The 72,089-nt window shown below is 43.0% G+C and overlaps 1 protein-coding gene across 1 annotated transcript; it reads right to left on the bottom strand.

The window, feature by feature from the left end:
• Window positions 1-41,982: 41,982 nt before the first annotated feature.
• FGF9 (fibroblast growth factor 9) lies at window positions 41,983-71,870 on the bottom strand. The gene is made up of 3 exons (XM_061374594.1): window positions 70,302-71,870; window positions 63,107-63,210; window positions 41,983-44,909 (listed from the first exon to the last, which is right to left on the bottom strand). Exons 1-3 carry the CDS (start codon window positions 70,576-70,578, stop codon window positions 44,664-44,666), a joined length of 627 nt encoding a protein of 208 aa, XP_061230578.1. The 5' UTR covers window positions 70,579-71,870; the 3' UTR covers window positions 41,983-44,663.
• Between the last annotated feature and the right edge of the window lie 219 nt (window positions 71,871-72,089).

Genomic DNA, 72,089 nt, shown 5'->3' with positions numbered 1-72,089 from the left:
GTGGTCAAGGCTGAATACCTCAGATGTGTTAAAATTAATAAGGGGAATCTGGGCTAGGAATAGAATCGAATGAGCCCTATCTGACCCATGGGGTGAATTTCACCAGGAACAAAAAGACATAAATTGAATTTAGTAAAGTTAGGAAACAGAAAGGTGTACTGTCACTGCTATGAGGGTTTACAACCATGGTGCAAAAAGATCTAACAGGTTTTAAAACAAAGACTAGTGCTGAACTAGCAGAGAAAGAAACGAGATTGTATGACTCTGTTTGGTCCCATGGTACTACATTTAAACCTTGCTAGTTATCCACTTACTGTTTAATCAAATGTGTGCTTTACCGGCTATTTAGAGATAGTCTTCAATAGTATAGACAACTTTATGACTTCACAGTACTTGAGGATATTTATAGTGTACTCCTTCCTACAGTAAAACACTATGTAAACAAAATTGTCCTAGAGTAGCCTGTTCATATTTGTCAGTGGCTGGCAAACCACAGTGTTTGTCAGTTTGCTAAAGTCATCTTTATTTTGCCACTAACTTTCTTTGTCTCTCCTCTAGTCATAAATTGGATAAGATTCTGGGTCTAGTGAAGTGTCAGGACTAAAATGGTGTGAAAAATACTGCTCAAGCACTCTAAACAGACATGTTGTCCATGTCAATAAACATTTTTTTTCCCAAATAAGCAATATAAATCCTGAAAACACCCTGCAGAGTAAATGACAGACCTTCAGATAAAACTGTCCTACTTGGTATAAGGTTATTCCATTATTGTGAATTGTGTATCAGCACATATGTTTCTCAAATACTCTATGTTTCTGCACATATGTTTCTCAAATACTGTGTGTTTCTGCATTATTTTTCAATCCTACGACCTAGTCTAACATTAAAGCATAAAAAGTTAAGCATCTGAGTTTTATCCTTGACTACAAAACTCATGTACCACTACTGTTTGAAAAATAGAAATAAGACATTTAAACCTCTACACTATACATCCATACAGCTATTTACATTTTGCTTCTTTCTTAAATATGACATCTAACGTGACATTAAGAATCATCAGATTCACACATCCTTTCAACATCCCATGATTTTCAGAAACAATAAAAGGGAGCATAAGAAGATTTGTTTATGATCACACCCTTCCTAAGTTCTAACCATAAAATGGTCCTTCTTTGGCTAAAGGACTGGGATTGAATCTTCTACCTCTTGTACCTCTTCCTTGTTTCTTTCTGCAAGCTGAGATATAAAGCCAAGGATAAAGCCTTCTTTCTAGGTGTACAGCAGAGCCTGTGTAAAGACCCTAGTGGGGTAGAAAATTCCCAGAAAACGGGTAATATATTTGTTGTGGTAGGTTCAATATTCTGTCTGAGAGTGCCCATGTTCCATCATGCCTCCCTTTAATGGTTTATAATGGCTGTAGAAAGGCTTCCTACAAGTCACAACTGGTGGATAGTGGAGCTATTGTTTGACCTCAGCAGTTACAAAGTGCAAGGTATCTATTCAGGGAAGGGGGTGTTAAGAAAATCAAGCATATGTGATTGCAGTGTCAGGCTCCCCTGAAAACTCCTGAAGCCACTGGCCAAATTCTGTCAAATATGGAAGATCTTCAAAAACAGGTTAGGTTCCTGCAAGTCTGTGGGAGAGTGGTGGTGAGATAGAGGATGGAGAGCCCCAAGGTTGTCCCTCTGGAAGGGATAGGTCAGGAGGGCAGTGCATGGGAGCTGCACCATTTAGTACCATTTGTTTGGGAACAGCAACCTCCAGACAGGTATTCTGACAAGAGAAAACTAGCACCATCTTTTACTCTTGGAAGCCAAATTCAGAACTGATCTGAAAAGATGCACAACAACTAGCCACCCAGTGGAAAGATCTGCTTAACTAAAATCTGCTACAGAAAACTCCAGCCCAGACGCACCAGGCACCAGCAGCTCCAGAGTGGCCTGTTTCTCCTCTCAGCAGCAGCAGAGAAAGACAATGACGTCCCTGTCTCAGCATTGCTCTGTGGTATGTCCACCCAACTGAATCACAGCAAGATAAATAACCAGACAATATAACAAATGCTTTCCACTTTTGTTTGCCTTACAAGAAACGAAATTAATTCCTGCTTGTGTGGTGTGTCCCCTCAAGAAATTACTCTCACTACACTATGAAGATTGCAGTTTCTTCCAAAACTGACTTCAAATGCTGCAACATACACCAGAGATACCAGTATTTGGATAATGGCAAAGATGGTAGACTTCTGTGGAGTTCCCTGATAAAAAAAAAAAAAAAAAAAAAATCAATAAAATCATCATAAGTCACCAAGTCCTGAATTCCAGTATAAATCTGAACTATAAATGTAGAAGGTGAAGTTTTCTGTACTTCTGTTTTTAATGAACAATTACTCATCTTTCCTCTTTAGTGAAAGACTATGAAGTGACTGAATTGGAAATGGGAAGCATTAGATTGCAGAGAATGGGCTACAAGACTTTGATATGTTCAAGACAACCCAGTTTTACAGTATCACCGGTGAATGAGGAGATTACAAGGAATGTTTGAAAGAAAGATCCTTAATTCTGTCTCCAGTTTAATGTGATCAGCTCTTAGATGCTTATGGGTGTGTCTAAATTCAGCAGAGTTCTCCAGGCCTGCAGAAAAGGGAATGCTTCTGTGTTGGCTGGATTCCCATACAATCAAACTCTCCAGGGAAGGAGGGAAAATGTTTTATTATTTCATGCAAATATTTCTTTCTGTGGAAACTAAACATACATGGTTTAGCAGACTGAAATTGCTGTGAACACTTCCAGTTCAGGGACAGGTTCAGGGTGGACTCTTAAAATTTATTACGAATACCAAAGGCCTAAGGGGGATGAACTGCACCTCATAAGTGAAAGGAAAGAATCTCCCAAGAACAAGCCACAATCAACATGTCATCCAAGCAAATTAATATCCTTACTCCCAGACAGGGAAGTTTTTTGAAAGGGAGGGAGAAGGGTGCTATTTTGATTTATAGGGATACTTCAAAATTCAGGGCTTAATCGTGCTTTACCCAAGCAAGCTTGTTTAAGATAATGCTTCTTTCAAATATTTTAGACCTTCCTTCCTTGAAAGTCACATCTTCAAAATAACATAATGTACGTAAGAAGAAACTGTGATAGAAGTCCAGACTGCAAACACAGATTACTAACAAGAAGAAAAACATAAACCATGTTCTGCTCCCAGACAAACCACTTACCCTTTTTACTTCCTGATTCACCTATCAAAGACAACTGGGAAAAAAAACAACCCTGTTTATACCTCCCCACTGGATGCCACCCTCCTGGTGAAGGCCTGGTACCTTTCCACAGGTGCCGCTTTCCTGGACCCATGTCGGGTACTTGGAGTCAACAAGGAAACCCTTGGGGAGAGGCATTACGGGGCACAGACAGGGCTGGTAGTGGCGTCCACCTCATACCCCAGCACTTCTGCATCTCTCTGCCCTTTCTGCACCCCAGGCATGATGAGCATGGGTGTTTTTCTGAGCAGGTCTTAGCGTTAGCGCTGGAGGCAGAGATTTTTTTCCTGCCATGTGTTTGCACAGCACTTACCACACAGGGTCTGTATTTCAATAGGACTACTGGAATAAAAACTTTAAAACAGCAAGTAGCAATAGAGCTGCAGATACTTGTCCAGAACATTTACCCTCTGAGTCTGGCAGTGTTGAAAGTTCAATGTGTTACCAGGGAGTTCCTTGAATGTCACAGCTCCTTGCTCTGATAAGTTAGTGTCTAATCCTAAAGGTGGCTCATTGTTTTTCAGTATTAGGCCCTTAATCTCTTTCCCTAGCTCAGGAATCTTCTCACCCTGCACCCAGAGACATCATCAGTCATTTGTTTGCCCAGAGTTACCAAACAACATCCAAACTTTTTGTAAAGATGTCAAAGTGTCTGTCTAAACATCTTCAGGTTTTGGCCTGACACTGATATGGGTTGAAAGTCTCCAGCTCTTCCCTAAATCCTGACAGTTAGTTAACAACAAATAAAAAACAGCCCAGTGATTTACTGTGTCGATCCCACATTGTTGTGATCTGTGTTTCTTTAAGAAAGGTGTGAGTATATGTGTAAGAGTCTTGAAATACAGTGGTTGCCATGGCAATTATCTGTGTTTAGAGAGTGAAGGGGAGTAAAGTTCCATGTAAGTGGCCAGAGTAGAGTGCAAGTTAAACATGCCTCTTTGCAGGTCTAAATTATGTACTGTTCTCCCCCCTCCCTGCTAAAAATATTTGTGAAAATATGCATAGATTGTCTGACCAGCTCCAAACTATTCTTGCAATAATGCCAGCTTTTCTTTTTTTTCCCGATATTGCCACTCTCCTGTAGACCCTGGGAGAATAAAGCATAAGCCCATGAGGCAGGGGGAAGAGGAGTTTGTCTGAACACAGGCTTTGCAGAACTGCCTGACCATGCTCCCATCCAGGAGCTTGCTTATCTCATTCATTTCCCCTTAATGGGACTGAGTGCATTACTGTTACAAAACTAACAGATCAAAAATACAGGTATAGGTAAATGGCTGTAACTTCAATTAGAAGGGAATGTTATATAAGCATAAATCATTTGGACAAATATCCCTGAGCATTTATATTGTGCTTTACATTTCCTAACTACTCTGCGGATTTGTTGTTTCGAGCAAATGTTCATTGTGCCTGGAGCTGGAAAGTCTATACTCCATAAATCTTTGTCTTCACATTCTCTCTTATTTTCATTTATCAACCTAGATTTTTCCCCCTTTCCTCACCTTCATGATAAAGGTATGATTCCTAGCCTCCATATGCATACGAGCAGTTTGTGTATTTGTGAGGTGTTCCAATCCCAGTGCTGGCTCTAAGACCCCACACAGGGCTCTTTTGCTTTTCCCATAGGAACATTCTAAGGACAGTGATCCCAAAACAGCAATTGTGCAGTCTGATAGCTGGCTGCACTGATTTCACAGGGATAGTGTTCACCTTAGATTCCACAAAATGAATGGTGATTTTCAAAACATCCACAAGTTCTTTCTGCCACCTCCTGCACACCACTTGTCCTAGAAATGGTCTGCAATGGACACTGACATCAAAACTAGAGCACTCATGTAGCAGTAGGCCTGTGTAAGGAGTAATGGTAACACTAGAAATAAGTCATTCTTCAGTGCTTATTTAGAATTCACATACAACACTTAAGTGCTCCTCTTCAGTACCTAGGAAATTCAGAAAAGGAATTGATATCATGACAGTTTGACATAGCTGCTCTTGAAAATGTGTTGCTAGGGGCTTCTTGACATATTAATGGATAAATTGCAAGATGGAAATACATGATTAAGTTGCCTTGAAAAAGTGGATCCTGAGGCTCTGCTTGTTCCCAAGCAGCTATTAGTAAAGGACCCATGGGTGCCAGCAGCTTTGAACTAAGGACGGGGAGCTGTATTTACTCCTAGATTCAGCAGTGCCATGTTGGATGACACTTAGGTAATTCCATCCCTTGGTTTCTTTCCTTTACCACTGTCATGATAATTTTCCTTTGCAAAGAATGGTGAGTTTTGTCATTTTGGATTTTTGTTAGTGAACTCAGGAGCAAGCTTTAACAAAGAATCAGAAATTATTTGGTCCTTGCCTTTCTGAGTTTTACATGATGCAATCAGTGACATTGATAAAAATTCAGTTGGTGAGGCAAGAAAAGCCAAAGATTACCAAAATATGATTACAGTTAATTAAGGTGTGTGACCAGCATGATAGCTCCACAGCAAGGTGGTTTGTTTTGGTAAATATACTACCCTCTGGTAGGCAATGCAGGAAGGGTGGCATTTTAGGAGGGATCTAAGCAAGAAAAGAGTGGTAAACAGGTGCGAAAGCTCTTTCGTTATTACAGGTGTACTACCATCAGTGAAGCAAATATGCCATACAGTAAATTGTATCCTTTGCCACTGCAATAGGGACTGTATTTATAGACCCTAAAGAATGGCAGATCACAAGCATCACACCATCTACTCACTTGTAAAGAAAGCACTGCACCAGTATGAGCTTTCCTCTGTGCTAAACTGATCCAGTAATACAACCACACAATTGAAAAGCTCTCTCAAAACCACTGGCATGGGAAAAATTGCATTTTACAACGAGGCAATGCACTCTCTTCCCTACCATCTGATTTACTACTCAGCTATTGCTCTTCAGATCATTCTCTTGATATATCTAACTGATTCAGTGAGTACAGGAGCATGACGTAGACTGACTGGACAGTCTGATGAGGGTAGGTGTCATTGCTTATAGTATCTCAGAGTGTATTAGATATTTCTCAGAGTCAATAAAGACCCTGCCCTTTAGATCGTGTTCTGTAATTACAGTAGCCTTTATAACATCTTAGCAATAAATAGCTTTTTCCATTAGGCTAGCTCTGTTGCAAAAAGCAATTGCTTGCATATGCACAGAATGACAGCTTTCTCCATAAGATGAAGTCACTTTGTCTCTCTACTTTGTTCCCATGTAAACATGCAGTAAGCAGACGTATGCTAGTCTGTGGTTTAACTCACTTTCTGAGGACACAAGCTAAGTTTGTATTGTTCTGCTCATGTATATGCACAGGGTCTGGAAATATTCAAAGAAAAAAGTGCAGGAGCACAAGATGGGTAGAAAAAGACAGCATGGCAGAGAATAAAATGGGAAAACTGTCCTGGTAACCCATGCAGCCTTCCTATTGCCCCCTCAGACTTACCAGTTCTGTTTCAAAGTGGCAGAATGTGTCTTAGAAATGCAGATGTCTTGAAGAGGGGAATGTCCATCTCATCTCAAAAGTATTCTGCACATTAACGTGATTCAGTGAAAATGTATGTAGCTAACTGTCCTCTTAGGAAAGAAGGTTTATGACCCTCCAAATGACCGTGCTAGCACAGTGCCATGTGTGGCCTGACACCCCCCCCCCCACCACATGCCTCCCAGGAATCCCATCCTTCCACACTTGCCAGGACTGTGGGTCAATTGTAACTTTAGTACCCTCACACTTTTGCCACACAGCCAAGCCACGGATTAACCCTTCTTTAGGTGCTGTGTTGGCAGGATGACCCTGATGGATGGATTCAGAGGTCTCCTTGCTTCGTGGAGAGTCTAAGGCGTGTTAGCTCTGGGTAGTTCATCCTTCCCTACCCCTCCATGCACAGCCTGGCCCATATGCTTCTTTGTATTAGATCTCAACATTTTAGCTTTATGAAAAGTGTTAGCTATTACAAAATAACCTGTAGATGAGAACATGACAGAAAGAATATCATATTATTTCAGTAACTATCAGTTTTGTAAATCCTGAGCATTTTTTGGCCCAATGCTGCAAACTACCCAAAGAGTGTCCTGCAAAACATTTGCAGCCTTGCAGAATAACTTCAGATTTTTTTCCAAGACTCTTTGCATGCTTGCGAAGTGCTTTGCTGGATTGGGCCCCAGACACTCAGGTACCCTTACTCTCATTCACATGCTGTCACGAGGTCATTTGTACTATATTTTCAAATTAGTTTTAGAGCTTGGTCCATTTTAGTAAACTTTGTTCATTAACTAGGTAATACAAAGCTAGAAGCATTACAATACCGTGACAGCAAAACACCAAGTACCTACATTTCAGTCTACTTTAGAAAATAGTGTCTGTCATTTGTAAATTTTAGAATAAATTAAGTACAGAGAGGAAGGTACTAAAGAGAAACACCTTAAAAACAAGTGGAGTAACTCAGTCTTTTTCATTCTGTGAAGAGAGTGTGACAGCATATGGTACATAGTGGGTGGTTGTTCTAAACATAACATGTATGTGTTCGACCTAAAATGTTTTATTGGTTCCTACTTATGAAAGCAGCAGCTAAAAATGACTGATGACTGTTCTTTCTATATCAGCAGTGTGTAAATGCCCAAGAAAAAAAACTCAGTCCTTAATGAAAATTTTTAAATAGCCATAAAACTCTGCTTAATGTTTTCTCCAAAGTACCCCAAGTGTAATGTTTCCTCTTTGTGAAACCATAACACTACAGTATTATTCATCACTACTGTTATTTCTAGATCATCCTAAAATATGAAATATATCAAAAAGGGCGAATAATCTTCCCTTCCTCCAGAGTTACCGTAACTCTGAAAGTATAGGTATCTAGCTCTATAGACACAGGTTAGCATAAAACAAGATAAAATGCAAGTCACAACTACAAGTCTCCTAGATATATAGAAGACAATTATATCCTCATCATCACTGCCACTGAGTACCTTATAAATGTGAAAGTTGTGCAGAGAGCAAAATCTCACTATTCTCTCCTCCATTTCCCCCTCTGAGAGTTATTGTCATGGAAGAAACTGAGACTGAAACTGGGAAATCTTACACTGTGCTCCAAAAAAGGCCAGTTTGTTACTAACCTGTCCTCCTGTGGCAGCGATTCCTGTGTCTGAGGCCAGCTGCCAATCATGTTCCCTCTTCCTCCCACACGAGTTTCATCCTGTGGTCAGCTGTTTCTTGGAAGCTGAGGAGCATAATTGATATTGCAACTATCAAACTGTGTGCAGAATGAGCTTGCACAACTTCGTGAACATGCTTTTCTTGCCCTCTCCGCCCACCTTTCTCAAAAGCTGTGTGTTTGTTAGTAAAAACAGGATTCAGATGTCAGTTATAAGGGTGGAGCTCAGGTGCTTCTGTAGACATGTGTGCTAATCCCACTCCAGGAATCAGACTGTGCCCAGGTCACTTTCCCCTTTGAGTAAACTCAACCCAACAGCACATGGGGCCTGATCTTTGGGGCCTGATCCTTGGGGCTTGATCCTTGAGCCCTGCTCCATCAGCAGTGCTGGAGTTTCTGTCTGGGAAGGACCTCTCAGTCTAACAAGGGTCTCAGAAGGTAGCCTGCTTGCTGGGAAAGGAGAGATGCTGCACGTGTGCATTCTGACCCTGTTTTCGTCTCTGAATTTCACCTTCCATGTAGCTGTTTTAGTGTCTATGGATTCATTTGATTACTCAGGGCTCAGAAAGCCAAGTGTGCACCAGTGGTTGAGGGATAATTCTCAAAAGCACTGGCTGTAACAGAGGTGAAAGCACATTTTGTGACTTTGTCCCAAAGCGGCACAGCAAATTTAGGAGGGACATTGGGCTTTGGAACAAATTCAAAACTGTCTGTTTGGGTTTTGTGGCTGTTTTTGTGGGGTGTTTTTTTGATCGGTGGGTGGGGGTTTTTTTGTTGTTGTTTTTAACCAATATGACACAACTACAAACTTTTCCAAGGAAAGGACTGCAGAGCTATTCAGCAGACAGTGCCTCACCCTTTGTAGGACTGGCTCCTGAGAACTGTGCAAAAGGATTCTGGGGAAAAAATTCTGCTTCATGTTTGTGCTTTGTGTTTCCTGAGAAAGAAGAAAACTCACCCAACCTGCTGTAGTGATGACTTTTACTAGAATTAGAACATGAGAAAAGCATTCTTGTCTATCCTACCATGATTCGTTCAAGGCTAGAAAAGGAGATGCTTCTGAGATATAATGTCCTTCATTGCTACTGTCATAAGAACCTCAAATCTAATTCATAAAATAACAGATCTAGCTCCACATGTGGAATTTTTATTTTATTAAATGTTGATCTGAAAAACATTCAGATAACCTGAGTATTATAAAATCTGTGCATCCTAATTTCATTATTTATGATGTCTAAAACTTCAACCAGTTGTTCATGCTGCTTAAAATGCCTGCAAGATTCATGCCCCAAAAGATGCTGATTTATGTAATACACAAATCTGAGTGAAGATATGCAGATCATTCTGGGGAAAAAGCAAAAGTAAAACAGTCACAACAAAGAAAACCTTGGGAATTTGGTTGCAATAATGTTATGTGACCCCAGTAATACACAACATCTTATGTAGTTTCCCCATATGAATTAGGTAAGGTTAGATTTATACAGCACCTTTCAAGTATTTTACTGATGCCAAATATGTTTAAACAGGGGATGCCTACAGAGCTATATGAGAAATTTTTCATAGCATTGCAGTATACTGGGGGATGAAACCAGGATATACAGAGCCAGCATTATTCCTGCCTATTGCAGCACTGGAAAATGAAATTACTTACAATCTAGAAAGAAGCATCAGGTCACAGAACACCTCAAAAGGCTGAGGAGACAAGCAAAGGCTTTTAAAGAATATCCATACTCTTACAAACTAATCTCACAGCAATATAAAATTCACTGATTACAAAAATAATTTTTTGCTTTAAAAATTCATTATATTTAGGTCTTTCATAGTGCAATTAGGAAAACAGAATTCAGATTCACTTTGTTATAACTCAGGGTGGTTAATGACAAAATTTCCAGTAGTGTTTCAGAGATGTTGTTTGAGAGTATCTATTTCTGGCACAGAGTTTGCTCCAGTGCTTTTCTTTAGCAGGATTAAAGGAGTTCTTCTGTATTAAAAGTTTTATATTTTGATGGGTATAATATTAAAGTAATACTTTATTAAATCACTGTAATATATTAAATGTAATAAAACTTTTTTTAATTAAATGGTTAGGAAGGAAAATCTGTAAAATTGCAGGTTTAATACGCAATTCTTTCTGAGTCTCATATGGATTGTCCAGGTTTTCTGTATTAAAAGACTGAAGAAAGCATAGAAAGTGTTCCTGTGTACAGCATTCTCTGTCTTCATTTTTAAAGCATGTTTGTCTAACTATTTCAAATACTAATTTTAACTGCATAAAACTGAGAGAAAATTGTTGAACATCTGCAAACAGGGAAGAACTCCATAGGGGATATTTACTGGATGTCCTCAATAAAACACAATTGTAATTGTCAATGGAAAAGGTTACAAAGCAGACTAAATTGCCCAACTGAGTGAATGCAGTCAGCTTCTCTTGGGCCAGTCACAGTGGCTGAGGTCTGATGTAGATATTTGTTTGCTTTTAATAGGTTTCTGCAGAATCTAACCACTATTTACTTAAAGTGGGAGTACTGACAGCAGTTAAAATGAGAGAAAAATCATTTCACAGTTTTGTTGAATGGACTCCATCAATAACATCGGGAGAAACAAATTAATATAACCAGCATTTAAAAGCTAGTGAAAACAAATCATGCACCAAATCACAAATTTAGTGATTATTTAATGACACACTGCATGAAGAAAATATGTAAGCCCAGTTTCCACTGAGGCAGCTGGTGTAGTGCCACACTGGAGATGTTACACAGATGGGGATGAGCACAAAACTTCTGAGATGAGAAGCAGCTCATGGAGGTATCAATGGGTTATGCAGGCTAAGGAAGCTGCAGACCCAAGGGAGATGAGGAGTGGCACTTTGCAGGAGCTGCTTTTGGAACACATCTCTGTGCAGCAGTGCAAAGGATGGCTTCAGCACAGAAAGGAAGAGCATGTTAATGAAATTCATTGTTGATATGATGCTGGGAGGCATCTCCTTAAAGGGGTGTAGACTTATCAGAAGGTCTTGTCTCCAGCTATGAGAAACATTGGCACCAGCATTTACTGTAGGCACTATGGCTCATCACTTCCAGAATACGGTTAGCTGCTGCCCCAAGGATGAGGTATTTCCTGCTTGTGTTTCTTTCAACAGAATCCTCTGTGATAGACTCTGTCTATCACAACACCAGTTCTTCCTCTCATCTTTGCAGCTCGTTCAGTCAAAGAGCTCTCAGACATAACTGACGGGCACTTAGAGGAGTGTTTGTGTCAGTACTTTCCAAGCCCTCTCCTTTATCAGCTACTCAGAGTTAAGCACATGCTTAAACATTTGACTGGATCCAGGCCTATTCTCATGCAGGTAAACCAGACAGGGGCAACTAGGAGTGGTCAAGAAATGACGGCACAGTGCTCACCAGGAAAACACGTGAATTGCCATTAAACAGGGGATAAATTGCAAGAATTTAAGAAATATTTGTGCCATAATCCAGCTGCTGGGTGACCAGGTTCCCAGTGTACACATACTTCCAAGAAAAATTAAAATATGAACATGAGGCAAGCAGTTGCCTAGTAGACTGCTGAGTGCAAGGGATTTATGTCTGAGTAGTTAGTATTATATTACACTCACAGAGTAGTATCCAAATAGCAGCAGCTGTGTCTTGTATCCATTATTTCCCTTCTCCCCCAAATATAAACCTTTCTCACCTTCTTAATTAGAAAAGCTGTTTATTGACTATGACATGGAAATATTTTACATGTTGTTGTCCAAAAATGCCATTATTAAATAAGCAGGAAAATATGTTCGGTAGTAAATAGAGATGACCTCTAAAGCAATGTCAAGCCCACACAACCCATGATTTGTGCTTAGGTATGTGTTACTTTAAGTCACTGTATATTACCAGTAACGTGACATAGAAGGCTGCTATGGAAAGTATCTTTGGTTAAAGAACTGTAGGGTAAATAGATAATTAAAAGCTAAAATGCATAGCCAACTTACCTAGCAAACTACTGAATTCAAACCTGCTTGTGAGAGGCCTGACTTTATATTCATTGCAACATGGATAAAAATCAATTTGGGTTTTATCTTGAAAAATATTTTATAGCAGTTAACTGAGGCCGGGAGATCTCTTACTTTCTTGGATGACTCATTCATCAGATGTACAGCAGCCTTGCCATGCATAACAGAGAGGCACCGGTGTCACGCAAGGAGAGAAGTGGCACTGAGAGACCCAAGAAAAGAGGCTGAATACACATGTGTAAAATAATGTAATTTTTCAGAAAACATCTATAGAAGAAAAATTAGTTAGGGAAGAGCGCATCCTATCCTTCCCCCATGGCACTCCAGCCAAATGCAGGGGCTGTGTGGGGTTATTCCAGGAAATCAGCAAAGATATTTGTATTTTATTATTGTCAGTGTTGCCATTTGTGTCAGTTTTTGTTTGTACTTAGAGAACAGGGAGAATAGGCAAAGAAGGAAGAACAGGAAAAGCTGCCTTTAGGGCAGAAAACTTACTTTGAGTGGTAAATTATTTCAGAAGTATTGTGAAATTTACCAAGAAGTCTCAATAACTCCTTTAATGAAGATATAAATATAACCGGGTCAGAGACCCTAAGCCTCATGTCTCACATGATGGTGGCAACCCTAGATCTCTAAGCGTTTTCCAGCAGTCACCACAAGAATATCCAACCACAAAGTCTGTATTGCTAGGCAATTCTGGCAACATGTATTTCTGTCATTATCACGAAGACAGTCATATAACTCTATAGGCATTTTATTTTGTTATCTGTAATAGATGACAACTATTGTATTTGTTTTAATTCTTTTAAAAAGCTGTAGATGGGCAGGAGAAGCAACATGGCTCGTTGCCTTGGACACTGTGTGGAGTTCAGGTGGGGGGGGTGGGGGGGGGGCGGAGCACAAGCATGTGGGGAAACCAGATGAAAGAACAGGGTGAGGCAGCCAGGAGACCAGGAGAACCATGAATTGCTATTCCCAGGTGTTGAAACTTTGCAAAGCCATGTTTGGGAGAGTGCTGCAAGCAGCATGGAGCAGGCATTCACCAGAGATGGATGGATGGATGGATGGATGGATGGATGGATGGATGGATGGGCGGGCTCACTGTCATGACATGGCAGGCTGTGTGATGTCACAGCACCTCCAAAAGTCACCAGACTGGAGGAGAAACCCATCTGCAGAAACTCAGCACACAGAGGAAGACCAATTCTTCTTATTTTTACTGTATCTCACCAAACAGTTTTTAAGCTTTACTTTAAAGTATCACCTGTTACTGTTCATGTTCAAACCACTCTGGATTTTGAGATTAAGAGCCCTTTCCATCATTCTGGTGTGCTCTATCTTGGTGAAGGTTTCCAAAAAGCCTGACCTAAACACTCTGCCTAAGTCTCACCACCTTCCCTCTCCACTGTAGACCCTTCAGCTGGACAGGGAGCCCATGCTGTACATCACTGCTTAGAAAGCACCATAGGGATAAAACCGTGGGAGAACAGGTCAAACTGATCTCCAGCACAGCTGGGATCTAACCAGACCCTTGTGTAAGGCAGGGAGTGCCAGGGTGTGCAAGTCCTCGCGGATATTCTCAGCGCAACCCTGACGCAACGGTTGAAAGTTTTACAGGATACTTGTACCAGGGGAACTGCACATAGAGGGCAAGGGTTGATAGAGATGTAGCGAGATGTAAATAAATAAATGTTCTTTTGTAAACGTGATAGGTCTGTGGAAAGGGGTAGCAGGACTCCCTCAAGAGGGATAGACCAGAGGGCAGTGCAAGCACGTAGAAGCAGCCTCTGCCATGTACTTACCCAAAGGTTTGGTGGAGAATTTTTCAACTGAGCAATACTTTACTGAAAAATAGTGATCCAGCAATATCACCAGATTTCATGAAACTTATCTGTTCTTAGTAAGTTTGCTCAGAAAGGGGCTCTGACTCACTAACAGAAATATGGGGACAAAGAAAGGGAAAGAGCCCTTGCAATGTGTTGGTATTCAAAGCATCCAGCTAACAGGGAAAAAAGGTTTGGCTCAGTCTAGAGCAGAAGTCTGAGCATGAGTTTTCCTCCACATGAGTGAGTCCAGTGACAACCATAAGATCCAGGAGAACTCTTTTTCTGTGCTTTTCCCAAGGAAAGCAGCAATATATCTTGAGGATATGTCAAACTGGAACGTCTTTTAAATCTGAGAGCTTCATGGGATAAGAAGATTATTTCCCAGCAAAGATATCTGACCTCTGGTAGTTTTCTTTTCACACTGTAGTGTGTCTCTGAGCAGGCACCCAAAAGCCACAAACAGCCTGTTCCCATGCAAGAACATGCTACTCTGGGAGATGACATGCAGGCCCTCCTGAGATGGCTGTTCCCAGGTCCCCACTACCTTCCAGATGCACACATAGTGACAGTAAATTTTCTGATGGCTCTACTCGGGCAGTTTTGAATAGCTGCAGGTTACAAGGGGCCATGGGGGATGAGTTTTAAGCTGCAGACTGCATCTCAGCACAGAGGACAGGGGAGCTGCTTGTACTAACCCTGAGACAATGCAAAATTGCTCCAACTTTCACAAATAAAGGTGTTTGAAGGCGTGGTTTCTTGGTTCCACAAATGATCTGCCAATCTGATTTTAACCTCTTGGTCTGCATTCAGATGTGGATGAGATGAGCAGAAATGAGCCACTGGTATGTGCTATGTCTCTCTCTTCCTGCCAAATGGCTGATCGAGTGGGAAGTATCAGCTCAGGAAGGGGCAGAGAGGCAGAAGCAAAGTCCACGACCAAAGGCTATATCTTACAATGCACAGCTCATGGGAAATCCAGCAACAATACAGGAGTAATAGTTGAACCTTGGACTCCTTCAACAGCACAAGTTGTGAACAATGATGCAAGGACAACAGCCCATCTGCTGTGTCAGTGTGGCTGTTATTCCTTCACTTACCTGAAACGAGTTTTAAGTAAACCCATAGTCAGACCATCATGGTCTTTTGTTCATAAAAGGTAGAGATCCTGCAAAACAGCTAGAAACTTAAAACACTGCAAAACAACTGGACTTAAGCTCTTCATCCCACTCACCCCCCAAGGCAGTTTGGTTTTCATCATGTTTCTTGTCTCTGCCACCCCAGAGATCCTGGACAATCCAACCATTTTCTCCTACCACCTTTGCTGCCTTTACTCAGGACTTTGCTCCTCTTTTGCCACACTCTGCCACCCCCAGCCACATGCAAACACCCCAGTCTAGGTCATCCTTTCCAAGCTCTACTTCCCAGTAGACCAGCCCCCCTCAGTTACTGAATGCCATTGCTTTTCTTCTAGAAAAACACCATCCTCTGCAATTCCTTCCCATCTTAGTTTCTTCTCCATTGCTGCTTCCACACCTGAGTTTTTCACCCATTTTGCCTGCCTGTGTTAAATTATACACTCTACTGCGAACAAGGACTCATTTTATTTGCTTTGTAAAACATCCACATACATGGATGGAGCTGTATAAATAATTAATCCATGCCCTAATCTAAAGATTATGAATAAGAAGGTGGTGATTGCTGCAGAAAGATTAATGCGAATGAAATAACTCAAGCAGACTATAATTTTCTCTGGCGACCCATGAAAGAATTAACCCTGAGGAGGCCCCCTTAAGTACTTTTGCAGATAGACCAGTTATGGCTTCACTTTGCATTCTTTATTTTCCTTGTTCTTCCAAGATATATCTACCTATCTTATATGCAAGCATACACATATCCTTGGCCTGTTCCTCTGTGGATAGTGTCTCCAAGGCATTTCATGCTGTGGCTCCTACTCAATAGTGTAATTCTTTTCATGATGCGGCGAGGGCAACAGAAGAGCAGGAAGGGCAGTTACCTACACACCATCTTGCAGAGATCTCAAATCATGCAGTATATAGGTCTTGAAACAAGGACTCAGAGTCACAAATTAGGTGCAGAAATGCTTGCCAGTCCTAGGCTTCTTATTTCCTAAATGTATCCTCAGCCCCTGAGCTCAGTGCTCACTGGGAAGTAGGACAGGCAGACCAGCACAGACAAGGTCTGTCATCAAGCTGTACTGACGTCTCCAGGAAAATTTGGACAGCCCAGTCTTTTGGCCAAGTTAATGAATCTTCCAGAGGGACAGGACTCATTAACAAGCATTAATGTGGTGGCAGCCAAGCTACGTTGCTTCCCAGATCTGAAACTCAGTACTTTTGTACCTACCAGCCTATTTGGATTCATCTCAACTCTAGCTGACTATTGGGAGACTTGAGACACATCAAGTGGGTAGAAGAGTGTGTGTATCAGAGTGTGGAGGTGTTTTGCCCCCCAGCCATAAAATCTCCAAGAACTCCCAGCGCGACTGTTCAACAACCAACACCAGCAGCAGCAGTTCTAGCCTTGGTTTTATCCTTTTTTTTTTAGTCAGACCAGTGTTTCTTTTGTAAACCTTCAGTTTCTCTGTCCTTTCCTCACAGAAGCTGTGAGAGCAGAGGCTGGATGGGCTGAGAGGTACGTGAAGAAAGGGGGGACACAGAAAGGAAGCACCTGCAGCTGGGGCAGCTGAGGCCAAATCCAGCCAGTCCCATGCAGCTGTGAGGGGAAAGGTCTCTTTCCACCCTTCTGTCTTTCTAGCAATTTCTTACAGGGAAAAAATAACGTTATAATGGCTGGAGCTTTCTGATGCCAAAGAGGAATGAAGGAAAGTTACTTAAAAGCTAAGAGCAGGCTTGCACCAGACACCATGGTAGTTGCAGTGAGTAGAGTATGGATACTTTCCACCCATGGAAAAGCCTTCACAAGGAGCAGGGCAAAAGGGGTTTGGGCCCTCAGGGCTGGCAAAAGAATCTGAGCATACACAAGCCTGAGGTTTTATGCCTGGGATGGGATCTCAGTCCTGTAAAGACTATAGGGTGGGAATCCGGGGAGAGCATACACAGCTGGATTATGTGTCTCAGCAAGGCACAGCTGTGTGTCATCTGATGGCAATGATGAAATTCAGAGGACAGGTGAAGCTAGCACAGAGAAGGGCCAAGTCTGAAAGGCTTTCAGACACCCCAGCAAGCCCTTGCACCCATTTGCCTCTGGGTCCCTAGAGGAACACATCACTGCCAGTTCCTGATTTCTTTCCCTCAGTGCCATCTTATGCCAGGTGGAATAGTCAAATATGAAAATAGATACAATCAGGGACCACAGAGAATAATGCAAAGCATTGGGGGCTGCTTCCACCTTTGCTAAAATTCACTTATCTGTTTTTTAACTAGGTGAGACCTCTGCAAGGTCTGCATTTGGTGCAGGCACAAGGCATCTGCACAGGTTCCTGGGCAGATGGAAGAGCAGAGCTTGCTCTAGGGAGCAGGGACAGGCACCTGCCCCCTTGCTGGTGACATCATCACCACAAATCTGTCCCCTTCTGCCCTTTATCAGGATGGGGAGGAAGCCCAGAGATGTCAAAGTGTGGCTCCTGCAAGTCCTCATTTCACTGGGTGTTGGATAACTCACCCTCTCCCTTCTGGCCCCTTCAAGTCTTTCATTTCTCAAATGTCACAGCTTGGTTTTGATTTTTTTATCAGGAGATTTTGATCTTCCTTCCAGATCTTTCTAGAACTTTCATCTGGTATCACAAAAACACCTCCAGTATTTTGAGTACTGTAAATCACTGAAACCAGCTGAATCAGCTTTCATTGATTTCAGTGGGAGCTGAGGTTATTCAGTGCTTTGCAAAATCAAACCTTAAAAGTAGGCTTAATGGTAGTCCTTAAAGCTGCTTTCTCCTTTGGTTTACATTAAATTATGGCTACCATTTGTTCTCTTTTTCTGCAAATTTGCAATTCTTTGCCAAAGGTACTGATTTTCTTCTTGGTGTAATCTACCAAATTCTATTTTAAAGCCTACTTTAAAAAAAGGAAACAGTAATTTCTCATATCAATTAGGCATTTCAGATAATTCTCAGGAACTGATTTTTCTCTTTTTCAGATTTCTGTGCTCACCTGCAAGCTCTGCCTGGATCCTTTTCTCTGCTTGGCTCCAGCACATAAAAAGGACTCAATTGCCCAAACACAAATTCCTCAGTAACAGTTTACATTAACATCTCTCTGCTTATCCTGTAATAGCAATGCATGTACTCTGGCTCTTTGCATTCATGTTTGTGGAAGTAGATGTATCTCATGTACCTGTTTTATCTATCATAACACTAAGAAAACAGAGAAGTTTTGAAGTACACATTTGGAAAATCAAAGTCTTCATAAATATGCTGGTTAATCACTTCATCCATGGGTAAAAAATGCTGCCTTAGTCTTGAGACATGTTGCACGTAAGGGGCATTCTGTGTTATTGCTTTTCAAAATCCAGAAGACAGATTAAGCTTTGAAGATTGTTCTTACATATAATTTTTGGCTTTTTGGTTTATGTCCAATGACAGTGGATACAAAAAAAGTCAGCAGTAATGATTTCTGATAACACAATTAAGTTCTCATGACTACACAGTAACTGAAGCATGTTGCAGTTTCATTTAGCATGATTGTCTCCAATTCAAATACATTGGCTAAATAGTGGTGCATTAAGATAACTAAATTGGATAAATAGATAATGGCATTAAATAACTGCTTAATTAAGGTGAATAAAATGCCTTTTAAATTAAATAAGAAGATCAGTGCTCCCTATGTGCTTGGCAATTTTGTGCATTTCAGAACTCCTATAGAAGAGTTTAAGATAGAAAGTTTCAATCCTGCAATGTGCTAAATGTTCGGGACACTCTCCAGAAAAGCCCTAAGCACAGTCTTGATTTCAACCAAATGAATAGGATCCCCAAAAAACACAGCTACATATGCTCTCTTCAGGTTGAAGGCTAAGGTTCCCACAACATTGCAGGATCCAGCCCTTAGCAAGGAGAAATTCAATACGCAGCAGTAAGCACTCCAGGCTAACACCATAGGGAACCAGGGTGTGTGAGGTAGGGAGGGACCCGCTCCCAGAAACAGTCTGTGCGCAGGCTCCTGTGGAAGTCAGTGATTCGGGATCAGATCAAAAGGGATTTAAGCTATAGATGAAAAACAGATGGGGAGTTGGTGAGGTGGAAAGAGAGAGAGAGCAGTTAATCCAGACAGCTGGCACGGGAGCGAGGCAGGCCTGACCACCAGCGGTGGAAGGGAGCAAGGGGAGAGCCAAGGGATGGCCGGCGTGCGAGGCACTGGGCAGCACGATGGGCTTGCACAAGTGCACAGGGTACCGTGGCTTCAGAGCACGATTCTTGGAGTCAAAACTGAAATTGCTAAAGCTCACATTAATTCTGAACACCTTGTCATGCTGGTAGTGGGAACCTCAGGTATCACTAATCACCCTAGCTAATGTGGGGGATCTGCTTGGGTGAGCGTGGAGAGACCCAAGCACCGGCAGCAGCCTGGAGTCTGTGGGGCTCTGGAAAAGTGCCTAGGGAGGAGCAGGAGTTATGAAAGCATGAAGCGTCCAGCATTCAAATGAGTTATCAGCAGAGCATATGTTGAAGCCAGGGAGCTGCAGAAAGACAGCTTGACTTGCAAGAAAACAAGATGTCAGTCAAAGCATACTCCTGTTACCTGTGTGCTGGGGCTTGCACAAGTGCCACCAACACTACAGCAGGGATGTGCAAGCACCATGTAACTTAAGTCTGTGCTGATGTGGGGTTATGAGACATAGTGAGCAAAATCCTTTACTGCCCACAGTTAGCTGCCTGGTGCTCCAAGAAGCCTGTGGGCTTTCCCAGGCTTCTTAGGATAAGCTTTATCTCCTGACACCCAGAGCAGTGTTTGTACACTAGTGTTTCAGCCATCACTTTCCTAAAATCTCGAGCCCTGCCGGTTAGAGAAAAAGGCTCGAAAAAATGTAAATCAAGAGCTTCAGAACCCCAGTCAGAACAATATTTACTTGTATTAGATGACATTATGGGGCTTGTGATGGTTTGAGAGTGCTGGGGACCAGCAATACAGCAGCAGGCAGGAGGCTGAGCCACAGCCTCCTGCCACAAGCATGTGGGCAGCATGGCTGCACTCCAGGAATGGTGCCTGGTCATCTGTGCACAACACGAGTCTGCAAAGCAGTTCCAGTCTTTGGCTGTCCCAGGTAATAGAGTTAGCCCTTATTAGTCACATTTTGGTGTAATGATGGTTTCCTCTGTTTGGTAAATAATAACTTTGGACAGCATGGGCCTCACTTATATTTCTTTCTTGGTTTTTTAATACCTCTTTCTAATCAGGAGCCTAATTGTGCTATACGATTAGGCTTTATTTGATATCAAAGGCCCTCCAGAGTGAAGAATGCTTTCTGAAGACTTATAAAACCCTTTTGAAGGGACCCTGTGATGTGGTTGCCTGTGGTAGAGGTAACTGGATTCAGTGACCTTAGAGGTCCCCCTCTGGCCCTATCTATTCCTTCCTCTCTCCATACGGGTTCATTCTGGGGTATTTTGCTTTTAAATGAAAATTCTTAAGAAGTTTTTGTGCAACATTTAAAATCTTCTGAAAAATCTATGGAACCATAGATTGTGATCTAGTTTATGAAGTGAACTTCAAAATAAACACGTCCCATCATCTGATCTGCTAAACCAATTCAGCTAATGCCAGTCCCTCAGCAGTAGCAGCAGACCACTGTGACACTGTAAAAGCATGAAAAGGAATCTTCTTGCCTAATAAAATGATGCACCAAAGCTAGAGAGAATTGCAAGACAAAAGTACCATGAGGATGCAGCATGACTTTACCTCTCTATTACTTATCGCAGCAACTCTACAAGGCATTTTAGCCCAAAAACTTCAGCAAAACCAAACCAAACTACCTCTTAGGGCTTCCGGTTTTGTACAAATGCTTTTTATAAAAATCTCTAGAATTTCAAGGCCCAAACACGGCCAATTCCATTCTAACTAAGGCTTTACTAGCCGAAACTCAACATATAAATATAAATGTTTGATTACATGTTATTTTAGAATTCTGCAGTTAAAATGTTTTCTAGGAAATAAATAAAACAAAATAAACCCCATGAGTCTAAATTATTAATGGTTTATACCTGTACTTTGCTAAGAGCAGTGCAATTAATCCAATTTTCAGCAGCTGTATGGTGTGAAGTAAAGCATGTATTCTAACCTGTTAAATCCTTTTTAGTAGCATAAAAATTAACCTTAGGCAAATTTTCTTTTGTGCCACCTCGATGTAGAAATGTTTATTTTAAATTAAAGCAGCTAAAGTCAACACTGGAGGTTTTTTGATATGTAATTTCATTCTAATAAATTTTAATGGCTGTTACTTTTCATACATAGTATGTGGAACTTGTTAATTAAAAGCTACTTCCTTGTGTTAGGTCTTGATCACATTCCAGTATCTCATACTTAATGTGCTATTAAAATCACCCTTTGACAGCCCAGAACTGGGAGGCTCTGAATACCAACAACTCCCAGTGAACTTTCTAGGTTTCTTTGCACTTTGGAGGTTTTCCGTGGGCTAAAAGTCAGGCTGGACTGTTGTCATTTGTCCCAGCTGGATAAACTCCTGCCCCACAGCCCTGCATGTGCCTAGAGGTCTCAAGTCCAGGGCTGTTATCTCACCAAAATTAAATCTTGAGTAGCTATGAGCAGGCATAGAGTACACAAGTGTTAGCCACTCTTACCTGATGGCTCACTGGCTTTGCTCCAGGACTCCTAAAGGAAGAACTGCAGATACTAAACTCAGATTTTGAAAATAAAAGTATTATTTTATCAGCTGCCTGAAATCTTCTTTAATTAACACAGGCTCAGAGGTAATCTCAATTCATACCAAGGACTGAATTAAAGACTATGCCCTTGCAATGTGAGGAGAGAGGGTTGATCAGCATCAGCACAATCTGCCAATGCGCCTTCCTCCCTCATTCCTGCCTTCTGAGCATTTCAATTTTGCTTCACCAAGTACTCACAGAGCTGGAAGACCGGCAGTGCCTGGCACAGCCAGAGATGCTTTATGGAAGCCCGGCTCTGCACATGGTGGTCCTCAGTAGCTGGCACCATCCCTTGGGCAGTGCCTGCTGGCCTCTGAACAGCTCAGGAGGGACACTGCTGAAATGAACTTTTTTGAGGTGAACCTGTGGGTGAGTGCTAAAGGTCAGGATGCTGGCAAGGAAAACACAGTGCAAAGGATAAAGAAGCTTTTCTGCGGAAGTGCTCTTGGATAAATACACCCAGTTCTGAGGAAATGCCGGAGTAGGCAGCGAGCGGATTGAACGTCATCCCTTTACCCAGGGAAGAGACAGCAGACTCATGCCTTCCTCCCAGCCTGGACTGCACCAGCAGCACCTGGCAGGGCCACCAGGGCAGAGGGGCACCCAGCTGCACAGCCTCATCACCCAAGGATAAAAACTATTAAGAGGGTTTGAAAGCGCCAGCAGGATGTGCTAACACGTAAGCTCCCAGCATGGACTCGTTTTCCTCCAGCCACTTAGCAAGTGTCACCAGATAGCAATGATGTTTGCTTACTGATGAGTTGGGCTGGATTCAAACCCTCCTTCCAGTGCCCAGGGGGGCTTTCTGCCACCCAGTCTTTTTTTGAAAAAGGAAGGTGTTTAAAAGATGTATTACACATGGCAGGTTAAGATTAACACTATCGTTTTTACCAAACAAATAGCCATACATTGCTAAAGGTCAATAAACTGGCAAAGGAAAATGTACTGCTAGTCATAAAGAAGCTTTTCTGTGAAAGTGTTCTTGGATAAATAAACATGAGTTCTTGTAAACACTGTGTACCCTCCAGATGTAAATATTCAGAAGGTGTGCTCAAAAAGCCTGAGATGGTTCCAGCTCAGCATTTTATTAGTAGGAGATGGTGAATTTTTGGTAAAATATTAATTACAACTGAATATGAAAAAGTGTTTTTAACAAGACTTACACCAGGCTGCCCCCAGGATTTTGGTAAAAGTATGATGCTAAGATTCAATGATTCAGAACAGTAAAAGATACTTTGGATGTCAGCAAACATCTTGTGCAATATAGTGAGATTAGATATGGATCAGGTTGCAGGACACAGGCTAGGATGGAGAATGGTAGGGGATGGTTTACAAACAGGGGTAGGACAGCTTTGGTTCTGTGATATTGTTTCATACCGTTAGAAAATTGTAGGCTAATTTTCTGCTTTTTCCTTTTGAATTTGAACTGTATCCAAGCCTGGGTATTATTTGAACCCAGGATTTACACTTGCCATACGAAAGATGGAAAATTGATTCACAGGACAATAACCCTGCTGGGCTGGGAGGGCAAGGGGAGGTGTTGTTCCAGTTCAGGAGCACACCTGAGAGGACAGGTTTAAAAACTCCATGCTGCTCTGAGGGCATAGAGGAGGTCTGAGGCATCACTGGAGTGCACCTGCCCCTGCCATCAAAGCACCTGCCTCTTGAGGACCGGCACCCTCACCACAGCCCTATAAGGAGTTTCAGGAGGTGACACTACCCTGTGGGCAGCTGGGCAATCCTGCCTTATTAAACCCAGCAGCCGTTTTCCTAACTTGTCCTCAGAGTCTTAATTACTGTTGTTCTAAGCACACCATCACTCTTCTTCCATAAAGCTGGACAGAAAACACCTGCTGGGGTTATGTGGTTCCTCCCTCCTGGTTGGGGATTACTCCTACTGCACGTTTTCTGGCTATTTTTCCCCCAGAATAAGTCCAAAAACTAAACAACAAAGCTTCTGCCCCCTCCTCCTCAAACCTGGTGCTAGGGTCTGGGAGAGAGTGCTGCCCTTCTTTCCCCACACAGAAGCTGGGATTGCCCATCCTCTGCTCTCAGCTCAAAAATGGGAGCTTGCTTTGCATCTTGATGGAGATTGTACAAAAACAACTGTATGTGCTTGGACCCCAAACCAGGCTAAGATACACATCATACATATGTATGCAGTCTGGGGGTTCTTCTCCAGGCTGAACAGCCCCAACTTTCTCAGCCGATCTTCATACAGGAGGTGCTCCAGTCACCTGATCATCCTCGTGGCCCTCCTCTGGACTTGTTCCAACAGTTCCATGTCCTTTTTATGTTGAGGACACCAGAACTGCACACAATACACCAAGTGAGGTCACACAAGAGCAGAATATAGGGGCAGGATCACCCCCTTCGACCTGCTGGTCACGCTCCTTTTGATGCAGCCCAGGATACAGTTGGCTTGCTGGGCTGTGAGCGCACACTGAAGCCGGCTCATGTCAAGTTTCTCATTGACCAACACCCCCAAGTCCTTCTCCGCAGGGCTGCTCTGAATCTCTTCTCTGCCCAGCCTGTAGCTGTGCCTGCTATTGCTCCGACCCAGGTGTAGGACCTTGCACTTGGCATGGTTAAACTTCATGAGGTTGGCATCAGCCCACCTCACGAGCGTGTCAAGGTCCCTCTGGATGGCATTCCTTCCCTCCAGCTTATCAACCGAACCACACAGATTGGTGTCATCAGCAAACTTGCTGAGGGCGCACTCAATCCCACTGTCCATGTCGCCAACAGTGATGTTGAACAAAACCAGTCCCAACACCGACCCCTGTGGGACACCACCCATTACTGGTCTCCAGCTGGACATTGAGCCATTGACCACAACTCTTTACATGTGGCCATCCAGCCAGTTCTTTATCCACCGAGTGGTCCATCCATCAAATTGATGTCTCTCCAATTTAGAGACAAGGATGTTGTGTGGGACAGCGTTGAACGCTTTGCACAAGTCCAGGTAGATGACATCAACTGCTCTACCCCTATCCATCAGTTTTGTAGCCCCATCATAGAAGGCCACCAAATTGGTCAGGCAAGATTTCCCCTTAGTGAAGCCATGCTGGCTGTCACCAAGCACCTTGTTGTTTTTCATGTGTCTTAGCATGCCTTCCAGGAGAATCTGCTCCAAGATTTTGCCAGGCACAGAGGTGAGACCGACTGGTCTGTAATTCCCCGGGTCATCCATTTTCCCCTTCTTGAAAATGGGACTTATATATACCAATGTGCAATACTGTCCTGTTCGTTCCCATCTTTGTTCCCAAGATGAGAGTGCTTCAGCCTCAAGGCAGGCTCAGTATAGGAAATGGCTGAAAAATGGAAAACAGTATCCGGATCTGGAGATTTGACAGATTTGCACAAGACCTCTTTCACTCTCAAGCTCACATTTGAGTTGAAATGAATTGTTCCTCTCTCTCTGTTCCAAGATTAAAGCTGAATTTATGGAAAGCCTAAAGCAAAAGTGTAAAATGTAAGGAGAATCGGAGAAAGCACAGTCCTTGCAAAGAACAGTGGAAGCCAGATAGCCTTCATGCACTGGTTATACATTCAGTGTCTTTTTCGATAGCTGCCTCCATCCCACTCACAGTTGTTCACAGCTGACCTGATTATGCTCCCTCTTGATCTGGGGGACTTTCATTTTCTTCCTCCCCAGCACAGTTACGTGACTTTTCATCACCAGGTTGAGCTGCCTTCCTCCATCTCACTGCAGATAGAAACCACTGGGGACATCATCCATTAGCCCAGTCTCTCCTCCCCTCCTTCTCCTCAGAAAGCTGGCAGAGACTACTGCCTCCATCCTTTCCTCCAAAGTAGGGCTGTTGTCCAGAATGGGTCTCCATCTCACTTCAGGCATGCCCTGGAGGTACCTGCTTGAAGCAGACTGAATTGCACCTCAGTTTGAAGCCTGACATAGAATAAAGCAGACAGCATGAGCCAACTCCCTCCTATTTTTTCTGCTAGATCATATATCGGTAAAGTCCAGACACCCCTTATTATACTACTTTAAATCATAGCATTCAAGACTTTAGTTTATTGACTGCTGCCACAAATCCTTTATATACTGAGGCATAAGAGGCAGTTTTGAACTCATTCATCACTTCTTTATGTTTAGAGCAGAGAAACAAAGGAAGGGGAGGGTGGAGTAATCTTTACACTGTCTATTTAAAGGCAGTGATGGCTGTGTGCAAACCAAAGCACACAGCAATGGGAATTACATGGTTGGAGAAAATAGTTGGATGGGTGTCTTCCATGACAACCTTTTTCCTAATGCATAGTGGAGGAAAGAGGTGCAGAATTCACACATCATACAAGCTACAAAAATCTTTGAGAATGTACTTATGAGAATTAAATGCTGGTAGGTCTCTCAGATGTCATCTGAGAAACTGAAGTGGTGAGTACCAGAAATAGGTTGCCAGCTGTCTCTGGTCATATTCTTTGTACAAGAATGCTAACAGTTCTCCCTCCTATACACCCAGGGACAAACTCTGCCATCGTGTAAATCCATGCAAGCCACCGGACTGCACAGCTGTAAAAGGAATCTCACAGTTTTATTAAAGGGTGAGGAAAAACACTTGGCACTGCTGTAGGCTGACAGCTACCACCTTTCTGGGAAGTGTTAGTGGTCCAGCCCAGCTTGCAGCAGCTCACCCCCCATGGCAGGCAGAGTACATTCAGCACATCAGGATGGCAGTATTTTAAGTCACCACAAAAATGCCCCACAGAGGGCAGAAAGGGGATGGGTGCCAGGCATGCTGAATGTAAGTCAGCCAGGTTACTCGTGGTTGTGTTATTTCCTGTGCTTGCTCTCTCCCTAGGTAATGCAGCTTTTTCTGTGCTGCACTGCAGCTCTGCTGTTCTTCGCTGCTGCATGGGGAAACCCATCCAGGTCTGTCAGAGCACACACCCGTCTGCTGCCTTCCCCACAACACCCAGCACAGTGGATAGTGCTCTTCTCAAGGCATGCATCCTTGGACTTATACCCACATGCATGTGAGAAAGTTATTTCCCAAAGTCCTATCTTTCTCTGTGATGACGGTGCCAGTTCAACTCTCACTGTCACAGGCCACATATTTAATTTTGGAAATGAATTTGTTCTGATTGAAGGCTGAAAATTATTCCTGGTTACAGACTTGCAAATGTCTGCACAATAATTGTATCTCTGGTTTGAAAATTGCCTAACTGGAATATCCTCTGCCACTAGCTTGGTCCCAGCCCTCCTCTATGTACGAAAGATACAGGGAAAATTTTTAATTTCACTTTGTGGTCAACAGTTACTGGAAATAATCCCCTTCCTCTCCTGTAGTTTCACCAATTATTTCTGCTTCACACCCCATTTCTAAAGAATTTACCATGTATGAATATCCCCTTTCCCTGCACTGCTCTTTATCACCCAGACATTTTGCAACTTGAGCAGTGTCCTACATGTTGTTTCCAGCAGTAAAAGAGTGATGTAAACAAGGATTTCTTTTATTTTCTGCTGTAATCCTGTTTATTCAAAGACTGTACATAAAGCCCCGCTGCCCTGAACACAGCAGGACTTTAACCTCAGGAGATGGTTTATTTGCTCACTGCCCCAGTGCTTGCCCCATCCCATAAGGCACCCCAAAGCCCCAGTCCCTCAGAGGATTCCCCACTCTAGTTTCTATTCCTTGTTCCATACAGGCAGCTGCCACCATGCAGGTTTGCCCATCATCAGCTTCCTTCCCAGCAGCCTAACAGGGATGTTAACCCTCCTTGGCAGCTCTCAGTGCTTCGGCAATGTGTAAGGCAAAAGCACTTCATTCTAGCATTAAGATTGAATTGTACCTTATTATACCCACCAGGATCAATAAGGCTTGTCCCAGGTTATCAATTAAAAAAATACCATCTTGCTTGTCTTGTTTGTCTCTGTTTTCCCGACAGCTCTCAGCTGCATTTACTGGAGCTGTAATGAAGTTCTCAATACTTCATTATTTATGGCAAAGGGGACAGCATTACCATGGCTGGGTACAGCCCAACGCACTGGGTGCTGTGTCAGCTCCACCAGAGTTAATCTGTCATTTTTAAAGGCAATAAACGAAGCTTATACTGCTTATACTTGTGGGCAAGATGCGCACAACAAGCAGGAACTTTTTCTTCAATAAAAACCTCTAACAAGTGGGAATTGGAGATATTCTTCCTGAATATTCTTTTGTGAAGGTGGAAATTGCTGCTTCCTAAAATTAAATTATACAAAGCTGGACAAAGAAAGTTAGCAAACCACATGCCAAACTGCCACTCAGCTAATACGTTGCTTTCTAAATATAAAAACAACTTACTGCTTACACTGACAGTTCAGCACATAAGCAAGAAGGGAATGATGTATAACACCATACTGATCTCAGGCTGCAGAAGCACATACTCTATCTCAATTTCCTCTCAGTAATTACATATGAAAGAGTGCTGCAAAGATAGGGGCAAATGTGTCCAAAGAAAGCAGCACCACAGAGGTTGCTCAGCTGAGCCCCTTTTAGTCACAGGAGTTGTCCAAATCCACACCTGACACCGGTGGCAGAGGGACTGATACTTCATTGCCCCCTCAAGACAATTTCTTGCATTGTTCCATTATGTAGCTGCTTAGAAATACTTAGCCAAAAAAAAAATGCCCATAAGCCACTGCAGTAGCTTCCGACATGCTTGGCCATAAGGACAAACCTGGGCTCTTCACAAAGTTATCCTGAAACCCTTTTGTGGAGAAAAGCAGGATATAAAGTGCTTAGACGTTCTTACCTTTCATTATCCCACTTGGCTTGCTTAGCACTGCAGATAACCTTCTTCAGGTTTAACCAATGTCAACTATAGGACAACCTGCAGTTGACAGGTTTCTCATTTTATTGCAATTCTCTAGCCTCATGCAGCTAGAAAATAAGGCAGTGAGAAGAAAGGCGCGGATAAGTTTCTTACTCTTAGTTCTGTAGCCTTATTTTCTCATCTGACCAGCCCCACCAGAATGCCGATCCTACACTAGGCTTCTCTTTCCTTTTCAAATTACAATAAAGTAATTTCACTTGCATGTGAAGTTATTTTTAGATCTAGTTGCAAAAAAAAAAAAAAAAAAAAAAATCTGTAACACCTCTTTACACTGAATTTTATTAAAAAACCCCTTCTGAGAGACCGTGGTTCATAATATTGAAGCCACATAAAAAATTCTATTGTTTATCTAAAAAATTATGGAACTACATGCACTTTTGCTTGAAATCTAAAGCAAGAATGTAGATCTTTGAAAATCTTGAAAATCTATGATCAGCTGCATGTTGATGCAAAATTAAATCCTTTTGCTTTACAGGAGAAAATGGATTCACTTTGGCCAGCAGTTCATTAGCTACTAGATTTCCATCATGCTGCACCAGCATCACCACACTTTCTACTCCAAGCTTTAGCTCTCAATACATTTTCAAGGCTGACCTCTGAGAACATCATGGTCAGACATCAGCTCCAGTAGGTGCTGTAGCAGGTGAAGTTGGGTTAAACTGAAAACAGGAGCTGAGAGCTTTAAGGCATCTAGGAGTAGTTATACTTTGAAGCATATGCTCTTAACCAGAAAAGGTAATACATTAAAATAGATTTTACATGGTGTTTAATTTTGGTGTTATAAAACTTAATAGTTCACGAAACCTAAATTAGGAAGGTTTCTATTTCTCCTGGCTTTTTGTCCCTATGCCAGCCAAGCAGACCAACACAGGCTACTGTGAACCTGAAGGAAGCTGCACATGAAAGCTCTTGCCATGCCTGTACTTCAGTGACCATTTGAACAGACAAGTTCTGCCCGCAACAGGGTCTCAGTGAAACCACTTAGGTTTGAAGAGAGAGGAAACATAGCAGCTTTCTGAATATTCATCTCTCTAAATTCCCAGAAATTTTTTTATATTTGACACAATTTAACATGAAAAAAAAAAAAGAGAAATTGTGTTGACCAATTAGATATCTATCTCATCTCCTGCATTTTGAAGTTCAGTATTATATAACCTGTCTGGGCTAGAGGTATTTTTGTGCATTGGGAAAAATAACTTTCAGGATCAGGTTTGAGAGAGCAGAAATGAAAAATCTGCAGCACTGACTTCTAAAATATTTTCTAGTGAACAAACATGAAAAAAATTAGTTTGGTTTTACAGGTCCTTTTAGCAGCTGGATCCCCAGCCAGTGGGAATGTTTTGTATCAATTTCAAACGCCTGCATCATGATTTGAACATGTTCCTATGCCAAGTGGTTTCCACTAAGTTAACAAACAGGAGTATTCAGCCGCCTGCTGGAAATCTATTCACATTCCAGAGGACTTGAGTAGATGGGCACCAGGTTGTCACTCACATACTCTGTCTAGCAAAACAACCATTCCCAGCTTACTTACACAGAGCAAAAGCGTTCTAGGAATTTGCAAGTGTGGTGTTCTTAGAAACAGCGACCTGCAGCCACTTCTGAAAGCATAAGTGTTACTGGTGGTTTGGGGACAGATATTCTAGGAGGAACATTTGCACTGCAAAGTTCAAACAAGTAAGGGGTGAATAGCTCCACAAAGTCATAGTGCTACTCTTCCCCTCAGGGGTATTTCACAATGCTGCTAACACTGGATGGAGGATGATGCATATTGGGATGAGGCAAGGAGAACTGTCACCCCAGATGTTCATCTTGTCTGTTTAGCTGGAGGCTGTGGGTGAACAGGGGTAAAAATTGATGATCCCCCAAATGAAATACCATACCTACACTAACAATAAGTAGAAAGATACTGCCAAATGTAAAATATAAGACAAATCAAACTCAGTATGGAGCTGGAAGGAATGAACTGTTTGTAGCACTGAGCTCTTCATGTAACTCGGACTCCAGACATGCAGGTATCAGCTCCCTGCATTTCCTTTTTTGCAACTGAACTAGCATAAAAGTAGGACATATAAAATGGTACATTGCTGCCACGTTCAGATGATCCCACCATAACACAACTGTTTGGCCTGTGAGGGGAAAATGCCATTTCCTGTTTCCCTTGGTTTTAAATAATGTAGCATCAGACAGTAACTCGCAGATTTGTTTTTTCTGCTGTGCCATAATAAGAATGACAAAACAATTCAGTATCTTGCAACCCAGTCCTCCGGATCTCTTTGTGGATTGCAGGAAGTCCCAAACTCCCCTTTTGAATTTCTCCATCTTTTTTGTCCCCAGTGGAAGAAAAACCTGCATAAAATGAGAGTAGCATGCACAGCCTTCCATGAGCTCAGCCTCCAGTCTTACTGAGAACATCTAACTTAAATATTGTCCAAATGCCACATATCCAAAATACATTTTCCACACAGGACTCTCCTCTGGAGCTGCCTAGCTAAGCTGAAATTTTCTCACTGAAGACTTTTTTACTATTGTGGTTCCACTGCTAGGAAATAAGGACTCCTATGATGTGTGTCAAGTAAAAAACAAAACATGTATCAGTTTGAAGTAACAGTGACTTTTGTGTATATTTTTAAAATGAAATTATTTGGTAGACTAACGTGCATAGCTTCCCTCTTTTTAGATCCAAAAAAAGAGAAACTCAGACCCTTCTGAAGCCAACAGCAAAACCCTGATTGGCACAAATAGCAACAGGCGCTTACCTGTAATCTGTATCATAAAACCATAATTGGCCATCTCCATTAGGACTAAAGTAAGAGGAATGTTGCAGGTCAGGATGAAGGTGTATTTTCAGCCTGCATAGTTTCTGCACACATTAATAGTCCTTCATGAGTATTATGTTCACATTTTTCAGAATGTATTTGTGGTATTTTATTTGCTAAAGCCTGGTTGGGTGGTCACTGCTGTCTGAGACTGAAAATTATAACAGTCCCTCTCAAAACCAGTGGCTGAGCTCTCTCAGGTTTTTAGGTAAGCCATACCCAGTCGGGACAGTGCTGCCCGTTGAGTATCTTTCTCTGTCTTAATTAGGGCATCAGGAACTAGAGAGGAGAAAAATCTCTTTGCAAAGGATGAGAAATGATGAAAATGCACAGTATCTACAGCAGCAGAACTGTACAGTTTGCTTAATTTACCTCTTTGTGTTCCAGCGGGAGAGGAAGCTGTGTGTACAGAACAGCAACTACCTAACAGCAGGGAACTTGCTTAGCCAAATCCTGACTCATGCTGCTGGTCTTTCTTGGGGTCAGGAGCTCCACTTCTGCTTACTCACTGCAGCAGCAGTCAAAGAAAATCAAACCTGGCACATTAGACAAGACCCAGTGATATGTCCGGCAGCTATCAGAAAGTTTGACTTCCAGGGTCAAAACATCTGTCTCAGTAGGTATTTTTTGGCTGCAAAAGAAAGGCAATCAAGGGGTACCCTAAGGAGGAGCTGAGCTGAAGCCTATCTCCAAGCGTGAAAGAGCTTTCACAGTGCCTCCGAGATGCCGTAGATGCATCCCCATCACAGAGGCTGCAGGATCTGCTTCTGTGCCCTCTAGCTGCACAGGAACTGCTGGTCCAGGGGGGCTGGGTGTTGTGGACCACTTTGTGCTCTTACCTCGAGCCTCAGGCTTTCCTGCATACTGATGAGCCCATAAGACAGGCTCTGAGTGTTGCCCACCACAGTGAGCTGCAGCATTGCCCACCAATGCTACGTGCCCAGGCTCACAGCCACCACCTCCCCACTAGCTGCAATGTGGAGTGCGCAACTTTTGTAGCTCTAAAGCAAGAAGTATCACATGAATGGAAATTATATTTTTTATCTACGTCTTCGTACTTTGCTTTTCAGCTACCTTTTCATGCAATTCAGACAGGTCAGTCTGAAAACTGACAGTTCAAAATCTCCACTAAAACCAAGGCATGTGAAACAAAATGAGAAAAATTCCCCTAAAATTCCCCTGATCCAGTTTCCACAGTAAGTATGGACCCTTTTTCAACTGCTTCTCCTCAAATATGTGTTGTCATAAACATAAATTAAAACCAACCAGGCTAGCTGCAGATTAATTAACATTCCAAATGAATGTGGTTTTTACTGTTTTCAAAGAGAGGATTTCTCTACTGAAGGTCACTTTGCTCTGAAGTAGCTGGGAAGAACGCACTGCTGCACCAGGCTCTGCAGCAAGTGCAGAGATTTAGTCCTGTCAGCCAAGTACTTCTAGCAGATCCCCAGCTTTTGATATTCTTAAATAACTGGATATAATGCTCTAATCTAATACTTTCAAGCAGGGACAAGAAAAAGTATGACTGCTCAATAACTGCATCTCATGGTATGAAAAGGACTTGGCTTATTGGAGCCCCTTTATTTTTAGTAAAGGAGTAGAGCATGTCTGCAGTGCGTAAAAAATACAAAATGCTGTGCCCAGCTTTGCACCACCCACATACAGTTCAGGAGAGAGAGCAAGAAACTGGAGAGGTACCAAGACAGTAACAACAAATGACCTGCAAGGGCAGATGAGCATCCTAGAGATACCTGATGGACAGGGATGATGAGACCTGAGCCAAGATGCGAGCAGAAAATAAATCAAGGAGAAGTCAAGGGGCTTCCGAGACTATGAGCTGAAGCAGAAACATGAAAAGAGCAGAGCTGCTCCCATTTGGACTCCACTGCTTCAGCTCACCAGCTAGACATTCATTTTACTGGTTGCTGTTTAAGTCAGTTTTCCAATGACTTAGAGATTTCAGGAGGAAATGAACTGGTTTTTACAGATACTACAAAAGTTTCAGCACTGAATGCTCAGACCCAAATATTACGAAAAACTTTAAAGCCAAAACTTTGAAAGGGCAATAACTCTTTCTTGTGCTTCTTTATATTAACATCACAGTTTGGGGTTATTTTTTTAGATTTATTCTGCTGTTTTCACTAAACATATAATGTTTTTTTTATGTATTCATTAAGCATATAGTCAAATACGGGCTGTGTGGTTACAAACTTAAACAGCTGCCTACTAAAATTACAATATGCATTCAAGTATTGGCTCATTAACTACCATTTCAGTCCCCTTGCAATGATTCAGTTTATGCAGGCTATTTACAAAACTCCTGTATAACTCAATAGTGACAAAGTGCGAACCACCCCTTTGTTTTAATTTTTGGAGATGCACCCGTCCACTTCTTCCCAGAGCCTGGCTAGTGCAATCCTTCCTCCTTGAAGTAAAATGGAGCAGGCAATTGCATGTGGTTCCCTGTGATTTTCAAAGCCATTCAGGACAAAATTCTGCTCAGTCTCATAGTCTGATCTATTTAAGATTTCTATCAAATCAAAAGTTTCCTATTAGAGGTCAGGGGCCCTGCAGCTCTGTTGCTACACAAATAGCCACAGCCTATCTAGGCAGGGTGGCAATCCACTATTTTCAAGTGTACTTGCGTGGGGCCGTTTGGTGGCTGCACTTTGCCTTCCCTCACCAAGAACAGTTGCAGGTTTGCTGCTAAAATACTGCCTATTCAGCTGAGCTCTGTAGAAGACACTGAGACAATCTCAGTCTTGGAGTTTGATTTAATCCTGCTATTACCTCAGCAGAGTTTGTGTTTCCACCAGTTTAAACATCAGACTCCTGGCCCAGGGTTTCTTTAGGTGCTAACTCTTACGGGAGGTGAACAAAGCAGTGACAAGTACCACAAGATCAATTTAAGCTGTAGCACCTGATGAGGCAACAATACCAGAAAATGCAAGCTTTCAGCTAAGGTCTAACGGTAGTTTCTTTGTTTGCTTTGAGGATTGATTTAAGAAAGGTGAATTCATTGTCTGGGTCTTCTATAAACAAACATAAGAGGTGACAAGCTCTGTACTTCTGATATTTCCCAGTGTCATAACAAATACCTGTGAGAAGGAAGAGGTGAAAGCAGAAGCATTTTGCTTCCAGCTCAATATCTAATACCACCTCAGACGATAAGACACTGGTATACATCTTGATCAGTGTTTGAAGATTTTAAAGGGATTTCTGGGAGGCAGAAGCAAGTCAAAGTGACAGCTTTTTTTCCTTAACCTCATATCTCCTGCCTTGTTCTTAAAAGAACCACACTGCAATGGATTTCTGTTAGCATTTAAAGGCTCTAATTTAGGCATTAGACTTATGGACATGATTAAAACCCTGTCCACCCTAATTACCTGCAGACACAATTTTTCTGTTTGAGAGTGGAAAGGAGAACAGACTTCATGGAAAGCTGCTGTCTGGCTGTTTTTACCTAGGAAGGGTAAAATACAAAGGAAAGAGGAAAAACTCATTGATCTAGGGACATGCATCATAGCTTGAAAAAATAACTCTAGGACATAAATTTTCCTATTTCTCTTAATCAAATCTTAACTCTAGAAGAAACTCTAATTTTTAAACTGGATGTTAATTCTGAAATCCATGGAGCTTTTGCTGAAAGAGAGCTCAAGGACTGATGCCAGCACTAAAACAGCTTTGGTCCTGCCCACCAGTGCCACTGCCTGAGTGCATGGGGCTGGGAGGGCTGGTGCTTGGCTCCTGTGAAGCAGAGGGCCATGGCATCTCTCCTGTTCCAGTCCTTACCCTCAGCACACCAGGAGTGAGTTAAGAGCAGGAGCATGCCCCATCAGGCACTGTGTACCCTGCCTGCTGCTTGCCAAAGAGACAAAGAGTAGGTCCTGGGAACAGCAGTGGTAGAAGAAGCCTGAGGTTAACAAGATGTTTGTTAACCTCAAGATATTTGTTAACAAAACAAGATATTTGGGTTTTGGTTCATGCCAATCTAAAAGTAACTGTTACTAACTTTGATGATATTTTCACCTAATGTGTTGTTCACAAAGTTTTTTCATCCTATTTCTACAGCAGGCTATAACTCAGATAATACATCCTAACTGGCTGTTGGAGACCAAAGAGTGAATGAGCATGACCCTAGCAAGAGGAACACCTCTAAACAAACACCGAAAAGCAGACACTTTTGTTGTCACCACCACAGCCCAGCACACACCTCAGCAGACCAGGCTCTGTAACACCCGCTCGTGTCAGCTGTGAGGCTGTTACAGACCTCAGAGGAATGCCCCTAACCCCAGCAAGGCAAGGCTGCTTGCAAACCTGACCCTCTTCTGAGGTTTGAATCTTTCTAGTGCCACTTGAATTATGAAACTAACCCTGAAGATGGATGACTCATTAAAGGTGTGCGATGCATGGTCTTCTAAAGTTGTTAAGAAGCACTGGATACTTTAACTGCAACTCCTGATAGCTGGAAAGTGAAGGAGGGTGGGTGTGCTTTGGGGGAAAAGGAGCAGCAAGCAAGCAAAGCAGGGAGAAGAAATAGAAACATTTCTACTTCTGTGACATGTATCTCTCTGTACCTGCTTCCAGCCTGTGCAAATTTTCCCCTTGAAAACCCAGGACCCTCCTTGGACACTTTCCTAGTTAAACCCCATCTTCTCTACTCTCTGCTGCCTCTCTCTCCTCTCCACAGGGACATGGCTTCAGAGGGACCTTCCCTGCAGCACAGACAAGTGCCTCAGCCTGTCTGAGCAAGCACTTTGCCCTGGTGGAAGTTCAACCCTGCAGCTGGGCAACAGGCAGCTGAGGGGAAGGTTTAATGGGCATCTGCAGCAGGTGCGTAGTAAGCACTTTTACTGTGCATTAGAGGCTCTGCATACCCATGTAACAGCTGAATATGGTCTCCAAGACTACATTTCTGTGAACAAATCACATTTTCCATCAAGAAAGGAATGGGTGTTCAGCTGCACATTGCTTCATAAGCTGTGGAGCAGTTACCTGACTATTGCCACAACTGAAACTATGACTACAAGTAACACAGCTTTCAATTCAAAATTTCGGCTTTAGAGTATCTCAGCTGATTTCTAACTGGTTATTTAAGTAATGAAAAACTGCAAATAAACTAATTGGCATGTACCTCAAGCCTGTTGTTCATCTAGATTTCTTTCAAGTATGTCACAGCCACCAAGTATATATAGTGAAGAGCGTTACTGACAACTGAGGCAGAAACTTTGCCTGTTTTCCACAACACTGCTGCAGGAGAGTGGGGATACTCCTTGGACAGAGTATCATACCTTAATCAAACCAAGCAGGTCTGTCTGTCCTAAACAGAAGGAAGGCCATGGGATGCTTCTGGCTACCCTTGAGAGAAGATGCAGTGACCTGTGTGTGTATGTACAATACAGTGCAGGAGGAAAGCACCATGGTGTCTGCTAAGAACAGCCTTCTGGCATACACCAGTAATGCAGTTTTCAGATAGATAAGAAGACCATAAAAACTGAAATATTAATTAAGTGCATGGAATATGGGCTGATGTGGGAAAGATAAGAGGTTCAAATTCTACTGAAGCCAAGTATAATTCCTTCATGTGGTTCTGGAACAAGGAAGGTGGTCTCTTTTCCTGAGGAAAATTATTGTGCAGTACAATAAACCAAGAGACAACATCTTCCTTTCTAGACCAAGCAGCAGTCTGGCAGGCACACCGTTACAAAGGCTGAAACACAAAGAGACGCTTGGCTTCAAAAAGAGCAGGCTGATCACAAGAAACAGAATTTGTCAGTAACCATGGCAGTGTCTAAGAACACCCTCTTTGCTAGCAGAGCATTCAAGGGCTTCATTGTATATGACTTTGCAGGCATTGATAAAAAGCTTTTGCTAGGATGGCAGATAATATCTCTTGGAAAATAATGGGACATTACAGAACCCCAGAAAGACAGCTAGGAGTATAGAAATCTCTTAAGAGGGATCTTAGAATGAGCAAGTTCACATTAGCTCTCCTTCAAACCTATTTGAGATAAGGGGTAACAGCAGTTAGTTTTCTTTTTCTTCACTCTTTCTTCCATTACATTTTGTTTGTTTGTTTACTGGATAAAGACTGACTGTTTTAGAAATAAGAGTACATTGGACCAAATCACAGTAATTACAAAAAACAGGTTTCACTGACAGTGTCTGCCTCAACACCCAAATATCACAGAATTATGTTAGGAAGATTAAGGTGATAGGAAGAAGCAGACAAAAATTGGTTGGAAGAGGGGTTTTTTTATTAAAAAGAAAAGAGCTAATACAGGAGAGAGGGCCATTTGGGAGTCATTTCCATGCACATTGAGGAGGCCAAAAGAACTGCTTTCCTCTGAAGGATAACAAGGTGGACTGACGCCAGTGAGGAAAATATGTTCTTCCAAAAACAGTTCAGACCTTACAAGAAAAGAGATCAGCAACCGAAATTTGCACTTTTAACACACATGTCAAATCATTATGATTAAATGACTTGCAAACATGGAGTAATACAAAGTGGCTGATGAAGAGATTTCATGTTAATAATGTGATGGCTAGAACAGACTTTAGGTATTAACTGATCTTAATTGATAACAAATAAGGGCTTACACAGAACACTCTGTGGAAGGAAAAATGGAAATAGATATGCCACATCGAATACACTGATATATTATATGGAATAACATTCTAATGATCCTATTAGGAATACAGGGGAGATAAGGACCCAAACCATCCTGAAGAGGAAGATACAAGCATTGACCCCATCTGCAGTCAAACCAAACAAGGTCTCAAAGATCAAAATGAGCAGAAGATTGTTACCAGCAAGTATCTTGCTTTCCTGGAATGAAGATAAGCTAGGACACATGTGCACAGTCTTACCAGGCAAGTTCTTTGCGAAGGATTGTGAAACTAAATACAGTCCATGAACAACAAAAGTCTAATTGAAGAGGGAAGAGAAGAAAAAATAGGTGTCCTAGCTGAGAAGTTACTGCCTTGCCTGCCAAAATATAAGAGGTCCAGAAAGAGAAAACTGGCTTAACCAAAGAAGACTGAGGTACATAATTTGGCTGTAACTAAGTCAGTGTGTAGGACATTCATAGCAAGCACAAAGGTCTCTAAAAAGCAATAGAAATTATGTTACGCAAGAAATACAAAAGAAAGAAGTATGCGTTCAAGAGCACAGCTGTGAGGGAATATTTCAAGACATGGTTTCAATGTTTACATCTACTCTCTCAACAAGGGTAGAAATAAAAATAATTTTAACTAAAGCTATACTTTGTGGGGGGAGGTTGTCAATAAAATGAATGAGTTACAACATTACAGCAATGCTCTTTTCACCTAGACTTACTGCCTCCAATAATAAGATATACATAAATACAGGCCCTCTGGACATGGAAAAAAAAAATCTACAGGGCATATTTTGCATATCACCGTAATTTGATGGTCTGCGATTTCTCAAGAAAACAGAAATGTGGAAACATGTTGACAGTTCAGTCTAACTGCAGAATTCTTTTGACTATGTTGCAGTTGCTACTTGTGAGTGCTGCACATCAAAATAACTTTCCTTAACCTAAACAAAAAGATTATTTTTTTATTTATTTATTTGCTATGAGGTGAAGCCCCTCTGCATCACTAAGCAACATGGAGCTAAAATTTGCTTTATATACTGCTCTCTATGACAGGATATTTGTGAGTGTGTGTTCAACAGACAGATACAGGTTTAATAAAGCCGGCATGACTTGAGGCTCATTTGTAAAGATGTCTCCTATGATAACAACAACATATAATGTATTAAGGCACAAGTAATACCGCAACCCTCCGTGTGATAGCTACCATCAGACAAGGTCATCCTATGGATTATACCAGCCACTCTGAGCACAACAGCAGCATCTTTCTAAAACATGCGATCCTCTGTCCTAACCCAGGCTCACATGACGACTTCCCTGCTTCAGGGTTTAGATCACAATAACTCTGAAAAATTATACAAAGGCAGCTGGACTTCAGAAATAATGAATGAAAAATAAAGGTTTTCTAATATCATCAGGTAGAAGAAAATGCACACTAGGTACAAAAGGTATACAACCATCCAGGGAAAAGGAAACAAGACCAGGATTATAAATTCCTTTCTTGGTGGAACTTGATTATTATTCTTGTTTTAAATTTTCTGAACATCAAGATACATTTTCCTGCTTTTAAACTTCATGCAACCAAGCCAGCAAGACACCTTGAGCAATAGCATTTCTTTGTTTATAATCACTAATTGTCTTTCTTATACTTGATGGATAAATTCTATGAGTCCTACATTTGAGCTACTAATTAGCCATTCTCTGATCACTTCTCAATGACAAACTGCTCAGCAACAAACTCCAAGGCAGGCTGTTCCAGCTTCTTGACAAGAAGAAATGAGATTATGCTACTGGTACGTATTCAGGGGCCAAATGTCAAAATCACCTTGTAGTGTTATGATAAGGTGAAAGGTAACACCAAGGCAGGGCAGAACTGACCTGTGAGCAAGCCATGAAGACTTCAGTTAAGAACAGATATAAAAGTCTGGAAAACAGAGGTCTTCTGGCTTCTATTCTCAGATCAGTAAACTATATGCCCTGTGGAAAAAAATATTGAGGATGATGTTTTTGGTTATTTCTTCCCCTGAATTCCCTACCTACAAATATGGCTGCCTATACATACACAACTACATCAGCAGGGACTGAGTTTCCAAGATTTCACCAAAATGTTCAAACAACTTGTATTTCTGTGAAGCAAACTGCAGGTTTAAGGAGCCTGGCCATATCCCTGTCTCCATGTTTGCTAGTGTACCTCACACAGACCTTGTGAGAATTAACTAGCTGGGACAGAAGTTGACACAAAAAGGCATTCAGCATGGTTCACAGCCCATCTATTTCTACTCCTATAATCATGGGTAACAGAGCTGAACCTTATTTCTGCTTCTTTACTTGACACAAGAATATGCAGAGGAGAGCATGAGCTAAGAAAATGAAGCAAGTGACTCTGGAAGCCATGCTGCAGATGCACCTTCTCTTACCTCCCACCATATTGGGTCTTCAAGGAAACTTAGAGACTGCCTTAGAAGCAGTGTTTTCAACTCTCTTGTATTTGTATGTTTATTAAACACATCTTTTTCTAGGGGAATAATAGCAATGCTTGACCTTTTACACCAGAGTCCCATCTCCAGCCTGCAAGATGTTACCCAGTCCCTTATGAAAGGTGTCAGGCTTTTAGCTTCCAGTTGGCAGGCAATTAAAGTTCTGCACTATTTGGTAACAATTTAAGACCATTTTCCTCTGATTTTTCATTCTCCACTCTCTGCACTGATCAGCTCTGGTAGGTTTCATCCACCCCACTTAAGTTTGGGAGCGCTGCCTGACACCTAATCAGATGCAACTCAAAACCAGCCCAAACAATAACATTGCTCTGGATCTCCACCACCTTTTGCCAATGCTGTTTGCCCAGACAGATGTGCTTCAGGTGAAATGCTAATGCAGTTCTTGTTAAAAGAATACCCCCTACTTTTTTCCAGCTTATCAAAAGGCACAGAAAATATTGTTTTGCTTTTCCTGGAACTCTCTCACAACCTTTCTAGGAATAAGAAAAGACATCTTTTTGCAATCCTATTATACATGTGCATGGTTATAAGAAAATGTTCTGAAGGGACATCAATCAAATAATACCGATTTTCAAAATTCTATAACAATGTATTTGTACAAATTACAGAATTCTGTATGTATTTACACACCATTACAGAATATCAAGTAAATAACACCGATTGTTCTTTTGTTTTTCCCTCAGATTTCTCTTTAAGCGAATTTCTGTGCTCCAGAAAGGTGCCAGATGGACAGTACTAGAAGATGAAGACTTCTGTTTGCCCACAGCACAGGAGGAGCAGCACTGCAAGCCTCCATGCTTTGCCATGTCAGCTCTCTCTAGCCCTGTTTTAACAGAATCACATAAGGAGTGGGAGGACGTCTGTACCCCTTCACGCTTTGGCAAAGGAGCTAAGCAGCACACAGGTGATGATGGTTTTGTTCATCCCCACCAGAAAACAAACAGAAATAACTCATTTTACACAAGTGACTGAGCAGAACCTGTTGTTCTCTACCTGAAACAGGCCGAATATGTCCCAGTGAACCTGCAAGGACTGGCAAACTGTCAGCTCCAGGACCATCCAGTCTCGCAATAATGCCTACGCTAAATTATATGTTTCTATATTTACATAAAGTCAGTATTTACACACCATTATGGGTTAATTCGGGTAAATTGGTTACAGTTTATTTATATGGACTGCCATAAACTCATAACATTTATCTTGGGTTTAATCCTTTCTTTAGAAAAATACAAAAAAAATAATAATAATTAAATAACATGTTAACTAGTAGTAATGATTTGCCTATGACTAAAAAACCAAGTCAATTTAACATTAAGACTCAAAACACGGCCTAGTATTGTGGCCTCAACTCATAGCATTGTTAACCTTTGCAATTAATTTCTTGCTGTATGTCAGATTTACTGAAATATCAGAGTTGTAACCTCCCTTCCTTGTGACAGGATTGTTTAACACTGAGCAATGAGCCCTAGTCTTCCACAGCTCGCTTTCTTCTCCTATAGTCCAACATGGCTTTGCACAGTCCAGACAAATGATTCAGCACCCAGTTGACCTGCAGCAGCCAAACTGCCTGCAGGTCTTAGCAGCTCCAAGGGGTTAAAAACAAACTCATGGGCTGCAGTCAAAGGCTGTAAATTCCCAGGCAATAACAGTCCCTAGACAAGTATGTCTAACTGTATCCTAAAAATCAACCAATGTAATTTGTGTATCTTTGTAATTCATAAACAATTGTAATAAAATTCAAATGCCACATTATATTTAAGATTACTAGTATCACTGGTTTGATACTTGGCTCTCCTACCTGCTCAAGTACAGAAAGGTCACGTTCGTTCAGGACACCAAACCAGAAGTTATTCCAGAACAGAATTAGGTTTGAAATAATATATATCACATGAACAAGAGTGCCTGAGACCAAAAATTACTTAATTGTTAATAAGCTACAAACTTATGTGCAGCTCCTCCAAAGTACACTTGCACTCAGCCTCCATGCCTCTGCAGGCAGCCAGGAGGGCTGGGACTAGCCATGCTCCTACAGATCCAGCAGCAAAGGTTATGCCTCGACTTGAATGGCACCGGATGAAAATCCTAAGGGACAGAAGAACTAGAAAATGCATTTCTCATATGGACCTTGCATGTTTTATTTTCTCTACTTTATTTTGTTCTTCATGGTACTGGGGAAAAAATGCCTCTTCCTAAGGGTTAATTTCAAAACGGTAACCGCTAATCAACATGTTTGTGTGCTTAACATAAAATGCTACAATCCCTTGAATATTACATATTGTCAGCTCACTTATGGTTCATGAATATTTGAAAATACTTTAGAATAAAAAAAAATAACAAGTCTAATACTGTCCCCCTCATTGTTATTATTGATAGAGATTTATTAGTTTCATTTTGCAAGTTTTACTTTAGGAAGGGTGCTAGTATCAAGTATTATGACAGTTCACACTGAAAGCAATTTTCCATAAAAGATATTACAATGACCCCTATGGAACTTGTATAATTTCATAGTAGATAGCCAAGTGCACAAATAAACATGTTTACAAGAGTGATCCTGTTAACCTGGTTCTTGCCCTCTGAAACCATTATGTGCTATTTGTGGAATCTTAAAATTAGTACAACTGTTGATATTACTTATGTTGTTTCTGGCATTCTGCTTTAGGAAAAGAAAAAAAAAGCATATTTATCTATTTGTTATTTAGCTTTGGTATAATCTGCAATAGGTTTTAACAAGTAGAATATATTCCAACTCCTATATTTTCCACAGCTGTGAAATTTACAGCGATGTAGGAAGTCACTTCATCAGAGAGGAAATATTACAGACACATTAAAAAAAATTGAAGACCCAGTTTTCTCTTTAATCCTCTGGGGGTAAGCTATGAAACAAGCAGTCAGAAGTGTAAGGACTCAGTGTCATGAGTGGTGTGCATACTTGTACAATAATACGGGCACAAAAGAGATTGTCGCCTTTAGTACATGAGGGTCACTAGAATTTATTATTATTATTACCTTTTTATTATTGTTTTTCTTTTTTTATCCATGCACCTTTATATTTACTTGCATGAATTTACCACAGGTTCATAGTGGCCTTTGCCATATTAATGCTTACAGAGCCTAAAGCTTCCAAAATGCCTATCTGGCCTGTACATATTTCATTAAAAATAAACTCTATATAATAAATAAATATATAAAATAAATAAAATGTTGCCTTTGGAATTTCTATAAATAAATTTAACTTTTTATTTTATCTTTTTACTAAGAGGTCTTTGCTTTAAACTCAGTGGGGTGAGACCCACAGAGCGATTAACTGAAAAGTCTCTTGTTTAAGTAAGACTGCACCCTCCATGCCTTTGTAAATGCAGCGTACACTTGAGCAGGCCACCAGCCAAAAATCCTGATGAATCAAAGAATGGCAGCTATGCTGATATATGACAAAGTACAACTGATCAAAAATTTAAAAGCGTGTCTATTCCCCAGCATGCATCAGGCCTTCTTCCTCCTCCTCCCCTTGGCTCCTCTCTCTCGCGCTCTCACTCCCATTCATCCTCTCCCTTTCTCTCTCGCACTCACTCTCTTGCGCTTCCTCTCGTACTAAATCAAGCGAGTGGGCATAGGCTCTCCTCCAGGAGGACAAACCTTTAAGTGCAGAACAAAATCAGCATGTTCCATCCAAGCCTCCATCATACATTATGCATGCGACAAAGTTTGGCAACAGTGGAGCTGATGTGATGACACGGCTAATCAATTAGAACCCACCGCATGAAACCTTTATAGTGGTTACTTTTTAAGGGCTCAAGTGAAGGAATTGTCTTTGTCAACTTTGGCTTAAAATATCCTTATATAGTTCTGGTACTTTCTCAGGGTCCACTGGTCTAGGTAAAAAATGTGTAAATTTTTGATGCCGTTTAGTCCTAGTCCCTTCTCTTGGAGTCCCATCTTTATTTAACGCAACGTAGTATCGTCTTCCAGTGTCCACGTGTTTATATAGATTTGATGAATATGTGTTATACCAGTTTTCTTCAAACTGCTCTCTGAATACACACTCCTGGGTTAATTTTTCCTGTGGAAAGAAAAGAATAAGTAGTAAAGGAGATAGACAGCCACAAAAAAAAGTTATTTTTAAAAGAACTACTGTTTTCACAGTACCTCCTTGCTCAATTTACAAAATGAACCATTTTAATACTCCCAGTTTCAGATAGGTAAAGCAGTATTGCTTGGTATTTCATTAAGCAGTCACAAGGGTGGATAACTATGTGAAGCAAACATGATTCTCCAAGTCTCATTGCCCAAATCAAAACAGCAACAGTAAAACCAAAACCAGATATTTTAATTTCTGATCATTCCCAAGCACCTGGATATTGCTGGACTTCTGTAACTAATTGCTTCAGCTATGAGTGCATACATTTAAACAAACAGATAAATAAAGAAAATTAGAACTGCTTTGCAGCACTTTAACACAATTTAGGGCCTTCAATTCTCTGTGTCCTTTCATTGCATGAGAACTCAATGCATTTCATCAGTGTAAAAAGGTATGATTTGTTACCCTTCATTTCCTTTATTATTTCTATCACAGAACCACAATGCAAGACAGCCTCAAACAGGAGTACAAATCCCATGTGCTGTAATGAAGTTAGGTGAGGAAATTCTTCCAGGCTTGCTTTACCAGGGCTGTCCTAGTGCCCTGTCCTTCCGATGGGATCCCCTGAAGACATCAACCATTTGTCACATCACCCTGCCACAGATTCCCATGGCTTTCAGACATCCACTTACTCAGTCTGCGTGTAATCTGCTACATCCTTTGGTCTACATAGATGGCGTTCACTTAAGAAGAAGCCACCTGATAACTGGATTCAATTTAGGAAGGACTCACATAAGTGACTGAGCAAAAAGACTGGAAAAATGGTAGTGAGTTCTAGCATGTGAGAGCTGATAGAAAGCTTGGAAAAAATAGCTTGGAAATAGTTTTTTCATTTGGCACAAAAATGGTAATTTATTATATTTTTCCATAACAAGAGTTCTCACTTGAATAGCAGTCACATTGACCAAATTCAGCTTCCAGCTGAGGATCAATTTCTAATTATTACAAAGCTCTGTGCTTTACAGACATTAAGTTTTAAAACAGTCCTTTGAGATAGATACACAGAGAAGGGAAAATGGAGACCAAGGCCCAGATGCAGCAAAGTATTTACAGCCCCTAGAGTTGTAAATGTGTGCCTGAACACAACCAAGGAGCCACAGCTCAAGCTCCACTGTACCCAAGAAGCCACCATCCATGGCTTAACTCACAAGCTTCTCAAAACCCACTATCACTGAAGAAGTTTGCAGCTTGCCCTGGGGCTGTAGGAGCCTTTGGGGCTACCTCTGCTAACAGGGACTCATCTCAAAACCCTTTCTCAAAACATGCTTCAGCCCTGATGTTTTCATTGCTGCTCTGCATGGCTAGTATGCCGCTCCTGGTGCAGAGCTCTGCAGCTTAGCAGGTTTGGATACCAGCATCCTAGCCAGGTCAAATGAGCCCTATGCACCTTACAGGAGTCACCCAGGAACCATCCTGGTTCAGGAGTGGTACAGGAGTCACCCATCCTCAACCATCCTGGTACAGGAGTCACCCAGGAACTATTCCACCCAAGAATCACCCTGGGGAGAACAACCCCCACATGAGTGGGGAGAGCAAGCCAGCACATCTCTGCACGCCTACGAACTGGGTACTGGGCTGCAAAAGGTCCTCCTCAGTGCCTCAAGGTGGGGGATTTGGAGAGTTTCTAAATTCAACCTGTGGCAACTCCAGCAGGCAAGAAAGGCAGCAAGCACACAGCTCCTAACTTCCCCTTTGGGGGGCTTTGGGAACCTCATAACTCTTCAGGAAAGAGAAATCCACAACAGGACCAGGTTTTGGACATTAAACACTTGAGTATTCACTATGGCAGCAGCCACGTCCCGGTGTGGACGAGGGTGGCTGCAGCTTGCACAGTCACAGGAAGAGCCTGTGATGGAGACAACAGTGGCAGTCCAATCCCTCGCACCCTCTCCTGCAGTTTGACCAGGAGATTTCACTCCCTCAGGGTCCAACTGAGCAGCACGTGTGGAAACATAAGCATGTGCACAGGCCAGCTGTATATAACCATTGCTTTTAGGGGTGTTTCTGACTATATCATTTTTAACGTGCAAAGTAGCTCAAACACAGCAGCACTCCATACTGGTTACAGGAAAAAGAAGCACAAATCTGTTTACATTAAAACATTATCTATGGGCCAGATCCTGTAACCTCCTATTGATAATTGCCTCTATGTCCTTCAACAGTGAGAAACTGCAGCAGCAATGCGTATTACTGGAACTCAGCAGCAGCTGAAAGTTACACAGATTGCAGTAGCCCCCCTGTACGGCCTCAATATAAAAATTACTATAAAAACTATTCAGCTGCTATAAAGACTTTCTTTAAATACAGCTTTCATTACTGTTCTATTTTGTATGAGGCTTAAAATCACTTTGTTTGCTGCAAGACAGAAGCAGATGCTAAGGCATATTATATGTTCGGCCTATAGGTCCATGGGGAAAGAGAAACTAATTCAAATTGTCCTCCTGCTCTCAGAAGGCAACAGGATCACATGACAAGCACTGCAGAAGCACTCCTTGCTAAAAATAGCAACAGTTTTGGAAGATATTTCAGTCCTGTCTTGAATTCATTAATTATTCACTTCATCTGCATTTTTTTTAGCATCATCATAAATTTCTATCTTTGCAAGAACAGTACTTCCCCATGCCCTGGATGAGACATTTTAAAATAGCTTCTCTCTCTGGCAGGTTTGATGGATCATGAACAGTGCTGTGGTACCCTCAACTAGCAGACCTTGTATAAGAGGGTTGGTATCGTACTGTGCTCTGGATGAGTTCAATGGATTGCAAGCTTACAAACTCAATCCTTTTTACAAGCTTATCCTGGTTTTACTTCTTATTCTCTTACAACACAGCTACATCTCTTTTGCCCTTCATCAAATTCTCAAACATTTGTGTACAAACAGTAGGCAAATACTTCAACATGAACTTGACAGAGCAATCAGGACTCAGGTTCATATGCAGAGGGACACATAATCACACTTCCAGAGAAGTGAAATAATTTCTTTATAAGTCCATAATTTCTTAATAAGTCCATCAAACCGTTTCCTTCTAGGATGCTAGAAATTCTGGTTGTAGTCAGACCACTGACTGGAGTAAATTGGTGTTGGTTACTTGGATCAGGCCCTATAAATAATGTGGGGACCAAAATCCCAGCATACCCTTGTTTCCTTGGTGTGGAGATAATTATAATAATGGCTCATCTAACACCATGACAGACAGAAGCCAGTATCCAATAGGATATTCACTTATGCAGAATTTAGGTTAGAAAGGATTTTTAAGATCATTGAGTCCAATTGTTAATCTAACACTGCCAAGTTCACCAATAAACCATATAGGTGCTACCACAGCAGTACTTAACACTAGCTTACTCTTGTGTTTTGAGCACACATGCCTTTATTCAAGCCAGAAATGAGCATAATACAGGTGTGAGACTGGTCCACCCTGCCAACAAGCACCTTCTTGCCTCACCAGTTTAGAATGGGAAAGTCTTACTGAAAGCCAGCTCTCTCTGTATGGGAAGGAGATGGTGTTTCCTGATCACAAATGACTTGTGGTTTCCCTCCTGGCTATGACTTTTAGGAAGTCCCTGTATGCACAGTCGAAAAGCAAGATTTAGCTCTAGAATACAGCAACTTTTGGATATTTCTGTTCCAGCAACTGACTTCTTGATCATTTTTCCAGTGCCAATATTTACTTGAACCATGCTTAACATCACTAGACAATCTTTGTCAAAGGCTGACACAAATACCAAACATATCCAACTGGAACATCTATGGAAAGTAACCTACATTCCTGTGAAAGGGGAGGCTGCCTGCCTTGATCAAATCATTTAATTCTGAGGCCAAATAAGGAGGTGACCTAAAAATTATATAAATCAGATGTTGCACCACACACCACATGTTTTCTGTGAGGAATGTTCATACAGTACTGCACTACAAAGTAACAGATTCCATTTTACTGTATTTCCACACCTTGTCTGGGCTTTTTAGCCTGTTGTTTACCTTGGAATTTTCAAATAATTAAATTGTGCAAAGATGCACATGTCACAGGTATGAAAACCTAAGGCAGATTTAAGTCAGAAGTCTGCTACTGCCTGGTCAGTGTTAGCAAGCCCAGAATCTCTTTCCCTCCCTAAACTTTCCACCATCTAACCAGGGAGAAAAATAATTATGTTATCCTATTTCCAGGTGGATTGATTAAAAGTGAGATTGTAAATTAATAAAGTACATAGTTACAGCCATCACAATGAAAGTTTTGCCAGCTTGTTTAAAAATAAATATCCCTGTGAAGAAACTAACTGAAAATGAGTGGAAATACACGTGCACTGCTCAGAGAATGGTTTCATGGCACTAGAGAATGGTAAGACCTTTATGCTGTTTAGTGGTTGAAAGCACAGTACAGGGTCCTATATCAATATTCCTTTTTTTTTTTTCTTTTAAATAACCTTGCAAGGCTATAACTTAATTTTATTTTGTAACCTGAGAAAAGGAAACCTCTTCAGACCATCATTCCTAAAATGACAACAAATACTTTCCATGTCTAGCAAATGATTCTGTTCTATGCCATTGATTCAATAGAGACACAAGGAAATGTCTAATCCTGAAGTCCAAACAACTATTGTATTCGATCTAGTCAGCACTTCCTACATACCTGCTGCACATTCTCTTTGTGTTAATCCACCCTGTCTTAATAAAATTATGTTTAAATATGTAGTCTTCTAAATAACTAAATGAACAATCCCTCATTATATCTGCATGATGTTAATAAAAACTGCATATGTAGTGAAGAGAAACAACAACAAAAAAAAAAAAACCAAAAAGTGATTTTCTGGTTTTCTTCGCGATCTGCCAAGAAACGCACGCATTTTACATGAAGTTTGCCCTTCCCATGCTGTAATGTAAACAGCCTCTAGAACATACAGTGTTCAGCTAATAATTAACACTCATCCAGAGTTATCATAATAAAGGTGTAGTTTAGCATTTGCTGTGGTGTTGTCAGATCTCCCATGCTAAGCCTGTTAGTCTCCGGCTGGGTGGACAACTTCCAGCCACAGTGAGAAGCCAAATGCTGGTGTCTGAGCAGCATCACCTTCCTTTCCAAGCTAGACAGCAGTGCGAGGCAAACTCTGCACATTGCCTGACTTGGTGGACTTCACAGAATTTTCTTTGAACAGTTTCTCCAAGCAGTGCTCTTTCAGAAAGCTTTGTTCAATAATTTGACAGAACATGAGAAAAAAAGGAGGGAAAAAAAAAGTCTGCCAAACGGACTAGCTGATCGGTTTTTCTGTGTTTGTGTCAGTGCTTCTCCACAAACACTTCAGAAAGACAGTGGGAAACCCTGCACACCCAGAAGAAAGACCAAGACAATAGCCACATACCCACTCACACGAATTTCATATTCTGTGGCTCCTTTCATAAGATGAGGGAAATTAGGCAAGATGTCCTGGCAAAATGACAGTTGGGTAATTGCATTCTGTCTACCTGAGGTCACCTTGTACTTTCACAGAGTTGGAGTATTCATCTTAATTTCTCCTTCTAAATTTATAGTTACTTTGTATAAAGTTCTTATTATACATAAACCCCCAATTAGGAAAAAAAAAGTGTGACTGTTCTGCTGGCATGGAGGAGTTATGAGATTAACATCTTTCACACAAAAAAGCTTGCAAAGTCCCTAAGACCCAGCAAAACCTGGTTCCCTTAGGAGTGTTATCATAAAAAGCCACAATAGCTACACAGATACATGGCTTACACATCCTGATGAAGGCAACAGAAAAGCAGAGCTTCCTGAACAAAGCAAGAGGACTCCAACATCAAGAATAAAATCCCAAGAAATCATCAGTGCATCAGGGATTTAATTGCTTCTCCCCTTTGTCCCATTGCTCCTTTATTGACTCCGTTGCTATCCACTCCACCATGAACCTCCTCTGGAGGGACCAGACTGGAATCCAGCACTACGCTATCACAGGGTTGTTTACAAAGCTCTTCTGACATGAGGTGCAGGAGGACGAGGTGCCAATCGGATCTCCATCCATTTTTGCCACTGCCAATTCTACAGTTTACAGTCTTACTGATATCCACTCCTTTGAGATTTCGAGTTTGCAGCATCTGTCAATCTTTAAGCATGCCCTTCCTGGACATGAAACCATTATAGGTAGAGCAACTCACTGTGCCTGAGCTCCCATCTGCCAGCACAGACTGCCTACCAGCAGCCATGCTTGGGTCTGCAAAGGCTTGACTCAGATCTGCCCAGCCAAGTGCATTAGATGAAAACATGTTTTCACCTAACACCTAAGGTCTGCTCGTGCTGCTGTTGGGAGTCATGACAAAGCTCCAGGGACAGGCTTCAGGTCACGTAAGCTGTCACAACACCATTTTTTTGGAAGCTGAAGAGCTTCCTTCCCTCTCTGTACCACAATGAAGCAGGACTGGGACAAATTCAACTCTTAAATGGCAAACAAGCAGGTGTGTTCCCCTCCCTCCTGTGCCAGCAGGCCTGGGCCCACACTGTGCCATTTACTAGTCACGCTTCTAACCTCTATTTTATTTTTGGTTTCCTGGCACAATCATGAACTGCAGTCATCAATGTTATCTAAGCATCTAATTCATAACGCTTGGCTGAACCCTTCCAAGAATCAGAAAGCAAGGTGGTATGCAATCTGATACGAGGGCTAGAGCCAATTTTTAAAGAAGACAGAAGAAAAGTTCCCATCAGCTTAAATGGAACTTGGATCAGGCTTGCAATGATAAAAAGGCAACAAATATTTTAAGACATTAAAAGAACCATTTCAGGCATGCTCAGATTTACTGAAAGCTGTAACTTGACCTACCTCAACGCCCCACTCCACAAATTCTCTTCTATCAAAAGACAACGTGTGTCAAACCAGTGCTGTTATCCTCCAGCTACACACACACTCTCTTTAGCCTGAAATACTAGTTAAGCTTCTAAGTGAATAGAGATTTTTAAATAAAATATGCTTTCCTTAAATAGAACTAATGTGGAGTATAGAGTCAGTGTTTTGTCAGTATTTTTTACTTTGTTTTGTGGTTCTCTTAGCACAGAATGCTGGGTTAAAGGAAAGATAGCACTTCTTCAACAGAAAGTGCTGCCTTTTGCACAAGTCAGCAGCTAAACTCACACGCTGAAAGATAGTACAAAGTGGGTGATAAAAAGTACTTTATCTGTATGAGTCTCTACACTCAGTGAGTACCCCCCAAACTGGATTTATCTATCATCAGAGGAGCACCTTATCCCTTACCTATGAAGTACCATCATAAAAACAGCAGAATGCTAAAGGTCCTTCATAAAACACAGTGCCACGGGGACCAAACTATAATATAAACGTGGTGATAAAAATGTACACTATGAAAGTACTTCATGTTTTATTCTTTCAGCAAGATGATCTGGTCAAGGACTGATGAATAAAAGCCTGACTCTATATTTTATTATTCATTTTATGTAAAGTTACCTGCTAGATACTAGCTCAGAGGACAGGGACATTAGTGACCACATTGTCACTCTGGATGGGGGCTGTCAAACAAACAAAACATCACGGGCTATCACATTTTGGGAAGACCCATTCCTCCTCGCTGAAATGCCAAGCATGCACTGGAGTCTTGGAAACCAGTAAGTTTGACAGATATTTGAAAATCTACAGTGTTTTGGTGGGCAGTACAGTAAAGGGTTGGTACTCTAAGATCTTCACCTGGCCAGACTCAATTCTATACTCAGCTGAAGTTGTTTAAAAATTTTAACTTCCCACCTTTTTGGACACAAAGGAAGGCCAACATTTCAAAGAGCTGCTGCTGAAGAAAACATGTCACTGTCACATTTGCTCTTTAAGACAGCAGTGCTCCTCCATTGGCAAACATTTCTCATAAGTGGTCTCTGCAGGGATGACTCTTTGGATTTCCCCTATTCCTTTTCCAAGAGGCAATCCCACCATAAAGTCATGGATCTAGATACACAAATCCTTAGTGTTTATGAGTAGGACAAAAATTATTTCCCTAAAATTTCTTGGAAAAAACACCTATCTTTGGTGTTGCTGTGCATTGACTTAAGTTTTCAGTGACACACGTAACCCAGCATTTGGAAAGCACTGGACAAAGCTCCTCTGTGAGCCCCTTACTCCTCACACACACACATCAGCGGACCTGTCTTTCAGTGGGTCAAACTTTAGCCATGCAGTTAATTTCAGCTTTGGTGACAGAAGTTGTCAATCTGTCTGAAAAAAAAAAGAAAAAAGATATATAATAACAACTTCAACAGAACTGGTGACTGAAGAGCTCAAGGACCAGGCATTTGGTCTACCACGTGTCAGTCGCACACAAACCTTTCAAAGAGCTCAAATTTTGGAAGTACAAGGAAAAAACAAAATAAAATTATGATTTTGTTTAAACTTATATTTGTGTATTCTAAAATGACTCAAAGGATTCTTATTAGATCTTCCTCAGTAAGTTTCCTGTTCTGAGTCCAGATTATACACTAGATGCTGTCCTAACAAAGGCATCAGCAGGCCAAAATCCCTCTTGCTGTACAAAAGCAATAAACACTTACATGTTAAAAGACTGTCATTAGACTGCATACTCTCACAGGCAGGAACCTTGTCTGGATTTAGGTTTTTAAAACCATGAATTGAGCAAAGCTCTTATCTGGATCAGGGTCTGCTGACACAACCATAAAATTAATTGGTGGTTTTACAGGACCAGGTCCAATCCTGATTCCATTGAAGTCAATGGTGTTTCAACAATAATAGAAGCAAGTCAAAATTTCTCCTGAGTCACTGCAGCCTCCATAATTGTGTAACATTTGAAGAGTAAAGTTTAGCAGATTGAAGAATGCACAGCCTGGGCCAGATCCCCAAAGCATGCAGCATTCACACCAGAAGCCAAGTTCTTCCTTAGCAGCAGTCATGGAATATGAATATAAAATCTGATCTTCAAATCAAAAGTAACAGCAGAGGTCTGGCTTATAAAAGGAAAGAAAAAGAAACCAAAGAAACCAAAGGGAGGGGGGGGGTGAAAGGAGGGGGAGAATGGATTTGCACTGTAACAAGCTTTATTTCTTGAGCTTTTTGAATGTGACACAAATGAACTGCGTTACTGCACATCACCAAATCAGCCTGAGCATATTCAAACTGCAAAGCAAATCTCAACCTAGACAAAATCCCTAATGAAGTCCCCGCAGGGCAGACTTTTTTCTACTCTGCCTTTGAAAATGATGAATGGTAAAGTGGGGAAGAATGCCATGTTCATGTCCCACTGGCTCCTGAGTCAGAAACAGAGCACATCAGATCTTTATCTGATGCAGCGAATAATCCCCAAGCATATCTCAGTATGTCACTGCTGATGATGCCCTTTTAGCATGTCACTTCAACATAGTATTCTCAGATCAACTGAAGACACTGAACCTTTTCACACCTCCATATCATTATCACGGCTAGCTCCAGAAACATTCAGGGCTGCAACTGGGGAGCTACACAACTGCAAAGAAATTAATCTGAAGACATTCAAACTGAACATGCCCTGCACTTGCTTGCTGGGTAGGATTTGGGTTTGTGATGCAGTTATGCCATTTAACAACTACCCGCTGTGGACAGTGCAGTGCTCAACGCCTCTCCCACCCCACACTGCAGCTGATTCCCCCCACTGAGCATTGGTGTCTGCCCACAAAGGCAACAAGCCAGTTCAGGAAGCTAAACAAGCAGAGAAGCAACCCTGCAAAAAAGCAACTCCAAGCTTTCTTCTGTGGCTTTGCTTCCCTAAATTAGCCTTCTGACAGGTCAGACGAGTCCTGCTGTTGCAGCAAGGAAGGAAGCAGAAGCACAGAGTGGAGGCAGAAAACCAGGACTGCCCTTTATGGAATGGCGTTTCTGCAAGGTGGCAGATCACCTTGGCTGCCTCCTCAAGCAGCACCTCCAATCCCCTGGTTTTGTAAGAACAAAAAATTCTTTAACTAGGGGAAAGCAATTACTACATTAAATTATGGCTTGAGGAGGATCTCGCTTTACCAAAGCTTAGCTTTATACACACATACACATGCACACACACATATATATATAATTTAGGTAGGAGATATTCTTACACTTTCCTGTCCCAGGAACATAGTGAGAATCCAAGTTCAGCACAGAATTGCACACCAAGATATAGAGATCACTGAGAGTTTTCTCTCCTATAAAATGATCCTCAGACTTAGTAAGCATCTGGAATGAAGTCCTCTGAGGAAAATCAAAGACCTGAGGAAAACTGTAGCCTCTATCCCACAGAACACTATCAGCAGGTGTCTGTCTCTCTTTGGTGACAGGTGTTCTAATCTGTGAAATTCTGGTTTAAAAAACAGACTGAGGTTTAAAAAGACCACAATAGCTGCATTTTCTCACGGAGCTTTTTCCCATATTACCTGTGTTAAATGTGTGGATTCACCTGTCAATTCTTCCTTCACCAGTAGTCACATCTCAGAATGCCTTTATTTTCTGCAAAGTCCTTCATACCTTACTGAGTGGGTTGCAGTTTATGCTCTCATCCTCAGCCTGAGAAGAACCATTTACAGTACTCAGCTTTCAGCAAGGTTGCTATCCAGATTTAGAGAGAGACTATCTGCAGAGGTGAAGCAGATGAGGTTCTAGACAAATTTGCCCAAGTAGCTGATGTTTCAGGGCTTTTGTTGGACCTATGCCTTCCACACAGAAGGCTTCCACAATTATGAAGTTGTCTCCTACCGTACAGTGCAGGGGAAAAGCATTTATGCTTCATCTCCCCCCTCCCTGCAAAAATTCCTCAGGCCAGCTCAAAATCGCACTTCCTCATGACCTGACAGTTCCTCATAATCCAACTTAAGCTTTCTTCTGACCCATTCAAACCAATTCATTCTTGTCCTCTATTTCAAAGACTTTTTCTTTCCTTGGTATTAGACTTCAATGCATTGACAGAGACCAAGAGCATACCCTCTGTTTTCATTCTGCATGCTAAATAAGCCAAGACTTTTAGACTTCATCATTTGATAGTCTTTTCACCCTTCTGATCATCCCATTAAGTCCTTCCTGCACCTGTTTCAGTTTCAATTCATCTTCTTTAACACAAGTGACCAACTGTACTTTGCATTTAGACTGGATTCTTCCAGAGCCATAAGCAGTGGCACCAACTGAGCTCTTCCTGAGCCCCATGCGTGAACATTTTGGGTACTTTAGATCAGCAAGCCTTTTCTGTGAGTCTGCCTTCTGTCTGCCTTCCCAATTTTGCCAAAATTTCAGTAACACGCTACTACTTTTTTTATGGCAAGATGTTTAATGCCCCTAATAAAAGCAGGGAATAAAACCAGTCCAAGGACCAATCCATAAAAACTCCACTAATATCTCCACTCTCCACTAAGCTCCACTCAGTCTAATACTTTTCAACACACCTTATTGCTGTCTTCTCTCAATTTTTTCACCATCTATCACACAAGTGCTCTACTGACACCCATTTTACCCACTGTAGCGAATGCTCTCTTCTATGGGTCATACCTAACACAGCCTTGCAGATTAGCAAAACCGTATTTCCTGTTTCTAGAAAAAGAAATTCCTACCCAAAATAAAATACTAGGCTTGCCTGAAACTATTTATCCAGCTTCAATAAACCCATCTTGCACACACTTCCAGGTCCTCCTCTACTCTTGCATTTAAAACTGTGCTCTTGCGCCCCAGGCACAATCCTCGTCAGGCTGATAACCCTCCAGCTTCCTAGGTCATGCCCCAGCCAATCACAAACCACACAGCTATGGGACGACAAACACTCAAGGCTGGCAAACACCTGCATTGCCTTGGAGGGAAGTAAACCCTCCCTCTCCCAGGATTGCTCTCACTTCTGCATTGCATCTTGCAGTGGCCTAGGAGGGGACCACAGTGGCCAAAGACAGCCTTTCAGTTTGGCCAAGTTATTTTCCAGTTCCCCACTTCAGTTCACCAAGTAGCAACAGAAATGTTTGTGACAACAGAAGGGAGGAGATTTATGGGTGGGGGGAAAATAGCCTCTTCTTTTAACAGTGATGTCAGCTGTCCCTGCTCCCTTTGTTCATCACACAACAGGGAATCCCCCAGCCCCACATTACCACCAAGGAGTCTACCAGAAATACCAGCTAACCCAGTTAGCAGCCACGTTCTGACCATATTGCATTTACGCTCCCACCTGAATGCACCATGTTTGTAAAGACTCCTGTTCCCTTTCCAATTATATACCTTAAAAAGTTTTTGCCTTATATTTTAGTGTATATTTTAGGGGCCCAGTAAGCTTTATTGTCGCAATTCCCACTTTAACTCAGCACTTTTACACCTCTAAGATGTGCCTTTCTACAACCTGCCCATCTCCCATTCCTCACAGACCCTCTTCCAAGTACCCACAGCCTGTTAGTCTCCAGATGTTTGCCAGCAGTTTCACCCTTGCTGGGATACCATTTTCACAGGATTTCTGCATCTCTGACAAGGTTTCACGTTTCCTTCACATTCAGAACCATAAGCACCTTTTTGAACCGGGTCTCTTTAGACCTCAAAGTATGCCCTTTAGAATTAGCTACAGGCCTCCTTCTTGCAACTTGTCTGCTTAAAGCAGATTTACTCAGGAAGACACAAATCACTATTTCTGCTAAAAGACACCACTGGGTTTTTGATCACAGGAGTGCCAGTTTCTCCTGAGCAGCACTACTCATGTGGAAAGCCTGACCACTTTTGGAAGCCCAGACCCCCAGGAACTGCCCTCTGCCCTTCACCATTTGTACCATTTACCAAAAGGCATTTTACTATTTTACAAACAAGTAGAAGGATATTAAACCTGCTGCTGTAACAATTACCCCTCCTGGGATCTGACCATTCTCAGCCTAGAAGTTTGCGCTTTCACACAGGAAATCTGCACTTAATTCTCCCTTTGGAGGGAGTTCTGTGCCGCAACTGTTGTGCTTCCAGGCTCATCTCACCAATAGGTACCTGTGTGTACACTGACAGATAATCAGATTATTAAAAAAAGCCCAATCAATCTGAGGCATATTCAGTTGCTTTAGATCAGAGGTGTTTAACACTAACAGGAAAGTGTGAATAACACTGCAGGGTAATTTATTTATCTATCCTATTCTTAGATATCTGTAGTGGCTGTATACCTGACCCAAATGCTGCTCCCAACATGCACCTTCAACCTGTTTTTTCTTCACACTGTTTCTGTGCACCTTGACCTACCATTTGAAGGGCTGAACAATTCCCTTCCCTTATTTGCACAGGAACATAGAATATATTTTTAGAATGCAGCTAAACAAATCCTTACCTACACCAACCAATTTTCAGTAAACTATGAAAAATTGTCCCTTTTTTGTCAAAAGAATTTCTGTTTGGCTGTCTTTGTAGCCGTGTAGTCCTTCCAGGACTGTGGAGACCCAAACAAAAGTACAAAGCACTGCAGGTGCAGCCCTGCTGGGACAATAAAGTGGCATTATCATCGCCTCCCTGCACTCTTACTGGGAAAACATGTTTCTTCAAGGACAGTACTCTTTCTCTCTCTTGTCTCCTCCACCCTCTCCCCAGTAGTTTTAAGAGCAAAAGGCAGGTTTAGTGTCCCAAAAACATTTGGACAAACAAGTTTTCAGTTGATTTTTTGAAGGACAGCAATTTATTACCCTGTTATAAGCAGTCCTAAATCTCACTTTGCTGCACACACCCTGTAAGTCTGAAACCCAGAGGTGAGGAGCGTCCCTTCCTGACTCCAGATCTGGGCTCTTTGGCTCTTTCCCAGCTGCTCTATGGAAACATGAAGCCTCTCCCTCTTCAATCCTCTCTCCTCTCCTTCCAAGCACTGCTAGCCCTCTCCCCCTTCCCCAACAACTCCACCATATGCACTCCTGCCTTCCTCATCCCTCTCTGCACAGCTCCCCTTGTAGATGCTCCAGATCTTCCAACTCCCAGTTTCCTTCTGAGCATCCAGCTTGAGCTGCCTTTTGCCACCTGCCAAGGACGCAAGGAGCAATGGAGACACCAGCATCACTGCCTGCTGTTAATATTCCCAAGGGCAGCAGTACAGGGCAGCATGAAGGTGGGACAGCACATGAAAGTCCTAGGACTTATGAGAAAGACCTCCCTCACTCTGTGGCATGGCACCGAGGAGAATAGTTAAGACATATTTGCTAACTTTTGCCAGAGATGTTGGCAAGAACCATTTGGCACCCTGGAAGGAAAAGGGTCTTTGTGTCTTGTCTTGAAACCCTTCGGATCCTATCTGTAGTTTCCTCTTCTCCAGTGACAAGCACAGTAGCTGTTTTCAAACACGATGCATCACAGCTGCAGGCTGCAAAGGGAGGGCAAGGTAGAGGGAGAGCAGGAACAGAGCAAGACAGGAGGGAAAGGTGTCACTAACCAGCCTCCAAGACATCCCTACGTAGCTACCACTGGCTTTGCTGCAGCACCATATACATGTACCTTCAGCTTTCCCTGGCTAAATCTGTGGGATGAGGAGGAATCTGACAACAGCCACCCTATGTTATACATCACTGCCTGAGAGCAGCAGGAGTGTCACTGTGCTCTTTTAACCAGAAAATGCAGTAGGAACTGCTATAAGAGTGGCAAGTTGGGAAGAGACTGTCAAGCATCTAATCTAGGAGGAAAGCAGCACTTTGAGAAGGCCAGTGGGAACATGTCTGGATGAAGATATGCTGAAACTGTCTTTACTGATGCCTTTCATGAAAATTGGCAGCAAACACCCATCCTGGCTGCTCTGCTTCACCATATGTCCCATCTACAGTGGTACCACAAATATGCTGGGAAAAATCTTCCTGTGCCAAATGTTTCAAGTACAAATATGGAATGATAGAAGTCTTTTAGGATGCTGATTTGATTCACACCTAACATATTTTTCATGCAGCAATTTGAATATAAATATGATAGTGTCATAGACACAGGGCATTCATTCTGGCAGCATCAAGTGCTGCAATACTGAATGCTTGCAGAAACACACCTGTTTAGATCCAAAATGCTATTGTAGAGCAGGACCAGGCATTTCTTAGGCTGCTAAGAAAAGTTTCCCACCTTAGACAACACGCTTGCAGCCTCTTAAGTGTACCAGCTCCATGACAAAACTGGTGCTATTGACAGCCCTGAGCGAAGAAACCAAGACACAGGGACCCAACTCCTGGTACAGGCAACACAAGGACAGATTGCTGGCACTACAGAACAGTTCAACTCAAGTGACTGCTCCACTTAATTCAGGTGAAAAACTTGAACCTCAGCTTATGGCTTATCAGTCTCAAAACTAATTTCAGTTAAACTGATCTCTCTCTCCAGAAAGGTAATTCTGTGTTGGACTGTGCTTGCTTCTGGTTCAAACCACAACATGTATTCCCATCACAGGACTTTATTTTCAATTAATTGCATTTTCTTGACCAAAACCAAGCACAAAACACTGTCACTTAAAAATGTCCAGCCAGTTCTCATGAAAACCTGCTCTGAGACCTGCTTATCTCAGTGTTTCTATGAGAGCTGACAGTTGCTGAAATATAGGCACTAGGATTGCTAGTGTTGACAGGGCTTTAAAGCATCATCACACTGAGTAGCCATTAGAGGTTATATTTCATTTGAAGTAATGTAATTCAATTACCATCACTCTTTAGTATGTGCCATCTCTGGAGGCTGACAATAATCCATATCATCCATCAGATTTTAACCTGAACTTTGCATCCTGGCCCTGTAGATTGCCAGTTCTCCATTATGAATGGCTTCATATTTTTAGTGTCATTTCTTAGGGAAAAAAGGTTATCCAATTATATTATACATCCATCTGACTGCTTGTCTGTTCTTCCCTAGCTTTTCAACCAGTTTCAACCAGGAGGCAAAGGTCTTTAAGAAAATTAAGTTCCTATCAGTTTTGAAACTAATCAGAGGCAGAGTAAAGAAGAGACGTTTGCAGGTCCCACTTGGGAGTGATGAGATAGGCAATCCCTGCAAACTGAGAATCTAGTGTGCAGGGACACCTAACACTGTCTCTTTCTCATACAAGAAACACAAAAGCCTGAGAAATTTGTGTTACTGCAGGGACTAAAAGTCAGGGAGACCCACATCTTGGACTGTGAGACACAAAACCCTAGGAAAGCAGGTTCCCTTAGAACTGCTGTTTATGGAACAACTAGTTTGTTAATACAGTAAGCTTAGTAATTTACAAATAATTTCTTGTGCATATTTCCTGGCAAAGAATGTTTTGAGTAATTCACTCGGACAGTCAACCATATTGCAAACACAAAATATAAACTTCACAGAAAAGTGATGTAACATTTGTTTTTCCAAATCTATGCATTTGAGTTCTATCAATACCCACATTTTCTTTTTCTGAATAACTGAAGTGCAGAGTAACTGATTTATTATGTTTATCTGTTTAAATTATTACTCTTATTGATGATTATCAACATTACTGATTCATATTACTGTTGCTGTTCTGCCTTCTTGCTGCCTGAGCTATAAAAGTACTTGTGACTTCACCAGTTCTTTATCCCATTCATCAGCTGCACAAGGACTGTGAATTACAACAACTTACTCACTCTTCACAGGCAACTTCTTCACATTTGTTGTTGTATTCATTTGCTTTTTCTCTTCCTCTCCATCTTTCCAACCTTTTCCTCCTCCATATTGCCATTTAGTAAAGGCTTTTCATTGGCCTTTCTCACTCACTGGTTCTCACCATCTCTGCATCTCCCCTTCTCCCCTGTCCACACATTCTCCATCCCAGCCTTGACCTTCATTCTGCCACCTGTTCTTCTGCCTCCCACATACACTGTCATGATCTGTACCTCCTGGCTTACTCCCCTAGCCGGCTCTTCACTCAGAAGACAGTCCCCTTTTCCTCTCTATCTTCTCTTTCTCACACAAAATGTTATTAGGAAGGGATCAGTGAACCTGGACACCCCTATGAAAACACTTCTGCTGTTCTTCCTGATCGTGCTTCCTCATGTTCCACCACAGATCATGTATAAGGAAGCTGAACTTCCCTCTTTCTCCGTTTTCACCTGTTCAGTCATATCGTTTCCTCTCATTCTCACTGTTGCCCCACTCGGTTTCCTCCCCACCCTTTTCCCAGTTACAATTACTCCCCTCTGATACAGGTACCTTCAGCCACACATGTTTAGGCTACACCTAAAGCCTCTTTGGAAAATGTCCACAATCAGTTGACTATTGCCACCTTCTCCTCCATGTTTCTACTGAACACCAGTGGATACACAGCCTCCCTTCACCCTAGGCACTTGCTTACTTTTCAAACTTGCCATCCTCTTCCTCAAAGACAACTCCTCAAGTCCTTGTCAACTTTGGAGGTTGATATATTGCTAGTAGAAGAGCAGCCTGCCCATTACTATTTGGCGAGTTGCCTGATTGATTTCAGCAGATTTCGGATTCTCCCAGCACATGATGACCTGACGATGATACTCAGGGTGTGAACCCCAGTGTAATACATCAGATGTCTCAACTATTGCAAGGTAAGGGTCACACACACACACACCCTTCTGCCACAAGACAGGCCATGCTGCTAAGAACAGTCGGACATCAGCTGCAGGTAGGGTGGTTTGCCAGCCTAACTCCCATGTCTAAAAGTGGGAGTTTTATTCATCCCTCACACCTGTTACTCTCTCCTGCTGCCATCATCCCTCAGAGACCACCAGCTAAACTTTCAGGACAAGACCACCAACTTTTGCCCTCATTCCTATACCTTTTAACAACTTTTATCCACTCCTATTTCTCATTTTCTCATCCACATATGCCGCCCTTCATCTCCACCTCTACTTCTGTCAGTTCCTAGAAAGCTCTCTGCCTACACACAAAAGATCTCACTTCAGGTCTTTACTGAAAGGACCTGTTTACAAATCTTACAGTACTTCCTTTAGACTTCAGTGACCAGCTCTGACTACCAGTCTCCATTGCTTTTATCTAAATTGTTGCTCATCCGCATTATTACTCATTCCTGATGTTGTCCCCTTTTCATTCTCCCATATTTGTTATACAACCCACAGGGTCTTGCTTTCAATTAGACTGCAAGATATTTAGAACAGAAACAGTGCTCATAAAACACCTAATGCAACGGGAGCTTGTAGGAGCTGGCAAGCATTTTTCCCATAGGATATAAGGATCACAACTGCCCAAGGCTATCAGGAACTTACCGAGCCGTACAGTTCCCCTTTCTCATTCATTCCAAGGTAGAGTCCACTGTCGACTCCTCGGATGCTGACCAAGCCCACTGCTATACTGATAAATTCCAGTATACCTATAAAAAGCAGGAAAAACAAAGAATGTACATGTTGTTTCAATTGAAAGACTTTCTTTCTGATCTCTGGGCAACAAGCAGCTATTTTCACAGGTGTTTTCCCATTTTCAGAGTTGTTTGGAGGAAGACGAGGAACAAATGGATGTATCTTCAAGTACACTAGTTGACCGGTGAAGTTTTTTGAGTCTCTGCTAGAATGATGCATTGCAGAGAGCATGAATATACCAAATAAAAAATTACTCTCAGTCCTCACCATTTCTAAACACAGATCTAAATGTTGGTCATATTCTCGTTTGCACAACAAGACATCCATGCAAAGAAAAAACAGTATTAAAGAACCTGTGAAATTTGTCTTGCAAAATAAATTCTGAAAAAAAATACATTTGAATCAGAATTGTCAGATAAAACTGTTACATACGGAACCAAAAGATCTACTTCCAGGCATCAGGAATATGAGGAAATATGTACTCACAGTATAACCTTCCAGAGGCTTGAGAACTGAAAATCCTTAATATAGTCTCACACATTTCTGTCTAGATAGTAACTGTTCCCGCTGGTGTGTTATTTTTAACTCATCTCAAATGTGAAAATTAATATATTCTAAACCTAAGTAATACTGTATAAATGATTAATTGTTCCCATGCACATAACAACAAGCTCACACGGACATTTGTGCACTAGAGACAAGAACGTTTTGCAGAGAAGACCTGCTTCTACAAAGCTCCTAGGTTCAGCATCAATGTGCATGGTACAGCAAGTATCTGTATCAAAAAGACGGTTTGGGGTTCTTTTGGCATCCTTCTCTCTTCAATGAGGATTCTACTAGCCAAGCCTTGCATAAGCCTACAAGTCGTGTGGAAAAAAATGGAAATTGCTTCCTATATGGGAATGCTTGTGTAGGACTGTAATGATTCCACAGGAGTTAGCCAGCAATGTTCAGAAGCACACTCCTGCATTACGCTACTTTCTGAGCCACAAAATAAAGCCTAGAGTAGCATTTTCAATATGTTTTTGTGAATTTGCATGTCTAAGCACACCGTGTAACTATTTTTAAAGCATAATGGAAACTATATTTAGATTAAATAATAAACCAGCCATGTAGTATTTGTTGAGCCTCAAGTGGCCACTAAAAAAGCACTTTCATGGGGTTTTTTTGAACAATTAACTTGGCATCTCCCTTAAAATAGTTGTACAGTAATCAATAACAGGCATGAATCACATAAATCCAACACAGCACAAGCTGAAGCCAATAGGGAAAATTTATAGCCAAGCTAATGTAAAGATGAAATGTATTCCCTGTAAGGGACTATTGATCATTACCTTATATATTATTCAGTACTACAAACACCCTATTCTTACTGTTTTGATAACCCTGGTTTTAGGCCTGGGCATCTTAAATTATTCTCTACATATGCACAAATAAAAAATACTGGGAGGAAATATTTAGTAAGTAAGGAATTATTTTTTTTAAGTAATAAAAAGTGGAAGAATGCTGTTCATCTGGTATATGGAGTATCTCAGATACAATCGATCCATTGAAACTATTTAAACATTTCCATTATATTTGGACATGCGATACTTCCAGATTTCTTACTAAGGCTTTTTCTGTAAAGCTTTTACCAAAATATCGTATTACCTGATACATATTACCAAGCAATTTTAGCTGAGGTTAAATCTTATGTTAAGTGTGTATTATACCATACTATAGCTAAGTTAGGAAGTCTGACATCTTTCACCTCAGTATAAATGTAGTCTTTAAATGCTGTCCTCATTTCAAATATTTGGGTGCATGCTGCTTAGCATGTCGAAAGAACACAAAAAGCATTGTCACATCTTATTGTAAGTGCAGAAAATTAATTTATGGTACTTGGCGAAGAGCAAGAGCATGTCCCTGCCCAGGGCAGGGGGGCTGGAACTACATGATCTTTAAAGTCCCTTCCAACCCAAACCATTCTATGACTGTATGATCTTTGAGATCAAAATAGAGACTTCTAGAAGGACTTGGGGGTGCTAGTCGATGAGAAAATGAACATGAGCCGGCAGTGTGCGCTTGCAGCCCAGAAAGCCAAACGTATCCTGGGCTGCATCAAAAGGAGTGTGACCAGCAGGTCAAAGGAGGTGATCCTGCCCCTTTATTCTGCTCTGCTGAGACCTCACCTGGAGTACTGTGTACAGTTCTGGTGTCCTCAACATAAAAAGGACATGAAACTGTTGGAACAAGTCCAGAGGAGGGCCACAAGAATGATCAGGGGACTGGAGCACCTCCCGTATGAAGATCAGCTGAGAAAGTTGGGACTGTTCAGCCTGGAGAAGAGAAGGCTGCGTGGAGACCACATAGCAGCCTTCTAGTATCTGAAGGGGGCATATAGGGATGCTGGGGATGGACTCTTCATTAGGGACTGTAGTGATAGGACAAGGGGTAATGGGTTAAAACTTAAACAGGGGAAGTTTAAATTGGATATAAGGAGGAAATTCTTTCCTGTTAGGTTGGTGAGGCACTGGAATAGGTTGCCCAGGGAGGTTGTGAATGCTTCATCCCTGGCAGTGTTCAAGGCCAGGTTGGACGAGGCCTTGGGTAATATAGTTTAGAGCGAGGTGTCCCTGCCCATGGCAGGGGGGTTGGAACTTGATGATCTTAAGGTCCTTTCCAACCCTAACTATTCTATGATTCTTAATTTGAAATATTCAAAAGCCTATTCACAGCAAGCTGTGTGTGCCATGCTGATAAGCCCTTCAAGAGATTAACTGAGGCCAAGCATGCAGTCTTACATGAATCTTGCCAGTTTAAGGACTGCATGATGTGGCCCAGCACTCCAGTGAATATTTTCACTGCATGGTTTCTGCAATATACAGATGGCACTTAGGACTTGAACCAGATATTAAAATAGATATTCCTATTCAAAATGAGGATGGACCAAACAAAAATCAGGACAGCTGCAAACTTTAGAAGCTCGGGCCCTATTTATAAGCAATGGGGAAGAGAAAAAAAAGCAGAGAGGAAATAACTGTCTCCGTACATAGGATGCAGAATATCTTCTTGTCAGACACGTCAGACACTGGTTTCTTTAATGAAACCAAGGCAAAGATCTACTCCACAAAGGGGTTAGGAAGAAACTTTTTGGGAAAGTTATTTTTTTACATGTCCCCATCAGCCCTTCACGCACCTTCCTCCACATGACACAGCTTTGAGAATGCTGAATGGAAGCAGAACACCAGTGTGGCCATGAAGGCAGCCGTGCTCTCCTGCCAGGGTCACAGGAGAGAGGAGGTGGGTGGCTTACACAGTGAAATTTTAACTTCCATCTAGTCTAGCTCTGGTGAACAACGGACCTACAGCATTTGCCTTGGCTTTAAGCAACGGACATCTCTGCAGCTACGCTTCTTTTTGTTGTTGCTGTTCCGCCCTTTGCACATTTTTGTCTTTGGCTATATATAGGCTGTCTTTGTATTGCTAGATTGAAGGAGTTTAGCTTCCGCTGAGCACCCTAACACACCATCCAAGGCAACGAATACAGTAAACGAGCATCTCTGCCATCCACTTATTTGTACGACTTCCAGGGGAAGCGGAGAGAAAGACGGCGGCTAGGGCCCGCAGGCGGAGCGGGTCTCTGAGGCTGTGCTGCCGTGTGCTCGGCAGGCAGCCATCCACCCGGGGGAGAGCCGAGGGGTGAGGGACGCGCAGCCCCTCGCGGCTGGGAAGCTACGGGAGGCCAGCCCTGGGCCGGGCTTCCCCGGCTCCCCCCTCCCACGGCTGCGGCGCTCGGCCGCTCTGAGCGCGCCGCGGGGACACATCCCGCCGCTCGCAGCTGCCACCGCTCCGCCCGCTCCTCCGCAGGATGCCAATTAGGAGGCGGGAGTGCAGACAGCCACGGCCCCCCAGGAGGCTCTTCCAGCGCCCTCCGCCCCCCCCCCAGCCGCTCGCATCCCCTCCCCTCCACAACGCTCAATCGCAGAAGAGACTGTGGGAGCTGCTGGGGGCTCTGCTCTCCCTCCAAAACCTGCCCCCCGATTCCCACTCCCGGGGGCCAGAGCCCTCTGCATGCATCACCTCCCCCCTCGCTCTGGTCTGCCGGCTCTCCCCGGAGACAGAACGGGTTGGGGATGAGGGAGGTGTGGAAGGTGCAGCCCCGCTCCCCGCATCCAGCAGCAGAAGGGCCCTCCTCCCCGAGCTGAGCCCCGTGCACTGCCCGGCGCTCGACCCCCTTGCCAGCCCGAGGGCCGGGGCGGGCAGGGCGTGCTGGAGTGTCGAGAGGGCGGGCGGCTGCGCGGCTCCCGCGGATGATTAACGCAGCGGTTCTTTGCAGCAGCAGGTCCCGGGGAGCGGAGGTCACCTGCTGACAAGCTTTTTTTTCCCTTCCTTTTCCTGCATGCTCCTATTTTTTTAATGCTGTGCATGCAGTACTTGTGCTGACGCACAGAGGCACGCCTCTCCACTGTTACAGAGTTCCTGAATTTACAATGACTCCACTGTCTAGCAAATGCCCTAGACGAAAGGAGACTGCCTCAAAAATCTTTCTCTTGTGACCCGGCAGAGATAAGGCTTTGATCACCTGCGATCGCATTACGGGGGGGACCGAGGCGGGCTCTCCCGGGGAGCTTTTCTTTGAGAAATGAGCATCTTGCTGCAGGAATTGCGAAATGCCAGGGCTCCCAGAACCGGGCGAGTATAGACACACAATATGGCTCGGCTTATTGTATGCAATAGGCACGCATCCAACATAGCATCACAAAAGAATTACTCTTATCTGATGTCTCTCCAGAGGTGTGTGTGCGTGTGCGTGTGTGTGTGTGTGTGTGTGCGGGGAGGGGAGGGGGATTCCCACAGGGCAGAGCCCAGGGAGGAGTTTACTCTCAGCCCCCGGGATTTTCTCTTTGTCCTCCTTATTCCTGGAGGAAAACTTCTGCTGACTCGCTCCCTCAGATCTCCCCCCCCCCTTTCCCCTCCCCATGCAGGTTTCCCGCACACGCTGAAAGGAGACCAAGTTAGCCCGGGCTCCCCCAGGTAGCTCCCGAGTTGGGATGCCGACCTTCCCAGGATCATTGGAAAACCTTCCGATCACCGTAACCCAAACAGCATCAGCTATTCGGTCACCACAGCAGCACAACAGCAATGCTAAGGCACCCATAGAAAAGCACCGTGATCCCTTACCCGCCCCAAAACAAGCCGGGAGCCCCAACGCATGCCATGGCATTGCCCTGCCCCGTCTGCTCGACGCCGGACCGAGCAGGGGCATCACCGGCGCGCTCTGTGAGAGAGGAGTTATCACAGGGGCGCGTCCTGGGGAGGAGCAGGCGAACAAACAGGGAAGGAAAAAAAAAAAACAAAATACATCTATTTAAAGCCAAGGCGCTGCAAGGGCTGGAGGAGCTGCTCCTCGGAATTGTCAGCTTCCTACAACTGCAGCGGGAAAGCCATTTGTAAAAATAGACGCCGCGAATAACATGGTCGCTGCCGCCTTGTGAAGGGAGCAGCTGGCGGCCCTCCCCCGGGGCTATCGGCCCCCCCAGCCCCTGCTGCCGGTGCGCACAGCGCCGTGGCAGCCCTACACCTGCCGCCCGCCCCGCACCGCACCCGCTCTGTGTGCCCGCACCCGCAGCGGCAAACCTGCGGCTGTGCTACAGCGTCTGCCTGTGTGTGTCAAGCAAAATGCCTAGATGCGAAAACCCCCACTCCCCTCCCTGCGCGGCTGCCTCAAACACTTTCCGCACTTTCTCTCGCCAGCATGCGTGGATGTTGCGCCCCCGGGGCAGCCTCGACACCCCCCAAACGCCGCAGGGGACACCGGGCGGGCGGCGTGGGAATGAGACATAGCCCGGGAGCAGTGTGAGGGTGTCCGGGAGCAGCGGCCGGCGGGGGATGGAGTATAAACCTGCGCCCATGCAAGCCTCAGCCCTCTGCCTCCCCCCCCCCCCCTTCCCTTCTGCGCCCTTTGGAGATCGTCTCCTGCCATACCGGCGTTATCTAAACAGCTTCACAAAGCAATAAAATACAGCTTAGATATCGTTCAACATCTGGCATTAAAATGCGAAGACAGAAAAAAAAAATCACCACAGGACTTTGTTTTTACGACCGAATCTAAGTGCTGTCAGGTTCGTTCTCTCACAAGTTAACTCCTTCCAACAGCTGGGAGCGTGGCGAGCTAACCTGGCATGTTTTCCTCACCCCTCCTTTAAAAAAAACCCTCAACAATAACCCAAAGAATCAGCTTCTTCAGGCTGGTTTAGTTACTTTCGTGCATTCGGTCTGCAGGGCCTTAAAGAGAGTCCCTGCCATCAGAAACTCCAGGCCCGCTTCCCTCGGGTGTGGGATTCCCGGGTGAGCGGTCACAGACTCTGGAGAGCGTCCGGAGCCACGAGCCCTCCAGCTCTGGCTGCTGAGTCACAAATAGCGTCCCCTGGAAACGAGATCCAGGGAACACTCTTGCGAACTCCCTGCCAGCTGGACACGCCACCCAGCTCGGGAAAGGCCGCGTTTAGCGCAGGCTACCCGGCGGGTTTGGGTGAGTACGGACCCCACCTGCGCTCCCTCCTTCCCGGGGCGCCGGGCCCCGGCTGCGGGGTGCAGGTCGGCGGACGCTGCTGGTGAAGCCGCGCCGAGAAGCGAACTAGGCTGGGTTTGCATTTCGAGCAGTTACTAGGGCAGATAATCGGCAGAGAAAACGAAAGAAAAGCCCTCGTTAATTTGCGTACGGACGACAGCCACTCCCTTCAGGAAACTCGGTGAATTTTAAATTGTAGTGGTTAATGATTAAACCCCCTTTAAACTCGCGAAATCAAATCATCCAGCAGAAACGTCCCGAGCAAAAATGCCACCGCCGCCACCAGCGCCTCCCAGTACGAGCCTGCTCTGAAGCAGAACTTGGGGCTACACAGCATCGCTGCCCCAGCCTGAAGACTCCGGCGGGGGCTCCCGCTCCGCAGCTGTTGTTCATCCGCAACCCCGGACACATCCGTGTTCACCTCCGCGGCTCAGCCAGCAGCACCCCACACACGTCCCCGCAACCCTTGCCGTCCCCCCGCCGTCCCCCCACCCGCAGTTCTGCTCCCGTATTTCATCACATGGCCACTAAAGGGTTAAGGATAATACCTACCAAATCTGCTGTGGTCTTGCCTGGTTCCCTGGATAGTACCATTGGGGAAGATTTCTAAATGAAATCCAGTCCTGCAGTATAGCTGCCTCCGCCTGAGGATCCCCTTTAAATGGTCCAAGTCCGTGACCGCAGGGCCCCTGGGCAGCCCACCTGCCTCAGACTGACCCAGGTGGTCACTTAACAAAACCGGGCTATCCACCGGCAAAACGGGCACATTCCCAAAGGGTACTGCGTCCTGCACACCGAAATAGTTCCCAACTTCACCTAAGGGAGCCATCAGAAGATTCTGCTTTTAGAGAATAAGAATAAACAATAATGATGGTGCCAAACCCAGGAGATATAAGATTAGGTATATTCCACTCCTCTCCCCTCCCTAGCGCAGTTACAGAGAAAATGTTCTTTCTTCAATCCATTAAACGCATAAATAAAAGTAATATTCTCTTTTGACTGGTACAGGTTCAAGGTCAAACCAGTTAGTCTAAGAAACCACCACTTTATACTCACACACTGACATATTTATAAACATATAGATGTGTATATCTATATAAATGCATATATCCCCAGCTCTTAGCAAGCAATACGGTCTTCAGCCCATCCAAGTGTAATAAAGAAAAAAATCCGTAGTTTCTCCATTTGGTTTAAGATAAGAATGACCATAGCAACTTAAATACCTAGGCGTTATAGGGATTTTTTTTTTTTTAAGATGCACAGGCTACGTCAGGATTTATGGATTCTGACTCCAGAAAGGCATGCGCTGTTTTTACTCTATAACAGACTGCATACATCAGCATGAATCCTGCAAAGGGGGAGGGGGGGAATCTCACGTTGTTGGCTGAGATAAATCCAAAAAAAAAAAAAAAAAGGAAAAAAGAAAAAGGAAAAAAAAAAAAAACTTTTGACGTCCAAATCTATTATCCAGAATTCTCAGGAGGCTCAGCAGATGTCCACTGGTTTAGAATTATTGACGATCCACAAGCAAAGCAGCAACATACAAGTGCTTGTGTCTTTCTTGGCTGGCTCGGAACAGGTGTTGCTTCTGCAGGGCTCCCTGTGAAATGTTGTACTCCAGCACTGAGCTGCAGCTCTTGACTGTGGATCTCCATCCAGCACGCAGACTGGCGCAGGAAGGCATTGGGCTGGGTTTAAGGTAGTCCTGATTGCTGCTGGAAGGATTCTCCGAGGTCCTAGCGCTCAGCCCTACCTGCTGCAATACAGAGCCGCTTCCAGCGCCAGGCACGGCGTGGAGCGGCTCTTGCTGCTCTGCGGCAGCGCGGCGCACGCAAGCAAATAAATAAATAAGTGGGCGAAACTTTGGGGGAGGAAAAAAGCGGCGCGATGCTAAATATATCGAGCCCGCCCGCTGCGGGAACCGGGCTCCTCGGGAGATGCCCGCATAGCCCGAGTCGCCCTTGACATTGGCGGGGGGAGCGAGGCGGGCAGCGCCCAACCAGCGGAGCCCGGCCTAGCCGCTCCGCTCTGCCCCGCCGCAGGGGAGGCGGAGGCGCGGCCGCCCCGCAGCGCGGCCCCGGCCCGCGGTTCAGGTAACCGGCTGCCGCTGTCTCAGACGGGGTTGAAACTCGGCTCCGGGCAGGCAAACCGGGGGGGCGCGGGAAGTTTGGGAGCTGAGGCAGAGGGGGGTTATCGGCCACGCCGCGGTTTTCCCCTTCTCCACGCCGGCCCGCTGCAGCCCTGCCGCTCTGCCCCTGCGCGACCCGGGGTGCAGTGCTGGAGGTGCCGCCGCGGGAGCGGGTCGCGCTAGGGCCCCGCCGCCTCCGCTGCCGCCCGGGG

The sequence above is a fragment of the Neopsephotus bourkii genome, unplaced genomic scaffold, assembly GCF_033783945.1.
Source record: "Neopsephotus bourkii isolate Nb327-2 ecotype Australia unplaced genomic scaffold, CSIRO-AGI_Nbou_v1 NB_1638, whole genome shotgun sequence".
Taxonomy (NCBI): domain Eukaryota; kingdom Metazoa; phylum Chordata; class Aves; order Psittaciformes; family Psittacidae; genus Neopsephotus; species Neopsephotus bourkii.
This window is presented reverse-complemented; position numbering and strand designations above follow the sequence as displayed.

Bases quoted from the DNA above. Each gene is read 5' to 3' on its own strand.
- FGF9 (XM_061374594.1), bottom strand. From the start codon at position 70,578: ATGGCTCCCTTAGGTGAAGTTGGGAACTATTTCGGTGTGCAGGACGCA. The intron at 63,211-70,301 runs GTAGGTATTATC...TGCTTTTTATAG, and splicing joins GCAAGACCACAGCAGATTTG to GTATACTGGAATTTATCAGT. The intron at 44,910-63,106 runs GTAAGTTCCTGA...TTCTTTCCACAG, and splicing joins AAGGGGAACTGTACGGCTCG to GAAAAATTAACCCAGGAGTG.